Below are 72,089 nucleotides of genomic sequence, written 5' to 3'. Positions count from 1 at the left end.
TACACATTTCAGACTCTCCCAAGGAAAATTATCTGGTTTTAGTGCTTTTTGGGCCGATGCACATAACAGAAGATTTGATTTGATGTTTTTAAGGTCAAGCCCCCTCATAAAATCATAAAAACCATTAAAATGCACTGTAATCCATTAGTGGTTCCAGAAATTAAAACTGCGTCATCCGTGCAAAGTAAAACAGGGATGGCATGAACTTCACCATAGGCATATACTTCCCTGCTTCCCTGGTTCGCTCAAGCACAACTCTAAGACATTAATATAGATTAAAAATAATAAGTGGTCCATTACACACCCAAGCCTAACCTCCAGTGATTATTTGATGGCAGGAGATAGTTCACCCTCAGAACCATTCCTCACCGTAACCAGACAGTCCTAGTGTATCCTCTGCAATAACCCAAATATAGCCTGACCTGTACCCTTGTAGCCATAATTCCCCACAACGTGGATCTTTTGACAAAGTCAAAGGCACAGGTGAGGTCCATAAACGCAAGGGGTTGTTTTTGGTCCTATAGGTTATTCTTTGATACATTGTGCTCCAAGTCAAATGAGATGCAATCAAGAATGAAATGGCAAACTATTTTGAACTGAAAATACTCAGAAGCCTACTGGGCAGTGGTAATCCAAGCACACAAAACAGTGGTCTGTGATTTTAAACTTAACTTTCTGTACTTTAATATCCTACACCATTAATACTGGTCACCTCATAAATTGTACACTGTTGGCTTAATGCCTCAGAGCACATGCTGAAAATGCAGTGCAAAACACTGACATTCCCCACATTTTTTGGCACAGCACCATGGAAACCTCATTTTGAAGGACCTTCGGCAGCAATTAACAAAAATGCATTCCCTACAGAGTAAATCCACTGTCAGTCTGACAGGCACAAGTAGCACAAACATGAAACACTACGTTATAACATCATGTTAGTTGAACTTTCATGTGTGTCATTACCCAGTTCACATACCAGGATTCTCTAGGAACTATTTGTACATAGTGTGCACAACAGTTCAGGTAGTAAGGTACTCTCTCATCAGGAAATTGGTATTAGTCTGGGAGGTAGTTTGTCTCACCTTTGCATTTGAGGGGACAACTACTGTGCAATATTTATATGTCATGCAAAACATAAAACACAAATTGAAACAAGAGCTTTCAATGTCCTAGCAGTTTTAAGATCCCAACAGTAATAAAATATGCAACGCACCACTGAGATTCTCCATGCAATAAATTGGCATGTCCTTGAGCCAAAGTTTGCCCCTAAAATTGGTCCGTTCTCTGAATGTACAATGTGCTCTAGCATTGGCCGGCAGTACCTTATTGTTCCTTGTTGAAGTCCAACATGTCTACCGTGAACCGTTATGCCGAAAAATTCTTGATAGTCTATGATCTCTTTTTCAGTTACCTTTTGCCGGTCTGCGAATACAGCAGTCCTGTAGCGGAAGGAGAAGAATCAGGGAAGCGTGTGAGCTGAAGACGCAGTGATCCAGGAGCACAGGTGAGTCCAATCTCAAGGTGGCCAAGTAAGCGTTCAAACGAAGCTGCAGTTTAAATAACCACAACCGACAAATTGGCTGCCAACGCATGTAGAGGGCAGCCGGCTGCTCTTTTCATGTGTCGATGCACGTGCTTTCCTTCAGGCAGTGCCACAGCAAATTGTCGGACTGTGTAGTAGCACAAGTGTAGTGTTAACAAGGCCCAACCACTACCACCAGGGAATGAAGGAGTTTGTGAGGTTTTGAGCAATCATAAACTTATTATGCATATAAATAAAAAAATGTTATACAATATTAATGAACAAACAGTCTAATTAATATAACAAACGTATCTGCAAACGTTTCCCCACAACCACTGGGATTAATTGAAGGGCACCAAGACAACATATACAGTGTAGAGGGACCACAGACCCATCTGTCTATGGCTTATAAGCGCACCATGGCACATAAGGCTGTGGAGACCGTGGGACATACCAAAACACTTCAAATTAGAAAACACAACACAATAAAAGTCTTGATGGAGTATGGGTTGGATAAATGGACCTGGTTTGGTCTGGTGCAAGGTTTCACCTTCTGACTTTCTTGTAAATCATAATTGTTTGGCAGGGTAAGGCACAAGGATGTGGGCAAGATGGGACCCACGAGGCCAAATAGCTATTGGAGGAAATTGTGACAAAGACACTGATTTTTGGCAGGAAAGCTTAGAGTGGAAGAAATTCAAACTTCTGGCCCAGGGAAAAAACTCACCAGCTTGATACTTTCAGTGTCATCTCCCATTGAGATTTCTACCTTCAGAATTAGAAACATTTTTGAAAAGTCAAACTTCTTTCAGTGGGGCAAACCAGCAATTCGAGTCACACTGGTGATGCAAGGTCAGTGGCTCTGCTTGGCACCAGTCCAGTCCTAACCTCTGATTCTCTTGCCAAAAATGCATGGAAAAGCTTTTAGTGGTAGACCGGAGGAGTACGCGCTGACACTTAATCAAGGGCCCCAGGAACATAGGGAAAACACTTGTGGATCAGGGCTCATTCCAGAGAAAGCCATTTCAGGATCCAGGTCAATTCCAGCTGTAACTGAGCTCTTCAAAAAGGTGAGCTTTTCACAGCTCTTGCATCCCTATAGCTTAACAGGAGGCTAGCCAATGAGCCCAGAGAGTCTATTCTTCTGCCCTGGGTTCAAGAAGGAGCAGATTCAGTCCTTGGGGTTCTCTTTCCACAGGTTATAACAGGCGCAGTCCTCTTTCTGAAGTCAGGGTTGAGCAGGTGCAGTCCTCTATTTTGAATTCCTATGTTCAGCAGTGTTCAGAAGAAGGTAGCTAGGGATGAAACCTTTATGCCTAGCACTAAAATAGGGCTGGAGTGATTCCCCAACCAATAAGGAAAAAGTTCACAGGACCAATTGTATCCACTTCAATGTCATTTGCTGGGGGTTCGCCCGTAAGCAATTCCACAGTGTTCAGCTCTGCCAATATTAAATATTGCAGAATGGTTTTCCTTCGTGAGAGCTCTGGAAACACCCCTGGGGAATGTCTAAGGAAGCAAAGAACCCCCCTGCAAAATTAGTTCTCCTGTCCCCCAATGGATATATCCTGGGACAATGTCAGGCCTAGGTGTGCGTTACATCTGCCTGTGACAGGGGCTGGCCTTTTGAAGCATGTAGAATTAGTTGACACCTCCTCCAAAGCATACCAATCAGCTAAGGCCATTATGTTCCCTCCTCTGAGAGCAATTCACACCTCCCAACAGGCTGCCACATGAAAGTTGAGAATTCTTTCAGAAAGAGGTATTAAAGGTTTAGGCTGGAAAATGACAACTTTCTAAAAGTGGCATTTTCAAAGTAATAATATAAAGTCTGACATTAGTATCAGATTGGATTTTAAATTCCTATTAATTTGAGTCATTGAATCACTGTTCTAGCTATTCCCAAACTGATGCTATACATTACAAAGTGTTCTAATGTAACACATTACTTTTCTATGCCAAAGGGAAAAGTGACTGTGGAGACTCTTCAATGTCAGGACATGTAAATATTTTGGGGCACATTTCCTACTTTTTAAATCCAATTCACCATGCACTGCCAACAGTTAGGGCCTACCTTAGGGGTATCTTATAGGAAAGGCTGAGGCCTGGCAAATGGATTTTTATGCCAGGTTGAATTTGTAATGTAAAAACTGCATTGTTAGGCTGCAGGGACCGGTCTATAGTCAGTTTCACTTGTCAGTGGTGGCAAATATGTGCTGCAGTCCATTGGTGACATGTAATGCACATGCCCTTGGTACACAGAAAATCATATACAATGGATTTATATGCAAGCTAAATATGTCATTCAGGGATCAGCTGTATCTCCATATTTTTAGAGGTCAGAACACATACACTGAGAGGTGGACAGCAATACCCAAGTTCCCACAAGCCCTACACCAGCTCTAAAATTTAGCAAAAAACAATTGTTGGGGAGACCACACAAAACTGACATTTCCTCACATTCCACATTTATTTGTAATTTATATTCCAGTGAACATCTAGGTCCCCAAGACACAACCTAATCAATTGGGCCCTTGTAGGTACTGTAGGCATAACTCCATCATTGTTGTGCACCGAGATGACTGTGGAGACTCTTCACCACCAGAACATTTAAAACTTTAGGTACACATTTCCTACTTTTGAAATCCACTGCACCCTACCCTGTTGGCACTTAGACCCTGCCTTTGGGGCATCATAAGTGTTAAAAAAAGAAGGTTTAGGTCTGGCAAAGGAATGTTTTTGCCAGGTTTAATTTTCAGTTTAAAAACTGCATTGTTAGACTGCAGTGGCAGACCGACAGTCATGTTTCACTTGCCTGTGATGTCAAATAAGTGTTGTAGTCCACTGGTAATGTTCAACTTACAGTCCCTGCATGCATGGAGTATCATATACTTGAGACTTATAAGTAAGTTAAATAAACCAATGAGGTGTTAGACAATTTTTTGGGTGGGGGGTCAGAACACATACACTGAGCACTGGAGGACAGTGCCCTAATGTTCACTGTTGATGTGTCAGCCCTAAAATATAACAAAAGGGGTGGGGGGAGATGGAAAAGGGCATTTTATCACATTCCACATTTATCTGAAGTTTATATTCCAGTGAACATCTAACCAAAAGGCAGTGCCTAATCTAGTAAGCCTGGTAGGTGCTGTGGGCTTCTTTCATTGCCGTGCAATCACCAACCATTGGGATGCAAGCGGGGCCCTGAAGCACAAGCCAATGAGAATTAAAACTCAACTGCTTTACGTGAGGGTCAACAACACTATACTGCCAACCTACCATCCAGAAAGCACTCCCACAGTTACTTGTTAAGAACCCCATACCTCCTCACCTTTCTTCATGGATACAAGGATGTTGCATTTCCACACCAAGGATTGTGCTCTTCATTGTACCAAAGAGACTAGCCTGTTACACATGCTCTGTCAGGGAATGACAGGAATCACCATGCCCTTTTTTGCTGTCCATAAGGAGTGCTACCCTGTACCCAGCAATTAGATCACTGACTCTTCCTATCTTTTTAATCAGAAAAACACTGTCAGAGTACATAAAACAATTTTTGCTCCATACTCACACTCAATCCTAGTGCTGGCCTTGCACATAACAACAAAACGACTGACTCTTATTATAGTAAGCCACTTATTCCATTTCCAGCACAAGTCGGAACACATTATGCTGTGCTCCATGGAAGAGCAGCAATGCCCCTGAAATATTGAGGCCCACCATAAACATCTTATTCTATTTGCACCCTGCACACTATGCCATTTTTTCCAGTGCTAAAGTGCTACGTCTCTTTCAGTTCAGCTCTGCTGTATGCACACAAGCATACCATGAAGGCTTTTTTCATTTTCAGCACAAGGATTCAGTGAGTATTATCTCAGGGCTCTGCCAACCACCCTGACATATAAGGTTCTATCTTACAGTTACCCCTACCCTTTCTCTTTAAACTCAGATTTTCAATTTCACCTGTACTTCAAGACCAGACAGACAAGGAAAGTTAGCAGTATGGTAGAAATAACCTTCAGATAATCTCTCTATTGCAACCAACCAGATACAACCATCCTCCCCTGATTGGAAAGTATTGAAATGGTGCTGGTAGCAAATTGCTTCTTAACCAGCTACATCCACAAGATCTACCGACCACTGAAATCCTCTAGCTACTTAGTGGAGAATCTCTATAAATATGCCCCTCTCAACCTGCTACCCAACAGTAACATTGAAGATTTCAACATCAATTGGTGGAACTCACAATCAAACCGCTTCTGAGAATTAGACAGTATTATGGGACTGCACCATTTCACTCAACTATCCACACTACTGACATGCAACAAAGGGAAAATCTTAGGGCCTCATTATGAGTGTGGTGGTTCGAGGACTGCCACACTCATGTTGAAGGTTGGAACGCTGCACTCTAGGCGGTCCAACTGCCCAATTACACTAAGGTGGGCATACGTACCTAAAGACCGCCGTCCCCACCAGAATCATAGAACCCGATGGGGTGACCGCAGTCAGGCTCCTAACCAGCCACGGCAGTGCTGAACTCAGTGCCTCCTGACTGATTACAACCCCATTTTCCACCAGCCTTTTCATGGTGGGGACATCATGGGCAGTGCAGAGGCCCCCTGCCCAACACTGTTGGAATGCACACTTTCTGCAGATAGTCTGCATTCTGAGGGTGCTGGAGTGCTAGGATATTGCCCTCGGCTCCCTTACAGGATCCAAAGCCAATATCCTAGCACTGTTCCCACTGGTCGGCCCAGCATGAATGCATATTACAGTGTTCCTACAAATCAGCCCCACAGGAACATTTTAATACGTTCAGGGGGGACGTCATCGCTATGGCAGTGACGTCCTCTCCATGAGTTTGGCGGACCACCAAACTCATAATGAGCCCCTTAGACTTCATTTTCACATCTATCAAAAGCTGCACTTACTTCCCTCGTGTTGCAATAGACTGGACCACCCATTTCCAACCACAGTTCAGCTTTCCAATAGTGCACATTATACATAAAAACCTCTTAACAGCAAAACCTGCATCAGAAACTGAATTATTCACCCCAGATTTCTTGAAAACCGCACCTACTATCCATGTTCAACCAGATTGAACAGAATAATCACGTATATCTGATCTACTCCCAATAAACAAAAACAATAAACACATTTACCAACTGTACAGCCCCAGCAAAACTAAAACGATTTAGATACACTCCCAGAAAACCACGGTTTAATGAAGCCCTACATAAGAGCAAAAATGAAATAAAAAAACTGGAATAACTACGGAAAAGGACAAGCTAAAGAGAGCTAAATCTAAACTGAAGAAAGATGGAAATTTGTTCAAACATTAAATTCAAAACTCAAAAGCAAATGTTCTTCAGGAACAAATTTTTCACACACAGAGCCCCTACTATACCTTATTCACTGTAATTAGAGATAACAAAAAAGTTAGGAACAGTGAGACTTCCTCTCCCCCTGCTATGAAATGCAACAGTTTATTTTTCTTTTCTCCAGAAAAAATCTGAAAAACTAAAAACAGACCTATCTAGTAAAACTTCCCTACCATCTTATGTTTAGCCCAAAAACACCAAAAACATTGGAGTCATTTCAGAAGCTCAGCAATAATGATCTATCCATCATGTTCAAAGAAATGCAACCTACCCCCACACCAAAACACATTTTGACACAAACCTACACAACCACTACAAACTAAAAGAGTACTGTACACTTACCATCCCTAACCTGAAAACTCAATTACTTAAAAGTAGTGTTACCTTATCCGCAAACCATATCAGCGAACCGGACAGACATGAGTCAAAATCATCTAACAATGATGTCAATAGTGTAAAAAATTTGGGAAGTGGTAAAAAAATTGCCGCTAAGTAAAAACCTGTAGATATCAATCAGAATTAAATATAAATAAGTTAATTATTAATACTCTACATGTATATGATAGAAAGTATCAAGAAATTTTATAAAATGCAATGAACAGGTAGAAAATTATTTGTAAAATATATAATAAAAATACAAAACAATTACTGCTAATAATCAATATTACTTATATATATATATATATATATAATACAAATGGCAAAAGACTTTGGGCCATATTTATACTTTTTGACGCACAACTGCGCCAACGCAGTTGTGCGTCAAAAATGTTAATGCCGGCATTCCAAAGCGCATGTGGGCGCCTTATTTATGGAATGACGTTAGCCGGCGGAGCTGACTGGTGTGCGTCAAAAGAAATGACCCACACCAGGCAGCGCCGGCGTAGGGGAAAATGGAGCTTGGGCGTCAAAAAATGGGGCAAGTCGGTCTGAGGCTAAAAATCTGCCTCAACCCGATTAGCGCCATTTTTTTTGACTCCCACCCTCCATTGACATGACTCCTATCTTAGCAAACACAACATATATGCATTTGTCTTAGCAAACACAGGAGTCATGCCCCCTTGCCCAATGGCCATGCCCAGGGGACTTCTGTCCCCTGGGCATGGCCATTGGGCATAGTGGCATGTAGGGGGGCACAAATCAGGCCCCCCTATGCCACAATAAAATAAAAATAAAAATACTTACCTGAACTTACCTTAAATTCCCTGGGATGGGTCCCTCCATCCTTGGGCGTCCTCCTGGGGTGGGCAAGGGTGGCAGGGGGTGTCCCTGGGGGAATGGGAGGGCACCTCTGGGCTCCTTTCGAGCCCACAGGTCCCTTAACGCCTGCCCTGACCAGGCGTTAAGAAATGACGCAAAAGCGACTGGACGTCATTTTTTTTGACCCGCCCACTCCCGTGCGCCATTTTTGCACGGGAGTTTAAATAATGCACACATGCCTTGGAGTCATTTTTTAGACGGGAACGCCTACCTTGCATATCATTAACGCAAGGTAGGTGTCCACGCTAAAAAATGACGCAAACTCCAAGATCTTTGGTGCTAGACGGGTCTAACGCCAAAGTATAAATATGGAGTTAGCTTTGCATCGGATTTGCGTAAAAAAAAACAACGCAATTCCGGCGCAAACAGAGTACAAATATGCCCCTTTGTCACTATCTAGCTCAGCGTGGGTAGCACTGTGCTGATCCAATGCTTAAAAACTTTACTAGATAAACAGACATTTGAGGTGAGCAAATCTAGCGTGTCGCTGGTGTTGCAGAGTGCTCCTTACTAGAGCTGCTCTCCACCTAAACTTGGGAACTACCCAGAGTTCTCTATTCTGTTTTGCATAATTTATGTGTCACTCTAACCCTGAAAGGGATTTGTTTAGACTTATACTGGGTGCTCCCTTGTATCTGGACGAAGCTAAACCTCTCTGATGAGCTCTAATGAGAGCGAAACACATGTCAGGGGTTGCTTTTATTCATTCCAGGTTGGCTTGGATGGTATTTTACCAGTCCAAAGCTGTAATACTGATCTTGGAGTGATAAATGGCTTTTGTCATTTTACAGCTCAGCAAGGTTGACACTGTGTCAAACCTATACTTAAAGACTTCACTGTACAAATGGCAAAAGACTTTGTCACTATCTAGCTTGGCGTGGATAGCACTGTGCTGATCCAATGCTTAAAAACTTTCCTAGATAAACAGACATTTGAGGTGAGCAAATCTAGAGTGTTGCTGGTGTTGCAGAGTGCTCCTTACTAGCTGCTCTCCACCTAAACATGGGAACTACCCAGAGTTCTCTATTCTTTTTTGCTTAAATATATATATTTATATATATATATATATATATATATGTACATATATTGTTATAAAAATGTTCTAGTAATGTTTACTGTAAAATAAAAATATTTATTTATAATGTGTAAGGAACATAACAAAAACTGTGTACGTATGTGATATAAAACACTATGTACTATACTAAAACATGTTTCATACATAAAAATAAATATGTAAATGAATACAGAGATATGTAAACCAATATATTAACCATTTTTAAATTAAGATATATGTAAAAATATAAGCTACATAAATCTATGCATTGCAATTATTTAAAAATGCATATATTTTTGTGTTAAAGCATACAAATTGTACAAAACACCCAACACTACAACACATACATTAACATTAAAAAAATATATATATTATTCCAATGAAAAGCAACAACACATTGTTCACTAAGTTGAATACTTAAAGGAAATACAGATATTTTCATTCCTCCCTGAAAGCTCAACATGCAATTGGTAAAATAAATTAATTAAAAGTAAAACAGTATTTTCAATAAAAAGAAAAAAAATCCCTAATTGTAAATTAATTTAAACTATACTAAGAATAAAAACAATACATAGCTTCTGGACTGATAAACGTTTCAATGTAAAAAGCGATAAACAATAAATAACATAGCGGGCATATTTTTACAAGAGCCACCGGAGCTCCATTTTTTTTCTGGCTCTGGTGGCGCTGTGCACTGCGTCGTATTCACTTTTTGTGGCTTAACACCACCTTGTAAATATGGCCCCTTAGAATGCCGCACTTTGAGTGGAAGGGGCATGCAATGGGTGTTGCTGTGGATGTTCCACTGGAACAACCATTGCATTTTGATGCTACCCCAGAATTACGAGATTTTGTAAACCTGAGGCAGCGCCAAAATCTTATGCCACCCCAGTGATGGTGTTAGCATTGCACAACAATGAAAAATACTTTCATTTATCTTTGTTGTTTAGCACTTTTTTGCTATTTCTATGTGTTCTGAGTTCTGCAGCACACATAGAAGGAGCAAATCATCATTAAAAGGTTTTGTTTTTTTGTGCAGGAAGGTGTCCCTTCTGCACAAAAACGATTTCCCCCAGCAACGTAGCCATCCTTGCAACATGGTGCAAGGGTGACTGCGTTGGCACTTGGCAGCTAATTTAGCGCTTGCGCAGGGAGAAACACAATGATGTGCCATATTCTTTTGAATATGGCACATCCCTGAGTTTCAGAAGTGATGCAGCACAGAGCTGCCAATTTTGGTGCAGCGTCCCAGCTGCAGCACTTCTAGTAAAAATGCTCCGGTGTGTTGAAATTTTACGGGCAGTTGCCTTACTGTCTCCCTTTTTCACTTACAGCCAGTTGTTGGACTGTAATAATTCGATTGAACTGAGTCAGGTTTAGCCTGAATGTAAAGACCAGCATAACAGTAATCATGCTCTCATCTCCCAATTTTGTCCTACTGCCAGAATGGTTACCGTCTTAGGATGCATATACAGGTTGTATTACTTAAGATTTTTCTTTAATATTTCTCAGTTCATATGAGTTACACAAAACATTCAACTTCATCATTTATTATGTACGTATCACACTGTTTTGCATTCAGCCATTTTCTTCATGTTCCTGGAGCCCTTTATGTCGGACTCCATATAAACCTGTCAAGGGAGGTAATTTGTCCGTGCCAAGACCAATGAGACAAAATGAATCTCATTGGCATGGACATCTCAGACATCAGTGTTTCTAATTCCACCAAAAACAAAATGCTCTCTAGTGAACATGTAAGAGGAAAGTTCTCGTTGGAAAGGGGAAATAAATACATTAGCTTTTGCAAGAATAGATATGTCTGAAATGCAGAAATTACTTTACATAAATTTTATATAACTTTAAATAAATGGAAGTTTATAGGAACAAAATCGCTTTTAAAACGTTGATACGTTATTTGATTGAGGCCCGTTTTTTAAGTTCAGCATGCAAAACTTCGCTGTGAGTTAAGTACTTGCCCAGGGCATATTTTCAATGTAAGCAGGGTCAGTTCAGCCTTTTCTTCTTCTCAGGCTATGAGTGACGTTAGAATTGAGAAGAGTAGGGCATGTTTACACTGCTCAGAAACGATAAAACGCTGATTTTAAGCATTATATAAAACGAATTAATATTTGAGTAGTGGACTGTGTTTTTCTATTTATTGCAGTGCGAAATGAGCCTCAAAGCTTTAGGAGCCCGTATTCTTGTCTTCCGCCCACTAAAATAATTGCCTCACATTTTCCCCCAAAAATAATTGCCTGATATTTGTACATTCATTTGTTTTAGCCTTTGCTCGACAAAGTCGTAATATACTGTAGCAGCAGTTTCAGGTGGATGAGGTTCTAGTGAGAGGAAATATCCACGGCACACACTTTAAATAAAGTCAAATGTAAATTAAACTTTTCTGTAGGGAATGGATTGTTCTGATAGGTCATCTCAGTAGGTAGATGTTTGTGTGTTACAGCGTCAAAAAATTAATACTTTTTTTGCGCCGCATTTGCGTCACTTTTTTAAACAAAAGCGGTGCAAACTTACAATATACAGTTGTATTTTGTAAGTTTGCGCCGCTTTTGCGTCAAAAAGCGGCGCAAATGCGGCGCTAAGAAAGTATAAATATGGGCCTAAGTACTGGTTGGTGCGCTGGCGAATAGTGACATCTAATACTGTAGTGCTACCACACCCCTGTCTCTGAAAGAAAGTACTGTGAATATGTAAGTCAATAGTTAAAAAACGACATACAATATAATTTTTTTTTTTGCAGATTAATATTACACACAGAGAAGGATAGGCTATATATAGTATAAGACAGGCTTTCACAAAATGTTCTGAAGGATTCATTGTTTAAGTACCTACAGTTCGTTCAAAAGTTGTTATTTTTAGTAGTACCATTCATATTATACCTAGGGCACAGCTTTTTAAAGGTTTCCATTAAAAAACATATTCTAGAACTGGAATACAGTACTTCTGATTAAGAATGACAGGGCTTGAAGTGACAACATCAATAAAAACGATACTTTCTTGCAAGACAAGGCTTGAAGTGACAACATCCATAAAAACTATACTTTCTTGCAAGGTCCTTAATGCGCTGATTAACCACTTGCACACATTTATGGTTTTTTTCAGGGATCAGTCACCCTGGAGAGAAGATTTATTTATTTTATAGCTGTCTGTCCCTTCTCTTGCTTCACTGTAAAGAGGCCCCCTCCTTTATTGTCTAGCCCAAGGCAACACAAAGTTGGCATTAACCGTTTTATCCTTCAAGCCTGCTGTAGTGGGCTATGTTGGCCTTTAACAATGGGCGGGCCTTTAAAGGCCCGCCCATTGTTAAAGGCCCGACGCGAAGGCCTTTAACAAGAGAACGGGACTTTAATTGCTGGAATAGCCTAGCTACGAAGGGATATAAGGCTATTAGAGCATTCGGGCACTAAAGGGCAGAATGTTCTAATAAATAAAACAAAGTCCTCAATGAGCCCTAGGGGATTGAAATCCCTGCGGGCTCCGTGATTCCTTTGTTCACAGCTGTTGCTGTGAACAAAGAACATTGGAATGATATACGCTCAGGGCTTTTACCAGCCAGTAAAAGCCCACAGCACTCCATTGTCTTCAATGGAGCTCCCAACATTCCAATGTTCAAATTAGGAATGATTGTATTTTTTTAAAGTAAAGGTGTAGGCACTGTTTTGTTAAAGTATAAAAGCCTCAGAATGAAGGCTCACAGGTCCCATGCAGAAGAGTCATGCAAGAAAACCAGAGTCCCCTGAAGCATGGACACTACTGCATAAGTCTGCACCTTACCCTTTAGTACCACTGGACGGAGGCTGCAGTTGCCAAGCATGCTGCAGCCCTCTCTGCCTGACATGCCCACGTCTACTTTGTGTAGTATAAGAAATTGAGGTGATAGTTGTCAAGGATGTAAATCTTTCACAAGTAACAAATCTACATGTATGTATAAGGGGTGCTTTTATTACACATTCACACCCCCCCACACAGCCACAGACGCACACACACTATTAATTTAAAATACATACATTAGTAAGATAGATAGATGGAAATGTCTTTGGTGGCACACCGATATCACATTTTACCTGTAGTGGGTCCTGCACCGTATATCCCCACCTATTCACTTTGCAACATCTGTCATTTTAAATAAGTCAAGTCTACTGGCTATGTCAGGATGTCACCACATTAGTTAAAATGAACTACATGTCTTGATTCAACGTTGTAAAACCATTAAAGTCAATAATACAGTACTAAGAATCAATGGAGATCAACAAAATAATAAACTGTTGCATTGTCAGTATCAATCTTGTAAAAATGCATTTTGAACTCAAAGGTATTTGTTATTCTTTTCATAGCATTGTTTAGACTGCCACTGCAGTCCCAAAACCAAACTCTTGAAGTCCACACATGGAAGAACCCAAGAGTAAAGCTCCACCCAAGTGTTCTTCGGAATCAGTGCTATGCCTCTCTTTGGGACATTCATAAAGCCCCTTGAAACTTAGGGTGAAATTTCAATAACACATGCTGAGTAGGTGGGAGGCTGCTGTGTTTCCTGAAGCAAACAAAATGCTGTCTATACACATTGCTGCTGTCTACTACACAAAATGGTGCATCTTTATTATTCTCTATAATCTCATGAACTCCAAGGATGTATTCTGCTTGCATATTTCCATCATCTTGTCTAATTTCTCTGACTTTACTTTGCCTATTGTATTAAAGATTATTTGAAGTGATTAGACCTTTACTTTTACATACTCTTGCAAAGTGACTTTTAACTTTGCAATTCCTGCAGATTTGTCCAGTGGCAGGGCATGACCAGAGTGACTACACTTAAAGCACACATTACTTTTTTTCCCTTCCTAAATGATTGTATGCCATTATTTTAGATTCATTATCCATGACTCTGCTTGCTTCTTTCTTAACTTTGGCTGATTCTTCTTTATTTACCACACATATATCTTCCTTGGAATTATGTGACAATTCTTTAATTCCTAATTTAATTTCCTCAAACTAATGAGCTCTATCTAGTGCTTTGCTCAACATCAAATCTTCTACCAGTAACAACGTTTCTTGCAATTTACTGTCGACACTTTGTGTACTAATCAATCTAGCATCATCTGATCTCTAAAAGTCCCATAGTTGTAATTAGTAGTTAGTACTCTCAGATCATTGACAACTGCGTCAATTGACTCATTAGATAAATGCCCCATTCCTAATGGTTTATGCCTGGCAACCACCACATTGTTTTTTATGCAAATCTATCTGTGTGATTGCTTCTTCATATGCATATATTCCATCTTCCTCTACCTCACCCTGTATATTTTTCGGTAAATGGAGTAATATCCTTCTTCCTTCGGCTCCCAAACAATGTTTCAAGATATCTAATTTCCTTTTACCAATAAATATGTCACCCTCTATAGCCTCCTTGTAAGCTTCAAATCATTCCATCCATTGATCCCAATATATTGTTGTCTCCCCTAGACTTAATAAAAACATGTTGTGGCACTAATACCTTCCATATTCCTATGATAAGTCCTTTTGGACGTTGGGATATAATATTGGTTTACCACTTAGTAATGTAATTGCATAACACATACATTAACAGTCTTTATAAACGTCTGAGGTATATGCATCCAAGTATTCATAAAGTATGTTAATCACTGAATACAAGCTAATTAATTATTAGCTAAATAGCCCATACAAATGGCGTTAACATGCAATATGATTCACAGTCATTTTGGACTTTCAAATGTGTGAACTACTCCATGCTTTCCTTTCATGGATTCCAGGAGAGACTGCATCCAAGAGCATTCCTGATGAGTGGGAGAAGTACGCGCACTGTGGATGATGTCACTGAAAGAGGAGAGCTCGCCTGAAATAACCTGTAATTCCTGGAGAAAAAGACATCACACGGTGCCTGCCGGCCATCTTGGGGAATTGGGATTTGTGTTATTGACTTTCATGGTGAATATGATGTTCTGCTCACTTTACAAAGGACTGCCAAGATTACTCATTTACAACGGCATCGATTTTTCAGAGTGACAGAGGCGGAGATGGCTGAATGTACATTTTGGGCCACATGTACATAAACTGAAAATTGCAAGTCTGTAATTGCGATTCAATGCAAATCGCAATTACCACCTCTCAAATCGGAATGTATGTAGTAAGCGAGGACTAATTTAGCGATTCGGTGCCGAGTCATATCGAAATTTGGGAAAATTGCGATTACCTAAATTGTGAATGAGAGTGTTATTGATCTGCATTTTGTGACCTGGACTCGCAAATTGTGACTAAGTCGCAATTAGCGAACGAGAGCATAAGAATAGACAAACTTCACTTCCTGGTGCTGGGTAATGACATTAGAACCAGGAAGTGCCTCCCATGAATGTGGGAGGAGTTTAGCCAGCACACACAGCAGAGGCACACCAAAGCAGAGAGGAGCAACTGGAGCCATGCTAGCCAAAAAATGAGACAAACACCACAAGGAGGAAGAGAAAGTTGACATTTTCTGAAAAAGAGTTGGAAGTCCTCACTGAGGAGTGCTGCTTACATCATGAGGTCCTGTATGGGAAGGCAGCAATATCTGTACTATAACTCACAGAAAAAAAAATATGGATGGACATACAAAGCAAAATCAATGCTATTGGAGTCAGTCACCGCTCCATTGAGGAAGTACCCAAAGGTGGTATGACCTCAGGTCAAGAACCAAAGAAAAGGGTACAGAGCAGATGAAGGAGGCGCATGGAGCAGGTGGGGGACCATCCACAGTACCACAACCCTCAGCAATTAAAAGTATGGTAGAGACCACACTGGAGCCAGAGGTTGTTGTGGGAATAAGGGAGATGTGAAGTTCAGCATCAGGAATCTCCAAAAGTAAGTAGCACATATCACAGTTTCACACTTTTCAGGGCAATATTCACACAACCTCAGTTCACAAAAGCATGCATCATTCAGATAATTCCATGCCTATAAGTCTAGGACAAGCATAGTACATGATGGGTAATGTAGTCCAGTAGTCCAAAATGTGATGTAATTTTATTTTGATAACCCAAACATCTGACTGATACTGACAGTGTTTCCTCTGTATCCCACAGGTCTCCCTCAGGTTTCCATTGATGACCCCAGTGTGGAGGGAGGTGATGATGCCACCATGGCAGCAGAGGAGGCAGTCAGCAGTGCACAGAGGAGTGCAACCCACAAACCATTATTTACATGCACCTGAACCCACGGAGGAAACAGATTTGGACAATGAGGTTGTAAACCTGCTTCCCACTACACAGATGGGTGATAGACAGCCACAGAAAATTGCAGGGCGTGGGCATAGCAGGTGTCATCTGGCACATGAAACAGGTGACGAGGATGCCAGTACTCAACATTTTCTGGGACTGGAGGCATCCCTACTCAACAGTCAATGTCTGCAAAACAAACATATGCGCTTAATGAACAGGAATTTACACGGTATGCAACAGACTCTCACACAGGGATTTAGGAACTTGGAAAAACAATTAGCCACCATGAATGGCAACATGATCAGCCTCACCACTGACATAACTGACCTATGAAGGGAAATGATGGCATATTTTGCCCATGTAAGGCACCATGGGTGCAGCACAGCTGCACTAATGGACCGGCTAAGTCAGTTCATGAGCCATCAAGCCACAACTACTACATGCTGTCACGATGCACAGTCATGCTCCAGGTTGAACTGGGACATTTTGCTGGAGATGTGGCCAGGGGACTAGACTGCATTACTACTGCCCTGGACCTGCTTTATACCTCCCAGGCAGCAAGAGGCACTTGAGACACCCCTCAGGAAAGTGAGGACATATCCAATGTGAGCAGCATTTCTGCCTCAGATGCCCGTATCCTGCAGCGTAGCAGTGCCCGCCAGACATCTGGAACCAACCAGACACAGGCCATAGTGGTCGTAGCCGTAGTAGCGTGGGATGTGATGAGTCTGGATTTGTTTTAATGCACATGACTGGAATGTGTCAGGTGATGTTACACCATTTTTGTTTACTTATTTGTACATGCCACTGTATTCCTATTCACATAATGCACTCCTGATATTAAAGGATTTTTTTTTTGACAACCTGGCTCAGTGTGTTTGACCTTTGTGAGGGCGGTGCCGGTAAAGGGTTGCAATGTGATCCCGTCGCCATCTGCCCTCCATTGCGATGCTGCTGTTGGACTTTTTTCCTTTTGCAGGGTCATCTCCAATCTTTTTACCTCCTGCCTCCTATTTGTCTGACCTGTTGTTGTTGGCTTTTGAACTCTGAACACTTTACCACTGCTAACCAGTGCTAAAGTGCATATGCTCTCTGTGAAAATTGTATTGTTGATTGGTTTATCCATGATTGGCATATTTGATTCACTGGTAAGTCCTTAGTACAGTGCACTAGAGGTGCCCAGGGCCTGCAGCACTGGTTGTGTCACCCACATTAGTAGCCCTGTAAACATGGCTCAGACCTGCCACTGCAGTATCTGTGTGTGCAGTTTTAAACTGCCAATTCGATTTGGAAAGTGTACCCACTGGCCAGGTCTATACCTTCCCTTTTCTTACATGTAAGGCACCCCTAAGGTAGGCCCTAGGCAGCCCCATGGGCAGGGTGCAGTGTATGTTTAAGTTAGGACATATACTAATGTGTTTTATATGTCTTGACAGTGAAATACTGCCAAATTCGTTTTTTACTGTTGCAAGGACTATCTCTCTCATAGGTTAACATGGGGGCTGCCTTTAAAAATGATTAAAGTGTAGATTTCCTTTGGGAGCAGATGGACATGTAGAGTTTGGTGTCTCTGAACTCACAATTTAAAAATAGATCTTTTTAGTAAAGTTGGTTTTGAGATTGTGTGTTTGAAAATGCCACTTTTAGAAAGTGGGCATTTTCTTGCTTAAACCATTCTGTGACTCTGCTTGTTTGTGGATTCCCTTTCTGGGTTAGTTTGACAGTTGGGCTGGTTGTACCTCTCTCTAGACAGTGACACAAAGGGAGCTGGGGTGTAGCCTGCATATACTGATGAGCCATCTGTGCTAGAAGGGAGGGGAGGAGTGGTCACTTACACCTGAAAGGGCTGTGCCTGCCCTCACACAATGCAGTCTCCAAGCCCCTGGTGTGTGTCTGGGGCCTGGTCTGGGCAAGGCAGGATTTCACAAACAAGAGAGACTTGCCTTTGAAGTAGGCCTACTTCAGAGGCCAAATGGGTTTAAGAAGAGCACCGAAACCCCTGCAAAATTAGATCACTTCTAAACATTAAGAGGAACCTCTGCTGGGAGAAGAGCTGAGGAGAAGTGCTACCCTGCCTGTGACTGTGCTTTGTGGAGCTATCCTGCAGCTGCTGTTTCTGCCTGTGCAAAGAGACAAAGACTGAACTTTGTTGTGCATTTCTGCTTGTGAAGAAATCTCCAAGGGCTTGTCCTGAACTTGCCTCCTGGTGTGAAGTCTCAAGGCCATCAAAGACTTCTGCCATTACCTGGACTCTCTGCTGAGACTCCTGGCCTGCTAAGTGGTGCCCTATCCAGTTCCTGGAGACTTAACAGGTGAAGCTGGCAGACCAAGATTGAAAATCCACGCACAAACCGTTGTGTGGGGAAAATATCGCCGCACCTTCCGAGATGTGGCTGAAAAACGACGCGCCGCCGGCTTCACATTAGAAATTGACGCTCCACTGGCATCGCTGGCTGGAAGATTGGCGCAGACAGCTGGAGAAATGACACGCAACACCTGCTGACAGAGCCTGTTAACGTCGCAACCCACATAGCGCGGTTTTGCTGATATCGTGTGGCAGGAGTTTCGAAGCAAACCTCACTGGGTGTGGAAAAACTATGCAAAGCCAGCCTGGATCCAAGTGCTTGTCTGGATTGACTCATCGTTCTCCTGCGGAGAACAAAAACAACGCACGCCAACCCGACCGGAGGAAGAGAAATGATGCAAGGTCTCACTTGCGGGTGAGAAATCGACGCATCACTAACCTTTTCCGATGCATTGGATATGCTTAGTAAATTTTGTAGCTTATATGCTTATGTACTAGATTGTTCATATTGTTCATTTTACCGAAGGGAACGTGTAATATCCTTGTGGCAGCTGCAAGAGATTTCAGCCCTGATTTAAGAGATCTTAGTCCCATATATTGCCACATTAGTGTAATTTTTTTTACACTGATGTGGCAATATTGGGGCAAAAACGCTGCACCATATTTTCAAAGTGAATTGCGCCACTTTGTAACTCCTCGCGCCAAATTATGCCTGTGCCAGTCATAGTGGATGCATGGGGGGCTTTCCTTCATTAGGGGGCCTGCAAAAATGGCGTAATGAAATCTAAAAGATTAACAACCATTCCATGTATTGGAAAACTGGAAGAATCAGAGGTGTCTACTAGTTATCTCAACTTTTTAATAAAAGACAAATCTTATCTTTTCTATAAGTTTAAAACAATCTTCCCTTACCCTCTTCATCCCGGAAGCAATACAAACTCCTTCACAAATCTCTAGTTTATCTCATGTCAAATTTCCTCCAATTCTCTACCCCTGCCTTAACTCAGTTATGTTGCTTCCACTGTTACCTACTAATCCCAAAGCCTCTAGTATCTACAAAACATTTAAATCCCGTGATGATAGACCTAAATCCAAAACTTAACTGGCCTGGAAAGCAGGCTTATTGGAATGTTGGACCATCAGTTTAACTGACAAAATCTGGACTAAGGGCCAGATGTAAGTAGCCTTTTGCGCCTCGCCAACGGCGAAAAACGCCGTTTGCGAGGCGCAAAAGCCCTTACGCGATGCTGAAACACATCTTGCGAGTCGGTACTGACTCGCAAAATGTGTTTCAGACTCGCAAATAGGAAGGGGTGTTCCCTACCTATTTGCGAGTCGCACTGCGATGTAGAGTTGATTTGTGACCGCGAAAGCGGTCGCAAATCAACTCGCAGTTACCATCCACTTGAAGTGGATGGTAACTCATTCGCAAACGGGAAGGGGTCCCCATGGGACCCCTTCCCCTTTGTGAATGCTCACAATAATATTTTTTCAGAGCAGTCAGTGGTCCTATGGACCACTGCCTACTCTGAAAAAAACCGAAACAAAAATGTTTCGGTATTTTTTCTATTTGCAGCTCGTTTTCCTTAAAGGAAAACGGGCTGCAAAGAGAAAAAAAAAACTGCGTTATTGCAAAGCAGTCATGGACATGGAGGTCTGCTGTCCAGCAGGCCACCATCCCCGTGTGTGCCTAGACTCGCTATGGGGTCGCAAACTGCGACCCAGCTCATAAATATTTATGAGGTTGGTCTTTGCGACCCCATAGCGAGTCGCTGAAGGTGTCTGAGACACCTTTCTGCATTACATTTTGCGAGGTGCATATTGCGAGTCGCTGGGACTCGCAATTTGCACCTCGCAAAATGCTTTCTACCTACATCTGGGCCATAAATCCACAAGAGCTGCCAGTAGTTTACAATCCCTTTTTTCATTTGTCATTGATTTTTGCACATTCCAGTTAGTTTGACCTGTTTTTCTTCTGACTCACACCTATCATGTTGGTCCTGTGATTCTTCACATGCTGATTTAAAACATATGCTTTTCAAATACTATTCATGATTTCTGGAAATGAATATGGAGCAGATTGATACAATTGTCACAGTTAACATCCCATTTTTGTATTCATATATTTTCCTAGGTATGATTGTCCTGAATTGGTACAAACTGGTTCACAGCAATACATTGGTGGGCTTACTATTGCCTGTTGCCTTTCATTTAACAGCACCTAATTGGAAAAGTGCACAAAATGTCACTTTTAAATACTGGCCGTATGCTATGTTTCTATTATAGGCTTCATATTAACTATGTTTCACTCATTTCCTTAGCTATAAATAGAGACTTACTATGGCTTCCAATTACTAAATTTGTATCCATATCTAGTATACTTGCTGGTAAGAATATCTTGACTCCTGCCGAGGTCCAAATGCCTGCTAAAATGTACATACATAATACCTTTCTGTCTTTATTTCTATATTTGTTATTTAAATCTATAACTATGAATTGTGTACAGATGTATTATTACTCTTTGTACAATTAACCAGATAGCATCTTCTGCACTCATTTCCCATCCCCTCCCCACCCCCTTCACCTGTACCATCCTTTTATTCTTATATTCCACCTACAAATTCCCAAAGCAGAATTCCATCTCTTATTATATTTTCGTATTATCATATCTTACATTGCTGTTTCTACTGCATCACTGTTTCCTTCACCCTTATGCTATTTGCTGCTAAGTACTGTAGAACATGAGAAGATGCAATGATCACATTCCAAGAAATAGTGTGATGTGTCTGATTCAAATAACCTGGATCAGACATTGAGTTGAGCTCCACAAATGAGTCTGACCTCTCCCATCATGACATATAAACAGTATGCAGCATCTGCGTTCCTTTAATAACACAGAGACTAATGAATCATACAGTGTTCTCAACAATGCTTTATGAAAGATGAGCAATGTTATAAAAAAAAATCAGCCTGTACCCTTGGGATGTCACTTAGTTGTAGATGACTGTGTATCCTGCTGGATCAGGTAAAATCAAACATCTAACTTGGTATATTCCTACCAATGACACTATGGGTTAAACCATAAGGCCCTCAAAGTATTTCCCAGTTTATTGTATTATTAGTCTTAACAGGTTCTGTGCCCAGGACGTAATGGTTACGTCCTGAGGCACAGTGCTGCTGTGCCCAGGACGTAACCATTACGTCCTGGTCACAGAGCCCAGAGGAAGTGCTAGCGCTCCCTCTGTGGGGTCCCCCCCCCAAGTCAAGGATAGAAGGGGAAGCCCTTCCCCTTCCACCCCTGACGCCCCCCACCCCCCTGTGACGTCAGTGCGCGAGCACGCGCTGACAATCACAGAGCCTCCCCCATCGCGCTGGAAGCTCAGCTCAGCTTCCAGCGCGATCGAAAGAGAAATGCTTTGCATTTCTCTTTCGATCACGTGGGGGAGGCCCGGAGAGGCTTCAAGGGGAAGGAAATGTATTTCCTTCCCTTTGAAGTCTCTCCAAGCGTTTCAAAAGCCGGATTGCTTGACACCAGATATTTTTTTTTTTTTTTGGAAATGGACATAAGGGAGCGACCCCTTGGGCAAGGGTCGCTCCCAGGGGGGACATTTTTTTGGGAAGGCCTTTTCTGCCCCCAGGGGTGGCAGAAACCTCTAGGCACCAGGGATATACTTTTTTTTTTTGTTCTTTGTTTTAGGTGTGGGGAGCGAACCCTTAGACAAGGGTCGCTCCCGTAGGGGGCAAATTATATTTAGGCCATTTCTGCCCCCCTTGGGGGCAGATTGGCCTATTTTTATGATGCCAATCTGACCCCAAGGGGGGCAGAAACCACTAGACACCAGGGAGTTTTTTTGTTGTTGTTTGTTTTTCACGTAAGGGGAGCGACCCCTTAGGCAAGGGTTGTTCCCCTGGGCGGCAAATTTATTTTAGGCCATTTCTGCCCCCATCAGCCTATTTTAATTAGGCCGATCTTCCCCCAAGGGGGGCAGAAACCACTAGGCACCGGGGATTTTTGTTGTTGTTGTTTTACAGATGGGGAGCGTCCCCTTAGGCAAGGGTCGCTCCCCTGGAGGGGCAAATTGTATTTAGGCCATCTCTGCCCGCTTTGGGGGCAGATCGGCCGATTTTAGGTCAATCTGCCCCCAAGGGGGGCAGAAACCACTAGGCACCAGGGATCTTTTTTTTGCGCCGTCACGCAAGGGGAGCAACCTTGTAGGCAAGGGTCGCTCCCCGGGGGGGGGGGGTTGGGGGACAAATTTATTTTAGGCCATTTCTGCCCCCCCGGGGGCAGAAACCTCTAGACGGCAGTGCAATTTTTTTTTTGTTTGTTTTTTTTAGAGATGGGGAGCGACCCCTTAGGCATGTGTCGCTCCCCTGGAGGGGCAAATTGTATTTAGGCCATTTCTGCCCGCTTTGGGGGCAGATCGGCCAATTTTAGGTCAATCTGCCCCCAAGGGGGGCAGAAACCACTAGGTACCAGGGATCTTTTTTTTGCGCCGTCATGCAAGCGGACGACCCTTGTAGGCAAGGGTCGCTCCCCAGGGGGGTGGGGGGCAAATTTATTTTAGGCTATTTCTGCCCCCTCGGGGGCAGAAACCTCTAGGCGCCAGGGCCAATTATATATATTTTTTTTCTTTGTATTTTTAGAGATGGGGAGCGACCCCTTAGGCAAGTGTCGCTCCCCTGGGGGGGCAAATTGTATTTAGGCCATTTCTGCCCACTTTGGGGGCAGATCGGCCGATTTTAGGTCAATCTGCCCCCAAGGGTGGCAGAAACCACTAGGCATCAGGGATCTTTTTTTTGTGCCGTCACGCAAGGGGAGCGACCTTGTAGGCAAGGGTCACTCCCTGGGGGGGGGGTAAATTTATTTTAGGCCATTTCTGCCCCCCCTGAGGGCAGATCGGCCTATTGTTATTAGGCCGATCTGCCCCCGGGGGGGGCAGAAACCTCTAAGCGCCAGGGCAATTTTTTTTTTTTGTTTGTTTGTTTTTTTAGAGATGGGGAGCGACCCCTTAGGCAAGGGTCACTCCCCTAGAGGGGCAAATTGTATTTAGGCCATTTCTGCCCGCTTTGGGGGCAGATTGGCAGATTTTAGGTCAATCTGCCCCCAAGGGGGGCAGAAACCACTAGGTACCAGGGATCTTTTTTTTTGCGCCGTCACGCAAGGGGAGCGACCCTGTAGGCAAGGGTCGCTCCCCGGTGGGGAGAGGGGGGTCACATTTATTTTAGGCCATTTCTGCCCCACCTGGGGCCGGCTGAACTAGAGGCCAAAATCCACAGGTAGGCACTTTGCAAAAAACACCTCTGTTTTCTGTGAAAAAATTTGATGTGTCCACGTTGTGTTTTGGGCCCTTTCCTTTCGTGGGCGCTAGGCCCACCCACACAAGTGAGGTTCCATTTTTATCGGGAGACTTGGGGGAACGCTGGGTGGAAGGACATTTGTGGCTCCTCTCAGATTCCAGAACTTTCTGTCACCGAAATGAGAGGGAAAAGTGTTTTTTTAGCCACATTTTGAGGTTTGCAGAGGATTCTGGGTAACAGAACCTGATCAGACCCCCACAAGTCACCCCATCTTGGATTTCCCTAGGTGTCTAGTTTTCAGAAATGTGCTGGTTTGCTAGGTTTCCCCAGGTGCTGGCTGAGATAGAGGCCAAAATCCACAGGTAGGCACTGTTTTCTGTGAAAAAATGTGATGTGTCCATGTTGTGTTTTGGGCCATTTCCTTTCGTGGGCGCTAGGCCTACCAGCACAAGTGAGGTACCATTTTTATCGGGAAACATGGGGGAACGCTGGGTGGAAGGAAATTTGTGGCTCCTCTCAGATTCCAGAACTTTCTGTCACCGAAATGAGAGGAAAATGTGTTTTTTAGCCACATTTTGAGGTTTGCAAAGGATTCTGGGTAACAGAACCTGCTCAGAGCCCCACAAGTCACCCCATCTTGGATTCTCCTAGGTCTCTAGTTTGTAAAAATGCACAGGTTTGGTAGGTTTCCCTAGGTGCCGGCTGAGCTAGAGGCCAAAATCTACAGGTAGGCACTTTGCAAAAAACACCTCTGTTTTCTTTCCAAAAATGTGATGTGTCCATGTTGCGTTTTGGGGCATTTCCTGTCGCGGGCGCTAGGCCTACCCACACAAGTGAGGTATCATTGTTATCGGGAGACTTGGGGGAATGGTGGGTGGAAGGAAATTTGTGGCTCCTCTCTGATTCCAGAACTTTCTGTCACCAAAATGTGAGGAAAATGTTTTTTGTTAGCCAGATTTTGAGGTTTGCAAAGGATTCTGGGTAACAGAACCTGGTCAGAGCCCCACAAGTTACCCCATCTTGGATTTCCCTAGGTCTCTAGTTTTCAAAAATGCACAGGTTTGGTAGGTTTCCCTAGGTGCCGGATGAGCTAGGGGCCAAAATCTGCAGGTAGGCACTTGGCAAAAAACACCTCTGTTTTGTGTCAAAAAATGGGATGTGTCCATGTTGTGTTTTGGGGCATTTCCTGTCGCGGGCGCTAGGCCTATCCACCCAAGTGAGGTATCATTTTTATCGGAAGACTTGGGGGAACATAGAATAGCAAAACAAGTGTTATTGCCTCTTGTCTTTCTCTACATTTTTTCCTTCCAAATATAAGAGAGTGTGTCTATTTGAGAAATGCCCTGTAATTCACATGCTAATATGGGCACCCCGGAATTCAGAGATGTGCAAATAACCACTGCTCCTCAACACCTTATCTTGTGCCCATTTTGGAAATACAAAGGTTTTCTTGATAGCTATTTTTTACTTTTTATATTTCAGCAAATTAATTGCTGTATACCCGGTATAGAATGAAAACCCACTGCAGGGTGCAGGTCATTTATTGGCTCTGGGTGCCTAGAGTTCTTGATGAACCTACAAGCCCTATATATCCCCGCAACCAGAAGAGTCCAGCAGACGTAACGGTATATTGCTTTAAAAAATCTGACATTGCAGGAAAAAGTTACAGAATAAAACGTAGAGAAAAATTGCAGATTTTTTCACCTCAATTTCAATATTTTTTTTTCAGTTGTTATTTTCTGTAGGAAACCCTTGTAGGATTTACACAAATTACCCCTTGCTGAATTCAGAATTTTGTCTACTTTTCAGAAATGTTGCGCTTTTTGGGATCCAGCATTGGTTTCATGCCCATTTCTGTCACTGACTGGAAGGAGGCTGAAAGCACAAAAAATCGTAAAAATTGGGTATGTCCCAGTAAAATGCCAAAATTGTGTTGAAAAATTGGGTTTTCTGATTCAAGTCTGCCTGTTCCTGAAAGCTGGGAAGCTGGTGATTTTAGCACCGCAAACCCTTTGTTGATGCCATTTTCAGGGAATAAACCACAAGCCTTCTTCTGCAGCCCCTTATTCCCATTGTTTTGAAAAAAATGACATTTTCACTGTATTTTGGCTAATTTCTTGGCCTCCTTCTGGGGAACCCACAAAGTCTGGGTACCTCTAGAATCCCTAGGATGCTGGACAAAAAGGACGCATATTTGGCGTGGGTAGCTTATGTGAACAAAAAGTTATGAGGGCCTAAGTGCGAACTGCCCCAAATAGCCAAAAAAAGGCTCAGCACAGGAGGGGGGAAAGGCCTGGCAGCAAGAGGTTAAAGTTCATCGATGAAGGACAGAATGCAGGTATAAGAGTTTAGTACAAATGTAAGATTCAACATCAAATAATGGGTTCCCTGACTCACAAGGAACGACAAACCTCAGTAATGCAAACCCCCACCCAATAATACTGTAATTAGTGAGGGCCATGTACCCCACAATAAATGCTCCTGGCTACCACCCTGTTACCTACAATTCCTAGAGTCCAACTGTTCTAATAACATGCTGAAACAAGCATTATGTATATTTCCAATTTGAAAAAGACAAATTAAATTTCCGTTCCTCAAAGGTTCATGGATAAATACTTCAAAGTGAAGACTTAGCTATTATGAATATCTCAAACATTTAAGTAAATCTAATAGTTTAGCTGTCACAATGAATGAAATGTTAAAATAAAACACTCAAGAAAATAATTTCCATGTCAAGCTTAATATGAACAATCTAAGACATAATTAGTCAATACTGTCTACAGTTAAGCTTCTATTAATAAAACCTAATGGGCACATAATTGTATTCATGTTTCTTAACTTTTCCTCAGCCATTTTCTATTTGCTGTTCATTTTCTACTCAAACAGCAATTTTTTTACACTTGCATGAAAGTGACCTGCAGCGTTGTGCTATACAGTGTAATCTGGCAGTGACTAGCCAGCAACAATGGTTTTCAATGATCAAATGTGAGTATGTCTGCTCAGATTACATGTATTCACTGATTACTTTTCATATAAATGTGTTTCAAGCCCTAAAATGTTAAAGTCACTTTTTGATTAGTAAGAAATATTGCATTGAATTTTGTATTTTTGTAATATATATGCAGTGGTACACAAGGGGAGTTAAATGGCAACCAAAAAATGGAGTCTATGTGGGAAAGGTTAACAAAAGGGATGGATTCACTAGGCTCGGGCAAGGGCAATACTCTCCATAATCACCCACTGAACCCAAGTACCCTGTAAACCTTCACACTGAGATCCACCAATACTCTAGGCACAACCACTGTTGGAAGTATGCACATTTTCACAGATATCCTTCATAATGTCTGTGAAAATGTACATACTTGCAACAGAGATTTGTGGCTAGTGTATTGATGGATCTCAGTATAAAGATCTAAGGGGCACTGCAGTCACAATTGTTTCTGTCCCAGCAGCACCCCCAGACTTTGTGCTTTTCTGATCACCCGGATTTTGGACTTTTTGCTGTGGGTGAGCCTTGCTACTGGTGTCTCACCCACAGTAATCACATGGGGCCACATGTGCAAATGTCACATTTTGCTACTCACAAATTGCAAGTCACAAAACCTGATATACAACAGTATCTCAGATACTGTTAGCGATTCCCAAATGGGTCGTAAGGGAACTGCCCTATTAATATTCATGAGGCAGGTCACAATTTGTGACCCATTTGTGAATGGCTGGTACTCACAGGGATGCTGGGGTCAGCAGACAACCATGTCTTTGACTGCTTTCCAAATAAAGCAGGTTTTTTTTAAGGGCAGCCCGTTTTCTTCAAGGAAAATGGGATGTATTTCAAAAATAAAAATGTAAAGTCTCCTTTTCATTTTTTCAAGTAGGCAATGGTTGCTTGGACCACTTCCTGCTCTGACAAAATGTTGGCACCCCAATTCACAAAGAGGAAGGGGTCCCATGGAGACCCCTTCTCATTGTGAATGGCATGCCACCAATTTTATAATTGGTGGTAATCTGCAAATGTTTTGCAACCTCATTTTGGTCGCACATCATTTCGGATTTGGTATTAGAAAGCAACGTTCAAAATATGCCCCTTCCTAATACCAACTTGCAAAACCCAAATTGCGATTTGGTAACAAGCTACCAAGTCACAATTTGGGCTTTGTATATCCCCAAAAACATTTTTTGAGTCGCAAACGGCCCGATTTTGTGAATCGGCCTGTTCGCAACTAGAAAAATACTTGTACATGTGGCCCATGGTTACGGACTATGCATGTTTACTGCCAGTGTCTGCCTTTTAATATAAGGCCACTGCAGTGCTGGTAGGGTAAGGGGCACTTGAGTGGTTACATGTAAACATGTGTGAACACATGTGTGCACAAGTGTGGGCTGCACATGGAAGACTACTGTCATGCACAGCCTGGTAACAGCACACAGCTACCCTGGGGCAATGTTGACTCTGCAGAATTAGGCATTAGGCATCCTCCTGGGAAAGGCCTCATGAGGCTTGTGTACTTTATTAGGGAAAGTCAGTGTGCTTTACTGTTTTAACTATAGTGACAGTCCATTATGCACACAGGGAGGAGAACTGCCTTCTCCTTGGCCTTCAGAGACCATTGACATCTTGAATTGCAGTATAACCTGTGTGAGGAAGCCTTTTGTCACCCCGCTCTGCTAAATATTAACTTTTTCTTCAGCAGCGGGAAGAAGGGCTACCCTACACAAAAGGAGCAGCTACTTTGCTTAGCTCCTGCTGAGGAAAGGGGTGGGGTGGAATGATCTGTATCAATCACACAGCTGTCACACTGCATCAGGGATGGGCCTGGCCAAACTCACTGAACAAACGAGAGTGCCCAGGCAACTGGAGCTAACCCACAGTGGTGTTCCCTTTAAAACTCTAGTGTACAAGTCCCTGGCAGTGGACATGAAATCCCAGGTGCTGATATGACCAGTAGCCCCTGGATGACATAATTTTGGATTGCCCAAACATACATCACAGGAGGGTTGGGACAGGGGTAGAGAGGTGATGTGGCACCCCAGGTTTGGTTAGGGGTGCTTGACTTCTGGAACCCTCCTCTCTCCTTTATAAACTCTTGCACCAGGGAAAGACTCTTTCTTGCCTGTGGATTTTTCTAACTACTGTGCTACTGGATCCTGCGACTGCCATGGGGAACTGGAAGGAGGAACCCCCTAGCCCCAACCCAGGACTCTGTCCAGTTGACCCAAGGACCAGCGAGTCTCCCCAAGGGCCAGTGAGGGTGGCCCTCTTACTCCCCCTGAGGACCAGTTGGGGATAGCCCTGGACCTTTCTGAGCCCACAACAAAGTCACAAAGGAGTACTGGCACAGGGAGCCAGTAGGACCAACTTTTGGAGGACTGCACTACTTTGGAGCTGAGATGGTTGTCACTGTCAGGAGTACGATGAGCCCAGGATCATCCAAATTGGCCCAAGAGGGCCCAAGTTATAACACTGTGAGATTTGGCGACCTTTTACCTAATGTTTCTCCCTGAGAGTGCATGGGGCTCTGCTCTGCTGTATTATTCCATTGGGGGAGAAGGCATATGTGGGGCCCCCTCCCTGTTTCTCTATTTCACCCACGGTGGATTCCTGATCAGGGGGGCAGGACTCCATCCTCAGCCCCCAAGTGCTGCATCAGTGCAGGGAAGTGCCGTTGCCCTTCCTTGAAGTCTCACCCAGGCAGGGGCCCAGGATCCCATCACTGGGCCCTGGATGGTTCGAGAGGATGGGGGAATAGCTGCTGCTCTTCCATTTGGTCTGCTCTTCCCGCGTCCTGTGTTTAGGGGAGGGAGAGTCAGCTACAAAAGGATACACGTCTGCTCCTTCTGGGGCAGAACCAAATGCCTTGCTTGGTCATGCAACTAATAAACCAAATTTCAACATCAATAACATGATTTTGATTTGTTTATTCTAAAACATACCACTCTGCATGCATGTTACATTGTGCATACTCAAACATAATGAAAAACCTACTGTAAGGAATGCTATGTTTAATTGTCATGGATATCAAACAGTTCTTTGATTGCAAACTCTTCAAAGGTACCACTGTCTGGGAAAGACACATTCTATTCTAAGTTCTCTATGCTTCCCATTCATACCCCCAAGCTCAGATTATACAAATTCTACTAAATTCTCCATTCTGAGACTAATTCAGTTTATTCAGGCTAATTTGGTTTCTCAAGAAAGTAGTATGACAGGGCAGTGTGTAGTAATTCAGCACTCACGTTAATTAATAGCATTACTAAATATCGAAAAGGCATTATATTTGGTGTGATGGGAATTTCTTTAGGTGATAATGTGCTGAGTCATTTTCCCTTCCCATTGCATTGCTTCAATAGCAGTTTCATAATAGGGGCCCAGTGCAGATAATGCAATAAATGGAAATAGAAACACAATGCCTGTGGTGATAAAGGACATCTGACAATAATGTTCCTAGCTGCAATATCACCTTACTCTCTTTTTTTCTAACTAACTAAACCTGTAATAGGCTTACAGGTATATAGAGGAGAAGTCATAAGAATAAAAAGATTATGCCCTACATACGTTTGCTGTATTGTAAGCCATATTTGGCACAGTCCAGCCAGTTTATGGTTACATGGCTGTTGTGGGCCAAGAAATAAAAAGGGATCAATTATAAGTCAGACTTTGTCTTCTATCCCTTAGTGGTCAAGTAGTATCCCTGGATAGGAAACCACTCTACCCAATCACAAGAGGTTTGGTGTTCCTGAACCAGGATTTACCATGTGTGGGAACACCAGACTACCGACAAGAAAAGCTTGCCAGTCAAATTAAGTTTGGGTCCAGACATAGTCTGCTGACCCAAGAGCAAATACCCCCACTTAGCCCTCTCCAACACCACAGGCAGAAGCTGTAACACTTACTCAATCAACCCACAGCTTTCTGTGCCTCCTAATACATTCCCCACCTTTTGTTTTCATTCCAAACCTGCACAGGCGTGTAAACGGGAGTAAATGTGTACCTAAAATTGGGGATAACCATGCACCATTATGATAAAGTTGATCTGATAAAAAAAGGAGACTATTCCGTACATCGTTGTCAGCTGCATGAGTCTTTTGGTCCAAAACAGTATTTTCAAAAAAGTATTTCAGAGTCATGAGGCCACATGTACAAGCGTTTTTGTGGTCGCAAACATGCCAATTCACAGAATCAGCCCAATTGTGTATGCAAGAAGCTTTTTCTAAATGTAAAAAGCCCTATTTGAGATTCACTAACATATTTCTGATTCATAAATTGGGTTTGCAAATTGGTATTAGGAAGGGAGCATCATTAAGGTGTCCCTTTCTAATACTGAGCTGCACTGCAGTGATATCTGTGAATGTTTTGCGACTGAAATAGAGTCACAAACATTCACATTTTAACACCTACTTCAAGTAGGTGGTAACCCATTTGCAATTGGGGAGGGTCCCTAACGGCAGTGGTCCCACAGATCACTGTCTAATCTTAGAAAATAAAAAATAAACTTTTCATATTTGTTTTTTAAATGCATCCTGTGTTTTTTTTATTTCAGGCCAGTCTATTTGGCCTATGATAACTTTCTTAGACACTTCACTAAATGAGTTTCCACATTTCTGTCGTGGTTGAAAAAGTAAAACAAGCCGGGATGATATATGCCTGGAGGTGACACACAGACTGAAGTTGAGCAACACAAGTTTAATGGGTGTGACATAGAACACCAAGTAGAGCTGCAACTTCAACAGAAGCACAACATCAACTTCCTTGTAGAATGGTAACACTTGAATAACCCTATGAGAGCATTCTAAAACAAATGCAGTGGCATCACACCCTATGAAATGCATATAACAATGTCACATGCTGATATAAGAAGAGTGGGATTTGCCAAATTTGTAAAGATACCTTGAGGGTTATTACTGGGTTGGCAGAATAGGATAATCAATGTAAATCAGAGATTCTTTTACCTCATCAAACTCAGGAACCCTCTGTCTGACTTAGAGGTCAGGAAATTTGTGGGTTTCAAACAGAAGAAGCCACAGCCTGCATCATCGCGGGAAACCCCTCACTGCTTGCCCGTCCAGTACAGGGCCATTGCTTTGAGTACCCATTAAACATTATTTTCATTTTGATAATCAACGTGACTGTAATACAGCAAAGAAAAATAATTGCCACTCATGCACTGAATGAAACATAGCTGTGAATTCAAGAACAACTATATCCTCTAACCATAAGCAAATTTGGAATAGACATAGTTCCCTAATAATGACATTTTTGAGTTGGGCATGTAGGATTCTTAGTATAAATTCAATTCACCAACCTATCAACATGTAGAAGGAAAGAAAGAAATGGTAGATGTGGGAGTCTTTCATTGAATTTTCTCCCTTACCATGTGTAACAAAATGGCAGATGACTTTGCACACACACTTACACTGGATGCAAGTATTCATTTATAGACAGGGTGTACTAGATACAGTGATATTGTCATATACAGTAAGCATGGTAAACTTTTAAACTAATCAAAACAGAAAACATACTAATATGTGAAGAACCGTGTAAGGCAATATTAACGGCTGCCCCAACACAGGCAGTACCACAGGCTCCTGAAAGACACCAGAAAGAACACCTAAGCCACTCTCATCAAAGCCAGCTCCAGCCACATCCAAGAACACTTCAGAATCATCAAGGATTTCTCCAAACCAGGTGGATGCTTTATGTTTTTGGTGTCTCCTTTTATTTTTTAAAGTAATTATTGTTCGATATTTCAGCAAGGATTCACAAAGCAAAAACCCTCTAAATTAACCTTTTTCTTATAAGGAGAATTTTGTGACACAACTCTAATTTTACCTTATCTAGATTTGAAGGATAAACTCAACAGTGGTCTCTGCAAGTGCATTCAGGGTTTGTGGAAGTAAGCCACAAATAACTGAAGTGGCGAGAGGGCAAGAAAAGCATGCTCAGGCTGAATGCAAAATATTTATTTGTATTTGCCTAAAGCGATTATGCTCTTTTGTAATAAAGTACCTCTCCAGACAAAAGGAGTGCCCCTTACCACTAGAACTTGTCTAGCTCAAAAGGATCACCACACACCTATCATTTTTACCACAGTAGCTCCAGATAAACCAGAATCATTGTTTTCCCTCTCTCTCACTCTCTTTCCCTCTCTTTGCAACCCACCTTCCCCCATGGTCTGTCATGGTGTCAGTCAACTCTAAAGATTAACCTCCATGGGAAGTGATGTGAGGTCTTCAACAGAAGTCACAGGAATTCAGGTGAGTGGCCCTTGGTGTGGAACTCAATTTTACACTCAAAATCTTTCTTTGTGAACAAAAAAAGACATTAAGCCAAAATCAATTCATCATGACACATACTTTGACTAAGTAATATAACTTCCTAAACAAAATTGCTATAAATCATTCAAAAATTAACATGCTGTAGTGTCAACAAATTAAATAAAAATACTCACACTGGCTCAGCTAAATACTGCATGTTACATTGAATCTAAAATCTAACAAATCAACCCTTTGAATCCTCATTACCAAAAATGAATCGGAACAAACATAAGATAATGTAACCATTCACATAATAGCATGGCCTTGATCACTGCAATAACAAACCATGAAAAATATATGAAGGCCAGTTCCTGAAAGTGGCCGACGGGCCAGCAGTGAATACTGCCAAATTTGGACTTTGATGCTTTGGCCGAAGCCAAACCACAAAGCCTCCACCCGTCCCACCACATTACCACATTCCGCCGGACTGGAGGTGAGAACCTCCAGTACGGTGGATGGTGTGATACTGCTAGTGGTATCACAACGCGGGAGACCGCCAGCATTTTTATTGTGGTCGCACCGCCAGGAAAAAGCTGGCGGTCTTGCACCCTCGTGACGGGAATAAGCATTCCTGTTGCCAGGATACACTTGCACACATGTCCACATACCCGCACACATGCACTCACACACTTCTACACACAAACACACCCCCACTCACCCACGCAAATGTGACATACACACCGATTCACACTGACAAACAGTGCATACATGCACACATTCACTCCCCTCTCCCCCATGAGCATACATACATTCACCCCCTCCACCTGCACCGCATACATACATTCACACCCCCTCCCCTGTACCACATATGTGCACTCACCCGCTCTCCCCATTCACTCACACAAACACTCTCTCCCATCCACTTACATACACATGCACACACATACACACACTCACCCCTTCCATCTGCTCAATCTCACTCACGTACTCAATTGCTCACACCGCAGACACACACTCACTCCTTCCCCATCCACAAACACTCACTCACCCACACCCTAATCCACAAACACTCACTCACCACTCTCCCCATCTACGAACACTCACTCACCCACCAGCCCTCCCCAGCGCACACATACATTCACACACACACACCCCTGTACCGCATACACGTACTCATGCACTCACCCCCTCCCACCAGCGCATACATACATTCACACCCCCGTACCACACACATGTACTCACACACTCATCTCCCTTTCCCATCCACCATCACTCACTTTTCACCCCCTCCCCTGGCACATACATACATTCACACACATCCATACCAATACACGTACTCCAGCACTCAAGGACTCACCCCCAAACACAAACACTCACTCACCCAAACCCCATCCACAAACACTCACTCACTCCACTCCCTATGCACTCACACAAACACTCACTCCCCTCTCCATCCACACACAATCACTCACACACGCAGACATGCACCCACAAAAACTCCCCCTCCCCACATTCATGACATGCACACATGCACTCACAACTTACACACCCTTCCCTGTCAGACGATCCACTTACCTCATCTGTCAAGGAGGTCGTGCAGGAGGGTACGGGTCCTGGCGCTTCCGCCACCTGCAGAGCCTCGCCATGTGGACACCGCCACACCGTATTACAGGTTGTAATACTGTGTGTGGTCTCTTTTTGGCGTGCCGGTACCAGTGGCGGTACCGCCTCTGCACCGCCGACCGCCAGAACAACTACTCTCAGAAGTATAAAAGTATGTTTTAAATGCCCTAATATGGAAAACTTTTTTTTTTTCCTTTTTGTAGTGCTGCTAGCCCACTAGGCTAAAATGAGAAGGTGTTTTTAAACATAATAAAATCTAACGTTTGATTGGAGCTAACTAGCAATAGCATTCAAAGTATGAACATAGTGGTTACAATAAATACACTAACTTGCCATAGTAAGATATTTTCTAGCTATTAGAGGAAAGTAGTTTTAGTACCTACTGTCCTGAAGTTACCTAAATCAGCCCTGTGGCAGCCTCTTCTGATTGGTCAGCCTTTTACAGCCTGATCTATGCTGCTACCTGGGTAGGAGGGAAGAGGCCAGGTGGACTTCAAAGGCAGGTGAACAGCTGTCTCAGGACCCAGGCCAGTCCTCACTTCCTTGATCCCAAGTCAGAACGATTAGTTTAAGAGCAGGGCTTGAAGGGGAGTGTAGTCACCTCTGGGTTGGATTAAACAAACACACTCCAAGGAAAAAAATTCTCCATTTTGATTTTTGTCAAAACTGTATATTCTGACTCAATGATATGTCACACTTCACAAGAAGTGCTCATAGCAGATGAAGGTAACTGTACTCCAATTGGCTGGGGTGACCCTCCTCTTGCCAGCCCAGAATGGCAAATGAATATGGGAGAGCTGCAGAGACTCCTCAGATCACTGCCTGGAACATCAGAATAAGAAGGACTGCCCTGCTAGACCCTTGGACTGCACTATAGAAGGCATGCTCTCAAAAGAAATGCACCTGCTGCACTCTCAAGGCTTCAGAAAGAAAGGACTGTGACTGATTCAAAGGGAAGGGTGTGGACTCCCTGATCAGCAACAGGTACAACAGAACTGGAAGAAGTCACCTGCAAGCCCAATGAGAAGATCACCCCAGCTGACGAATGGTAAATGGATTTTTCCTGAATTGTGCAGGAGCATTGTGGGAAACTTAACCACCAATCCAGAGTCTATGAACCTATGGCTGAAGCAACTGTACCCTTGTTTCCCCTAAAGGAACTCCGAAACAACAAAATCTGAAAGTATGGAAACTTCTACAATGTTTCCTAAAAAGCTCCAGGAGGAGACTGGCTCAACATCGAGAGTCAACCTGCCATAGTCGAAAGGCAAACCGGCTTGACTGCACTGGTTTGTCCCACTGAAAACTCCAGAGCTCCTCACTGAATGGGAACACAAGCAATCTAGGACCGGCTCTTCAGCCAGGTATAGCTTTGTTCCAGTGGCACAGTGAGCCCGGGACCCACATCTGGACATAACCTGCACACTTAGGGCATCAAATACAAAAAGAAGAAAGTGATGGATGGAATGCTTAAATGAATCTCAGCCACTGGCAATCACTCAGGTCTACATAGGAATCCCTCATTTTGTGCCCACCACACCACATCAGCTTGGACCCAGACATATGCAAATCAGTCATGCCTCTGCTCCTCAGGGGAGCAATCCAGCCCAAAATGCAAGGCCAGGTCCTCCTCAAACCAGAACATAAGGATCCTAGAATGGGTTTTGCCCTAGTTAGGGCTCTTCAGCCAGATATAGCTTTGTTCCAGTGGCACAGTGAGCCGAGGACCCGCGTCTTGGAAAACCCTGGCCACTTTGGGTGTCAAATACAAAAACAACAAAATGATGGATGGAATGCTTGAATGAATCTTAGCCACTGATGATCACTCAGACCGCATCCCAATCCATTGTTTTTCACCCACCATGCCACCTCAGGTTGGATCCAGCCATATGCCAATCAGTCTTGACCCTACTTCTCAGGGGAACAGTCCAGTCTGAGCTTCTGGGCCTCACCCTCCCTGAACAGGAACACAAGCACCCTAGGGCCAGTTTTGCCCTAGTTAGGGATCTTCAGCCAGCTTTGCACGGTTCCAGTGGCACAGTGAGCCTGGGACCCACATTTGGGTATACCCACGTTTATAGAAGGTTGGCTTGTTGAAAGTGCATTTTATTAAGTAAATAGCGATTTAGCTTCTTATTGAAAATAGTGTAAATTTTTGTATCTCTCTATCTACATTTCAAATACCAAAGGTAACTTCCTGTGGGACAAGGCAACTGCTTTGGATAATACTGGATCCAGTTACATCAGACACACTGGATAGGTTATTTAATTTGTCCTGTCAATTATAAGTCTTTTGAAGCTTTTCACTCAACAGTGGGAATGGCGCACTTGATCACACCACTAATGGCTCCTTGTGGTTGAATAAGTATTGATAATTGGGTTACTGGTTGAGGTTAATGAAACCCTACTCAAGCAACAACCACCGACTCTGGCAGAGAGAAACAGGAGCAAGCCCAAAATTAATCTGTGATTATCTCTCTGGTAGCTTGGCAAAAAAGCAGGCTTAACTTGGCAATGTGTAAAATACTTAAGCAGCACTTAAAACAGGATTAAATTCAAAACACAAAACAATAAACATTTCACACTAAGTTAGATAAAACAATAAAATATAATAAATTATTGGAAACTGAAATGACAAAAACCAAATCAGTAGAAAAAGTGATGTGCAATTTTAAAGACTTTAAGTGAAAACAGTGCCTAGATGCACAAAGCAACTTTAGTTATCTGGTCAGACTGGACCAGCAAAAAGTCACAAAATCAGGCGATCAACGATGGAGCATGGGCTGCATAGAGGGACATAGGGCCAGATGTAGGAAGGCATTAGCGCCTCGCAAACAGCGAAAAACGCCGTTCGCGAGGCGCTAATGCCCTCACCCGATGCTGAAACACATATTGCGAGTCGATACCAACTCGCAAAATGTGTTTCAGACTCGCAAATAGGAAGGGGCGTTCCCTACCTATTTGCGAGTCGCACCGCGATGTAGGGTTGATTTGTGACCGCGAAAGCAGTTGCAAATCAACCCGCAGTTACCATCCACTTGAAGTGGATGGTAACTCATTCGCAAACGGGAAGGGGTCCCCATGGGACCCCTTCCCCTTTGTGAATGCTCCCAATAATATGTTTTCAGAGCAGGCAGTGGTCCTATGGACCACTGCCTACTCTGAAAAAAAATGAAACAAAAAGGTTTCGGTATTTTTTTCTATTTGCAGCTCGTTTTCCTTTAAGGAAAACGGTCTGCAAAGAGAAAAAAAAAAAAGCTTTATTTAAAAGCAGTCATGGACATGGAGGTCTGCTGTCTCCAGCAGGCCACCATCCCCGTGAGTGCCTAGACTCGCTATGGGGTCGCAAACTGCGACCCACCTCATAAATATTTATGAGGTGGGTCTTTGCAACCCCATAGCGAGTCGCAGAAGGTGTCTGAGGCACCTTTCTGCATACCAATTTGCGAGTTGCAAATTGTGAGTCGGAAGGACTCACAATTTGCAACTCGCAAATTGGTTTCTACCTACATCTGGCCCCAAGTTAGGCCCACTGAACAAAATACCTTGAATCCTGATGTATAGAGCCCCCAATGAGGATGCATTACACATCTATGGTTCTGAGAAAGCTACAGGGTTGTGATGCAGAATCCTATGTTATCACTGAGGATGCCATCGATGAGGGCTGCAATACAATGTCCGATGTCGAAGATGCATTGTGCAGCAGCAGTTTCGAAGAATCTGAGGGGCAGTAATGTGGAGTCCTGCATCATCATGGAGAATGCCATTGATGAGGGACTGCGATGTGATGGCCTGCATCAAGAATGTGTTGTACAGTTCTGAGGAGACAGCAGGCAGAGATGCAAGGTTTAGCTTTAAGACGCGTCACTCTGCGGAGGTTCCAAAGTTGAGCTGCAAGGAGATGATGCTGCTGCGTTGGTACTGCCCACAGGAGCACAGTTGGGCTGGTAGATTAGATCACCTTCAGGACAATTTCCAAGGGTCCAGGACTGGGGTGGCACAACTTGGGGGGGGTAGCACTCACAGCAGCCAGAACCCAGGTGCTGGATGTAGGAAAGTATCTTTTTTTTTCTCATGTTTACCCCACTTATTGCCTGCTGGCAGTATGCTGACACTGTTTTCACTGGAATCCTGCTGACAAGGACCCTAGTGATTGTTCTCTCTCCCTCTAAATTTGGTTGACTAGGACTTTGCACAACCCCACAATTGGCATACTGGTGCCCCCATATAAGTCCCTGGTATATGGTACTTAGGTACAAAGAACATTCGGGCACCAGGGTTTCCCCATGGGCTGCAGCATGTATTGTGCCACCCACAGGAGCCTATGCAAAATGTGTCTGTAGGCATGCCACTGCAGCCTGCATAAAAAGGTGCATGCACCCTTTTACAACAGGTCACTGCACCAGGTCACTGTAAGTCACCCCTGAGATAGGCCCTCCTAGCCCAGAGGTCAGGGTGCAGGTACCTGTGGGAGAAGGCACTCCTGCAGGAGCAGAGGTACCCTACAAACTCCAGTTCCATTGCACTGGACTACCTATGTCCAGCTACATAATGGCAACTTCGAACCTGGGCATGTTTGGTATCAAATATATTGAAATCATACCCCACTAATTTGCAAACATTGGTTGTATATTTCCATGCACTCTGGGGGCTCCTTAGAGGACCCCCAGTATTGCTCCTACCAGTCTTCTGGGGTTTTCCGGGCAGCCCGCGCTGCTGCCACCCCTCAGACAGGTTTCTGCCTTCCTGCTTGTTGACCAGGTCAGGCAGAGGAAGGCTTGTTTGCTACCGCTCCAAGAGACATTCAGGCTCTCTGTAGCCCCAGCCCCCAGTACTCCATCCTGTCAAGCACAATCTTCTCTCTGCTGCTCTAGCAACGTGTGACTCCTCTTCAGGTGTGCTTACTGGACCTCACTGTAACTTTTTGTGCTTGCTGCCAGTAGATTGCCTGTGGGAGCTACAACTGCTCTGGTTGGCTTGTCGCGTAGGCTCTCATTATTTTAATGAAACTACTGGATTTTGAGCAGCAAGATTGTCCAAAGTGTGGGGGACTGAGTCTGACCCACGGTGGATGACACTTGTCGCTCCAAATCTGGGTTTTGCTCCGGCTAACTAGCAGTGCCTCATCCCCCCCAAATGGCAGAGACAATTGGGCAGCCGAGCGCAAGACATATCAATACTTCTCAGGGAAGTCGTGGTTACTCAGGTCACAACCGGGTTCTCTCATTCACAGTACAGTCTCATGTATAAATGACGCTAAAGGCAGTGTAAGTTTTAAAGATTGGTTTAATAATAAAACGACTGCATTTTGGATAGCAAAGTATGAGCTGCAACAACCAGAACTACACAACACAGTAATATTAAAATAGTAATGATGAGAGTGAAGCACAAGAATAAGGCTATCATAATGCCGCTAAATTATTCTCTCTCTAAGTTATATTTTGAGCACAGCATGTTAAGCTCTAAGTCTGCCTTTCAGGTTTCCCCGGGAGGACATCAACCCTCACACCTGAGCAAAGGCCTGTAACCTGCATCAGCATCTGCAACGGGGCATTCAGCATACAGTTGTGGTTCCCTGGCTGTAATCTCCCTCTTGACGTGTACTAGGACTAGAGAGTGTTTTTTTAACTTAACACGCAGATGTTCTAAGAAAATGTCCCTATGTAAGGATGTGTATTTTCTACGAATGCTGGAGACTAAACTTCTACCACATTTACCGGCAATGTACCAGACAGTTGCCTTGACTGAAACACAGGGCGATAAAGAATGCATTATTTGAGAACAGTGCTGACCTAAGCAAAACAGTGTGATAGCAGAAATTAAAACAAGACCGTAAAAACTGGTTATTGTAAAATAACAGTGCGAAGCTGAATAAAATATATCTAGGGCAAATTGCACAGCGGCCTAGTATGTTAAACTAATGTGCATGGAGCTCTACTAAAAATGGCTACACAACAGGCTGTCCCAATTGCTAAGGGTCACCCGGGACTTCCCTCCTTTGGTCGAGTCCCCTGGACCTTGCTGGTCCTCTTCAGCCTTGCAACTCTTCTTTGTTTTCTTTTGCATTTGCCAAGGCTTGCTGGTGGCTCTCCAGCACCACTGACAAACTGCATCCTGACAGCCCACATGGGACACCATCTGCATTGCTCCAGGGTCTCCTCTTCATCTCCTGCGCTGCACAGCTGGTCTTCTTCTTCCCCCCTCAAACTGGTCCTCCATCCACAGAATAGTGGGTAGTGGCTCTTGCCACCACAGGATTCTCCATCACAAACTGGACTTGGGCCCCTTCCTTTGCATGTCCTCTTCAGCCAGAATCCATCTTTAGGTTCTTCCAGTCTGGTTTGGGTCTTGCACAATCCTTTTTCTAATTCTTTCTGTTGGTTTTGGGGAGAACCAGGTACTTACCTTTGCTCTCCTGGTCACTGGGGATCACTCCGGTACTCACCTCTAGGGTGTTCCTAGTTCCTCCAGCTCCCCTCTAAGGATTCCACATCCTCGGGTGGAAGACTGCATCTCGCATTCTATTTTTTTACAATATGGTTTGGCCCTCTCCTAGGGCCCTCATTATTTTTATGCTTGTTTTTATGCTCCTTACTGATTGTTGTTGTGCATATTGAGGGCCAGATTTAAAGAAAAGTGGCGCAGCATGGTGCTTCACCAAAATTGGCAGCGCTGTGCTAGTTCACTATAGAAATGCAGGGATGCACAGTATTTAAGGGAATACAGCACACCCATGTGTTTCCCCCTGCGGAGGCGCTCAATTTAGCTGCTAGCGTCAACGCAGGCATTCTTGCACAATCGTGTAAGGATGTCTGTGTTGAGGGGTATGATTATTTATGTGTGGGAAGGTGTCCCTTGCTTCACATTAACAATCACTAATGGCGCTTTGGCACTTCTGTGTGTGCTGCACAAAGCAACACACACAGATGTGCTATAGCGTCTATTAGAAATGGGGTCATTGGTTGACAAAAAACACAAAAAGGGTATTGGGTTCACTAGTGATGAGGAGCTGTACCCACGGGAGAATATCCAGGGGCTCCTAGACCTCAATGGGTGTATGAATGAAGTGTGAGTGCTGTGAAGTGGTGATGGGTAGGGGGAGGGGGTATTTCCTTTACGGACTAGGTGGTCTCACACACTATATAGTGGCATGCTTCATCATTTGACCACCTAGCCCCACCCAGGTAAGGCAATGCCACCTGGGCAGACTCAAACTCACCGTTAAAGGAACAGGAGGGAGTGCATTTATTATTATTATCTGGAGTAAGTGGGATCCAGCTAAGCTAGGGAAAGATATAAAAACACCTAAGCAGTTACCGGTGTGCAATGTACACTTTTAATAATGGTGTCTGCTGGTGTATTAAAAACAAGGATGGGACACGAGGGTGAGAGCAAGGACTCACTGGGTCACCTATCTAAAAACGTCTGACATGTTTCTTCCCTCTACAATGAGCCAAGGAAGGTCTGGGGGCATTCTTCAAGGCCTAGGATCCCTCAACGTCATGCAATGCAGAGACAAATAGCCAACATTCGATAAGAGATTGGGAAAAGAAATATAAGAAATGATAAGGCCTACCTGTGGCAAGGAACTACCTAGCGAAGGCCTAAAGGAACAAAAGCATGATTAACGTTATGTGAAAAACAACAGCACAGCAAAACACACACAGAGGGGTGACACAGCAAGCCAAAGTCATGCAATGTATGCAGTGTAACATATATCTACTGAGATTATAATATCTTACCCCACATCTAAAGGCTACTTGCCCCAGATTCCAAGAGGGGGAGTGTCCCCTTATAGTCACACGCTAGGGGAAGAGGAAAGAAAAAGAAATAGGCAGGGATGGCAGACAATATAAGTAAGAAAATCATGATTCTGTGGAAGTGTCCGTAGGTATACTCCCTAGGGAACATTTAGGAGAATACCTCCGTGAAACAACGAGATAGACAACATCTTGTGTCAAAAAGGTAACGGATACCTGCAGAGAGGCAAACTTCTGAAACAGGGGTAAACAAATGGTAACCAAACATTCAGGAACCAACGTCACAACATGCTAGAGAACCCGACCGTCTGAGCCCCAGCTCGGGGACACAGACGATGGGTAAAGTAAAGTAAAGTAAACTGCACCCACTGCTGCAACCAACACACACTCTCAGCCAACCACAATAATTCTTATCTGTAGCGTAGCAGCAGATCTCAGAAGCGACAGAGGAGTAGGTGCTCCGGCACTTACTACGTCAAAGGAGGTGCTCGCTATGTGCCTAGTTCGACCCCTCACTGGACCACTTGAGGTGCGTGGTCCAGAAAGGGGGCGGCTTAAATAGTAAGGGCGATAAGGTAATAATGAGGACCCCCTGGCGTCCTATGCCGAGCCGGCTCCGGCTGGTATCCAGTGCTCAGGACACTGAGGCGCGTGTCAGAGCGGCACGACTCAGCACTCGGGAGGCTGGGAAGTGAAATTCCCAGTCTCCGGTGGGGCGAGCGCGTGACGTAGCACGTTGGAGCGCTAGGGAGGCTGGGAAACGTAGTTACCAGTCTCTGGAGAGAGCCTGCTATGATGTGTAGAGAAAAGGAGGGGTTGAATTTGAAAAAGGAGGGGAAAGACAGTGATGGAAGGCGAGACAGGGCAGGGGGAAGGGGGTTGGAAGGAGAAGAGGTGGAAAAAAGGGGGGAGGGGGAAGGGAAAGGGAAGGAGAATATGGGAAATGAAAGAGAACAAAAAGAGGGAAAGAGGAAAAGGGGGAAACGGGGGAAGGGGTGGCAGTCAGGTTACCCTCTGTCCAAGCAAGGACCCTCACTCTAGTCAGGGTAAGTCACACACAATTCAAATTATCCTGTGACCACCCTCTGGTAGCTTGGCACTGAGCAGTCAGGCTTAACTTAGAAGGCACTGTGTAAAGTATTTGTGCAATAAATCATACAATAACACCATATAGCACCACAGAAATACACCACACAGTGTTTAGAAAATATATAATATTTATCTGGGTAAATGCAGGTCAAAATGATTAAAATGCAATAAGTAAATGTTGAGCTGTCACTGAAAAGTGATATCAAGTGTCTTAAGTCTTTTAAACGCAAACAAAGTCTCTTTCAAGCACAAAGTACCTGGTTTGCGTGAAAAATCTCCGCAAAGAACCAAAGAGGAGCAGATGTGTGGAAACAAAGTGATGTGTGTCGATTTCTCGGGCCGGACATGGCGATGCGTCATTTAGTTTTCACACGGTCGCTCTGCATCAATTTACGGTGCTCAGTCGTGGATGCTCTTTGGGTTGCGGGGTTTTCAGACGCCCCAGGGGCGATGCGTCGATTTCCTGCGCTGGCAGGATGAAGTCACAGGAGCTGCGTCGATCCGGTGGCCGTTGCGTCTAATTTTCTACTGCACAGCAGGCACTGCGTCGATTCCTCTCTGGAAGTCAGGCTGCATCGTTCTGGCTCGGCTGTGCGTCGATCCAGTGGCCCGTGCGTCGAATTTCCAGTCGCTATGCTGGCGCTGCATCGATCTTCTCATAGCGAAGTCGGGCTGCGTCATTCCGGTTCAGAGTGCGGTGAAACTTTCATCGCAGTGCAGGCTTTGCGTCATTTCTGGCAGGCTGTGTGTTGAATCTCACCACACAAGGAGTCCTTCTTGTAGAGATGAAGTCTTATTGGTCCTGAGACTTCAGGGAACAGGAAGCAAGCTCTTTCCAAGCCCTTGGAGAGCACTACTTCACCTCAGGCAGAGAGTAGCAAGGCAGCGGGAAACAGCAAGACAGCAGTCCTTCACAGAAAGCAGTCAGGTGAGTCCATTGGGCAGCCAGGCAGTTCTTCCTGGCAGGGTGCAGATTCTAGTTCAGGTTCTCTTCTCCTGGAAGTGTCTGAGTTGGTAGGGGCTGAGGCCCTGTTTAAATACTGAAATGTGCCTTTCAAGTGGGGGAGACTTCAAAGAGTGGCTTAGAAGTACACAAGGTCCCCTTTCAGTTCAATCCTGTCTGCCAGGGTCCCAGTAGGGAGTGTGTCAGTCCTTTGTGTTAGGGCAGGCTACTGTCCTTTTACATGCAAGTGTCAGGCCCTCCATCCTCCCAGCCCTGGAAGACCCATTCAAAATGCAGATGTATGAAAGTGAGGCTGAGTATCCTGTGTTTGGGGTGTGTCTGAGTGAACTAAACCCAGCCAGATGTGGATTGTAAGGCACAGAAAGATTTAAGTGCAGAGAAATGCTCACTTTCTAAAAGTGGCATTTCTAAAATAGTAATATTAAATCCAACTTCACCAGTCAGCGGGATTTTGTATCACCATTCTGGCCATACTAAATATGACCTTCCTACTCATTTTAGATCAGCAGCTACCACTCAAACAATGTATGAGGGCAGTCCCAATGTTAGCCTATGAAGGGAGCAGGCCTCATAGCAGTGTGAAAATAAATTTAGGAGTTTTACACTACCAGGACATGTAAACTACCCAGGTACATGCCTGCCTTTTGCCTACACAGCACCCTACCCTATGGGTTACCTAGGGCATACCTTAGGGGTGTCATAGATGTAGAAAAAGGGGAGTTTTTGGCTTGGCAAGTACTTTTAAATGCCAAGTTGAATTTGTAGTGAAACTGCACACACAGGCCTGGCAATGGCAGGCCTGAGACAAGGTTAAGGGGCAACATAAGTGGGTGGCACAATCAGTGCTGCAGCCTACTAGTAGTATTTAACTGGTTCTGTGCCGCAGATGTAATGGTTACGTCCTGCTACACAGTGCTCATGTGCCCAGCGCTCCCTCTGTGGTCTTCCCTTCCACCCCCCAAGGCAGGGATGGAAGGAGAAGCCCTTCCCCTTCCACCCCCGACCCCCCCCAGGCCCCCCGTGACGTCTGATGACGTCAGCGCACATTGGCACGCTGACCTCGATCGGAAGAGAAATGCAAAGCATTTCTCTTCCGATCATGTGATGGGGGCCTAAGATGCTTCAAAGGAAAGGAAAGGAATTTCCTTCCCTTTGAAGTCTCTCAGAGCATTTCAAAAGCCAGATTGTAAAGCAATCCGGCTTTTGAAATGCCCACTAGACCCCAGGGATGTATTTTTTGGATGAAACTGGCATGAGGGGAGCGACCCCTTGGGCAAGGGTTGCTCCCCAGGGGGGCAATATTTTTCAAGGCCTTTTCTGCCCCTCTATTGTTAGGCCGATCTGATCCCACAGGGGGCAGAATCCACTAGGCTCCAGGGATTTTCTTTTTTTTGTTGGGGAGCGAACCCATAGGCAAGGGTCGCTCCCTAGGGGGGAAATTATATTTAGGCCATTTCTGCTCCCCTTGGGGCAGATTGGCCTATTTTTATGAGGCCAGTCTGCCGCCAAGAGGGGCAGAAACCACTTAGGCACCAGGGATTGGTGTGTGTGTATGTGTGTGTTTTCTTTAGGGGGGCAGCCCCTTGGGTAAGGGTCGCTCCCCATGGGGACACATTACTGTTGGCCATATCTGTCCCCTACTGGGGGCAGAGGGGCCTATTTTTGGAAAGTCCATCTGCCCCCAAGGGTGGGCAGAAAGCCCACCAGAGGCCAGAGAAGTTTTTTTTTCAAAAATAAGAGGGTGGGGCTATGGCCATACCCCCACCCCAAATAAATGGGGCCAAAGTTGTTCTGCCCACCAGTGGGCAGATGGGGCAATTACCCCTGACCCACCACACCCCAGGGGACAGAAAGTATACTAGATGCCAGGGAATTAAAAAAAATATATATATATATTATGGGTGGTGGCTTGGTTACGCCCCCACCTCAACTGAAGGGGGTAACAGTATTTCAGCTCTCCCCCCCACTCTAAAACATCTTATCCCACAGCAAGCAAGAAAACATTTGATTATTTTGGGTTTTAGTTTTACATTTGGGCCATGAAAGCTTGGCTTACTCTCAAAATCGTCCCACTTGGAATGGTGAGGGCTGCACTTTATGGACTTTGGGATGCTGCCATGTAGAAAAATCCACAAGACCTAGACACATCTGAAAACTAAACATCTGGGTGATTCCAGAGTGGCGTGTTTCACATGCACCCCTGTAGGAAAGTACCATCTTGCCTGGTATGTTACCCCCATTTTTCACTGTATATATGTTGTTTTAGTTGTATGTGTCACTGGGACCCTGCCAGCCAGGGCCCCAGTGCTCATAAGTGTGCCTGAATGTGTTACCTGTGTTATGACTAACTGTCTCACTGAGGCTCTGCTAATCAGAACCTCAGTGGTTATGCTTTCTAATTTCTTTCAAATTGTCACTAACAGGCTAGTGACCACTTTTACCAATTTATATTGGCTTACTGGAACACCCTTATAATTCCCTAGTATATGGTACTAAGGTACCCAGGGTATTGGGGTTCCAGGAGATCCCTATGGGCTGCAGCATTTCTTTTGCCACCCATAGGGAGCTCTGACAATTCTTACACAGGCCTGCCACTGCAGCCTGAGTGAAATAACGTCCACGTTATTTCACAGCCATTTTACACTGCACTTAAGTAACTTATAAGTCACCTATATGTCTAACCTTTACCTGGTAAAGGTTGGGTGCTAAGTTACTTAGTGTGAGGGCACCCTGGCACTAGCCAAGGTGCCCCCACATTGTTCAGGGCCAATTCCCCTGACTTTGTGAGTGCGGGGACACCATTACACGCGTGCACTACATATAGGTCACTACCTATATGTAGCTTCACAATGGTAACTCCGAATATGGCCATGTAATATGTCTATGATTATGGAATTGCCCCCTCTCTACCATCCTGGCATAGTTGGCACAATCCCATGATCCCAGTGGTCTGTAGCACAGACCCTGGTACTGCCAAACTGCCTTTCCCGGGGTTTCACTGCAGCTGCTGCTGCTGCCAACCCCTCAGACAGGCTTCTGCCCTCCTGGGGTCCAGCCAGGCCTGGCCCAGGATGGCAGAACAAAGGACTTCCTCTGAGAGAGGGTGTTACACCCTCTCCCTTTGGAAAATGGTGTGAAGGCAGGGGAGGAGTAGCCTCCCCCAGCCTCTGGAAATGCTTTCATGTACACATTTAGTGCCCATTTCTGCATAAGCCAGTCTACACCGGCTCAGGGACCCCTTAGCCCTGCTCTGGCGTGAAACTGGACAAAGGAAAGGGGAGTGACCACTCCCCTGACCTGTACCTCTCCTGGGAGGTGCCCAGAGCTCCTCCAGTGTGCTCCAGACCTCTGCCATCTTGGAAACAGAGGTGCTTCTGGCACACTGGACTGCTCTGAGTGGCCAGTGCCACCAGGTGATGTCAGAGACTCCTTCTGATAGGCTCCTTCAGGTGTTGCTAGCCTATCCTCTCTCCTCGGTAGCCAAACCCTCTTTTCTGGCTATTTAGGGTCTCTGTCTCTTGGGATTCCTTAGATAACGAATGCAAGAGCTCATCCGAGTTCCTCTGCATCTCTCTCTTCACCTTCTGCCAAGGAATCGACTGCTGACCGCGCTGGTAGCCTGCAAAACTGCAACATAGTAGCAAAGACGACTACTGCAACTCTGTAACGCTGATCCAGCCGCCTTCTCAACTGCTTTCCTGGTGGTGCATGCTGTGGGGGTAGTCTGCCTCCTCTCTGCACTAGAAGCTCCGAAGAAATCTCCTGTGGGTCGACGGAATCGTCCCCCTGCAACCGCAGGCACCAAAGAACTGCATCACCGGTACCTTGGGTCTCCTCTCAGCACGACAAGCGAGGTCCCTTGAATCCAGCAACTCTGTCCAAGTGACTCCCACAGTCCAGTGACCTTTCAGTCTAAGTTTGGTGGAGGTAAGTCCTTGCCTCCCCACGCCAGACTGCATTGCTGGGAACTGCGACTTTTGCAGCTACTCCGGCCTCCGTGCACTTCCGGCGGAAATCCTTTGTGCACAGTCCAGCCTGGGTCCACGGCACTCTAACCTGCATTGCACGACCTCCTAAGTTGTTCTCCAGCGACGTGGGACTCCTTTGTGCGACTTCGGGTGAGCACCATTTCATGCATCCTCGTAGTGCCTGTTTCTGGCACTTCTGCGGGTGCTGCCTGCTGCTGAGAGGGCTCCTTGTCTTGCTCGATGCTCCCTCTGTCCCCTGACACAATTGGCAACATCCTGGTCCCTCCTGGGCCACAGCAGCATCCAAAAACCCTTACTGTACGATTTGCAGCTAGCAAGGCTTGTTGGCGGTCTTTTGGCGGGAAAACACTTCTGCACGACTCTCAACGGTCAGGTATCCGTCCTCCAAAGGGGAAGTCTCTAGCCCTTGTCGTTCCTGCAGAAACCTAAGCTTCTAGTGTCCAGTAGCAGCTTCTTTGCACCCACAGCTGGCATTTCCTGGGCATCTGCCCATCTCCAACTTGCTTGTGACTTTTGGACTTGGTCCCCTTGTTCCACAGGTACCCTCGACTGGAAATCCATTGTTGTTGCATTGCTGGTTTGTGTCTTTCCTGCAGAATTCCCCTATCACGACTTCTATGTCCTTTGGGGAACTTTAGTGCACTTTGCACTCACTTTTCAGGGTCTTGGGGTGGGCTATTTTTCTAACCCTTACTATTTTCTAATAGTCCCAGCGACCCTCTACAAGGTCACATAGGTTTGGGGTCCATTTGTGATTCACATTCCACTTTTGGAGTATATGGTTTGTGTTGCCCCTATCCCTATGTGTCTCCATTGCATCCTATTGTAACTATATATTGTTTGCACTGTTTTCTACTACTATTACTGCATATTTTGGTATTGTGTACATATATCTTGTGTATATTTGCTATCCTCATACTGAGGGTACTCACTGAGATACTTTTGGCATATTGTCATAAAAATAAAGTACCTTTATTTTTTGTATATCTGTGTATTGTGTTTTCTTATGATATTGTGCATATGACACTTGTGGTACTGTAGGAGCTTCACTCGTCTCCTAGTTCAGCCTAAGCTGCTCTGCTAAGCTACCATTATCTATCAGCCTATACTGCTAGACACCCTATACACTAATAAGGGATAACTGGGCCTGGTGCAAGGTGTAAGTACCCCTTGGTACTCACTACAAGCCAGTCCAGCCTCCTACATTGGTTGTGCAGCGGTGGGATAAGTGCTTTGAGACTACTTACCACTCTTGTCATTGTACTTTTCATAAGAGAAAAATATACAAAACAAGTTCAGTGTATGTACACATAACCAAAAAGTTTTGCATTTCCTCTTTTCACTCTTTTCTAAAGTGCTGAAAAGTACTTCTAAACTTTCTAAAAGTTCTTAAAAGTTTAAAAAGTTTTTTTTCTGTCTTTTTAAAAGCTCTCAAAACTTTTTCTCACTTTATCTGTCACTTAAACTCTTTCTAAAATGTCTGGCACAGGCCAAAATGTTGATCTGTCCAAACTTGCTTATGATCACCTTAGCTGGAAAGGAGCAAGGAGTCTCTGTATAGAAAGAGGTTTAAGTGCAGGGAAGAATCCTTCCGTGGAATTATTGCTTGACATGCTTAGAGAACAAGATAAGGCCAGAAGGACCCCATCTGTTGAAAAAGCAGCTAATGGTTCCCAATCTGATCCAGGGACCCCCCTAGGAAAAGATTCAGGAAAGAAACTTCAGAGCCTGCCCATAACTAGACAGTCTAGCATAGTTGGTACTGATGTAGAGTCACACCATACATATAGTGTTGTCTCACATCATAGCAAGAGCATTCATTCTCACCACAGTAGAAGTGATGTTTCTGTTAACCAAGCTGTTAGGGTGCCTTCTGTAAGGGACAGGTCTCCTTCTGTCCATTCTCATCATACTTCTGTTTCAAGACATGTCCCTCCCACCCACCCTGATGACAGATTGTTAGAAAGGGAGCTCAATAGATTGAGAGTGGAACAAACCAGACTGAAGCTCAAGAAGCAACAGCTGGATTTGGATAGACAGACCTTAGAAGTAGAGAAGGAGAGACAGAAGTTGGGTTTAGAAACCCATGGTGGCAGCAGCAGTATTCCCCATAGTCATCCTGCAAAAGAGCATGATTCCAGGAATCTGCACAAGATAGTTCCCCCTTATAAGGAGGGGGATGACATTACCAAGTGGTTTGCTGCACTTGAGAGGGCCTGTGCTGTACAGGATGTCCCTCAAAGGCAGTGGGCTGCTATCCTATGGCTATCATTTAGTGGAAAAGGTAGGGATAGGCTCCTTACTGTGAAAGAAAATGAAGCTAATGATTACAAAGTTCTTAAGAATGCACTCCTGGATGGTTATGGCTTAACCACTGAACAATACAGGATAAAGTTCAAAGAGACCAAAAAGGAGTCTTCACAAGACTGGTTCGATTTCATTGACCATTCAGTGAAGGCCTTGGAGGGGTGGTTACATGGCAGTAAAGTTACTGATTATGACAGCCTGTATAACTTGATCCTGAGAGAGCATATTCTTAATAATTGTGTGTCTGATTTGTTGCACCAGTACTTGGTGGACTCTGATTTGACCTCTCCCCAAGAATTGGGAAAGAAGGCAGACAAATGGGTCAGAACAAGGGTGAACAGAAAAGTTCATACAGGGGGTGACAAAGATGGCAACAAGAAAAAGGATTGTAAGTCTTCTGACAAGGGTGGGGACAAATCTAAAAATGAGTCTTCATCAGACCCACAAAAACACTCTGGTGGGGGTGGTGGGCCCAAATCCTCTTCTAATCAAAACAAGGAAAAGAAACCATGGTGCTATTTATGTAAAATAAAAGGCCATTGGACAACAGATCCCAGTTGTCCAAAGAAAAGCACCAAGCCTCCTACCACTACACCCCCTACTGCTACACCTAGTGTCCCTACTAATAGCAGTGGTGGTGGGAGCAAACCTACTAATAGCCAATCCAAGGGAGTAGCTGGGCTCACTTTTGGTAACTTAGTTGGGGTTGGTCTTGTTAGGGAGACTACAGAGGCTGTGTTAGTCTCTGAGGGGGCTATTGATTTAGCCACCTTAGTTGGTGGTCCCCTTAATATGGATAAGTACAAGCAGCTACCCCTAATAAATGGTGTTGAGGTTCAGGCCTACAGGGACACTGGTGCCAGTGTGACTATGGTCATAGAGAAACTGGTCCACCCTGAACAACACCTACTTGGTCACCAGTACCAAGTAACCGATGCTCACAACAACACACTTAGCCACCCCATGGCTGTTGTAAATCTCAACTGGGGGGGGGGTTACTGGTCCAAAGAAAGTTGTGGTAGCCTCAGATTTACCTGTAGACTGTCTACTAGGAAATGATTTGGAGACATCAGCTTGGTCAGATGTGGAGTTGGAGGCCCATGCAGCAATGCTGGGCATCCCAGGGCATATTTTTGCTTTAACCAGGGCTCAGGACAAAAAGCAAAAAGGACAGGGTGACTTGGATCCTGGAACAATGGACCAAGTGCTCCCTAAAGCTAGGGCTAGTAGAAGTAAAGTACTTCCTACTATCCCTCCCTCTACAGTGGATTCTACTTCTGAGGAAGAAGAATTTCCACCCTGTGCAGAACCTACACCAGAGGAGCTGGAAGCAGACACTGCTGAGCTTTTGGGTGAAGGGGGGCCTGCCAGGGAGGAGCTGAGTGTGGCACAGCATACCTGTCCCACACTAGAGGGTCTAAGACAGCAAGCTGTCAAACAAGCTAATGGGGATGTCAGTGACTCTCACAGAGTTTACTGGGAGGACAACCTCTTGTACACTGAAGCAAGGGATCCTAAACCTGGAACTGCCAGGAGGTTAGTGATTCCTCAGGAGTACAGAAAGTTCCTACCAACTCTAGCCCACGACATTCCCCTAGCTGGACATCTGGGACAAATGAAAACTTGGGACAGGCTTGTTCTCTTGTTTCATTGGCCTAGAATGTCTGAGGACACAAAAGAATTTTGTAAGTCCTGTGAAACCTGTCAAGCCAGTGGCAAGACAGGTGGCACCCCAAAGGCACCCCTTATTCCACTGCCTGTGGTTGGGGTTCCCTTTGAAAGGGTAGGGGTTGACATAGTTGGCCCCCTTGACCCTCCTACTGCTTCAGGCAATAGGTTTATCTTGGTGGTAGTGGACCATGCCACAAGATACCCTGAAGCAATTCCTTTAAGGACCACTACAGCACCTGCAGTGGCAAAGGCCCTCCTGGGAATATTTTCCAGGGTGGGCTTCCCAAAGGAAGAAGTATCAGACAGGGGAAGCAATTTCATGTCTGCTTACTTAAAGGCCATGTGGAAGGAGTGTGGTGTGACATACAAGTTCACTACACCCTATCATCCAAAAACAAATGGACTGGTGGAGAGATTTAACAAAACTCTCAAAGGCATGATTATGGGACTCCCTGAAAAACTCCGCAGGAGATGGGATATCCTTTTACCATGCCTCCTTTTTGCCTACAGGGAGGTACCCCAGAAAGGAGTGGGCTACAGCCCCTTTGAACTCCTCTTTGGACATCCTGTTAGGGGTCCACTAACACTTGTCAAGGAGGGTTGGGAACAACCTTTAAAAGCTCCAAAGCAAGATATTGTGGATTATGTACTTGGCCTCAGATCAAGGATTGCTGAGTACATGAAAAAGGCCAGTAAAAACCTTCAGGCCAGCCAAGAGCTCCAAAAGCAATGGCATGGCCAGAAGGCTGTTTTGGTTCAGTACCAACCAGGGCAGAAAGTGTGGGTCTTGGAGCCTGTGGCCCCAAGAGCACTCCAAGATAAATGGAGTGGACCCCACATAATTGTTGAAAAGAAGGGTGAAGTCACCTACTTGGTTGACTTAGGCACTGCCAGGAGTCCCCTTAGGGTGCTCCATGTCAATCGCCTGAAACCCTACTATGACAGGGCTGATCTCACCCTGCTCATGGCAACTGATGAGGGACAGGAAGAAGACAGTGATCCTCTACCTGATCTCTTCTCTTCCACAGAGCAAGATGCTCTTGTGGAAGGTGTAGTTTTGGCTGATTGTCTTACTGCTGAGCAGAAAGACCATTGCATAAATCTCCTGGGTCAGTTTTCTGAACTCTTCTCTACTGTGCCAGGTACCACTTCTTGGTGTGAGCACACTATAGATACTGGAGACAGCTTGCCTTTCAAAAGTAAAATCTATAGGCAGCCTGACCATGTCAGAGACTGCATAAAGCAAGAGGTGCAGAAAATGTTAGAACTGGGAGTGGTTGAGCACTATGAAAGTCCATGGGCTTCTCCTGTGGTACTTGTACCAAAACCTCATTCCAAAGATGGAAAGAAAGAAATGCGGTTTTGTGTTGATTACATAGGTCTCAACCAGGTAACCAAAACTGATGCTCACCCTATACCCAGGGCAGATGAGCTCATAGATACACTGGCATCTGCCAAGTATCTAAGCACTTTTGATTTGACTGCAGGGTATTGGCAGATCAAATTATTAGAAGATGCTAAACCTAAAACTGAATTTTCAACCATTGGAGGACATTACCAATTCACAGTAATGCCTTTTGGATTGAAAAATGCACCTGCCACTTTTCAAAGGTTGGTGAACACAGTCCTGCAAGGGTTGGAAGCTTTTAGTGCAGCATATCTGGACAATATAGCTGTCTTTAGCTCCAGTTGGGATGATCACCTGGTCCACCTATGGAAAGTTTTAGAGGCCCTGCAAAAGGCAGGCCTCACTATCAAGGCTTCAAAGTGCCAGATAGGGCAGGGAAAGGTGGTTTATCTGGGACAACTTGTTGGTGGGGAACAGATTGCACCACTTCAGGGGAAAATCCAAACTATTATAGATTGGGCTCCCCCTACTACTCAAACTCAAGTGAGAGCCTTCCTGGGCCTAACTGGGTATTAGAGGAGGTTCATTAAGAACTATGGCTCCATTCCGGCCCCTCTTAATAACCTCACATCCAAAAAGATGCCTAAAAAGGTATTGTGGACAGCTAGCTGTCAGAAAGCTTTTGAGGAGCTGAAGCAGGCCATGTGCTCTGCACCTGTCCTGAAAAGCCCTTGTTACTCTAAAAAATTCTGGGGCATATTTATACTCCGTTTGCGCCGAATTAGCGTCGTTTTTTTAGACGCAAATTCGGCGCAAAACTAACGCCACATTTATACTTTGGCGCTAGACGCGTCTAGCGCCAAAGTATGAGTAAAGAGCGTCATTTTTTTGCGTGAACGCCTTCCTTGCGTTAATGAGATGCAAGGTAGGCGTTCCCGTCCAAAAAAATGACTGCGACGCAAATGCGTCGTATTTATACTCCCGGGCAAAAATCACGCCCAGGAGTTGGCGGGGCAGAAAACCCCGCATTTGCGCCACTTTTTAACGCCTGGGTCAGGGCAGGCGTTAAGGGACCTGTGGGCTCAAAATGAGCCCACAGCTGCCCTCCCATGCCCCCAGGGACCCCCCCTGCCACCCTTGCCCACCCCAGGAGGACACCCAAGGATGGAGGGACCCACCCCAGGGACATTCAGGTAAGTTCAGGTAAGTATAAATATTTTTTCTTTATATATTTTTTTGTGGCATAGGGGGCCTGATTTGTGCCCCCCTACATGCCTCAATGCCCAATGACCATGCCCAGGGGACATAAGTCCCCTGGGCATGGCCATTGGGCAAGGGGGCATGACTCCTGTCTTTACTAAGACAGGAGTCATGTAAATGGCGTCTGGGCGTCGTTAAAAATGGCGCAAATCGGGTGGAGGCGATTTTTTGCGTCAACCTGACTTGCACCATTTTTAAGACGCCCTAGCGCCTTTTTTCCCAACGCCGGCGCTGCCTGGTGTACGTGTTTTTTTTCCACGCACACCAGGCAGCGCCGGTCTGCTTGCGACGGCTAACACCATTCAATAAATACGGCGCCCGCATGGCGCTTCAGAATGGCGTTAGCCGGCGCAAAATTTTTTGACGCTAAACTGCGTTAGCACAGTTTAGCGTCAAAAAGTATAAATACGGGCCTCTATGTCCAAACTGATGCATCTGAATTAGGAGTAGGGGCAGTCCTATCACAACTTAATTCTGAGAGCCAGGATCAACCTGTTGCTTTTATTAGTAAGAGGTTGACCCCTAGAGAAAAGCGTTGGTCTGCCATTGAGAGGGAGGCCTTTGCTGTGGTCTGGGCACTGAAGAAGTTGAGGCCATACCTGTTTGGCACTCACTTCATTGTTCAGACAGACCACAAACCTCTACTTTGGCTAAAACAAATGAAAGGTGAAAATCCTAAATTGTTGAGGTGGTCCATATCCACATAGACCTGGGAGTAGCCACTCCAATGCAGATGGACTCTCCACATATTTCCACTTAGACAATGAAGACTCATCAGGTCATGGCTAGTCTTATTGTCCTTCGTTTGGGGGGGGGGTTGTGTAGGAAAGTACCATCTTGCCTGGCATGTTACCCCCATTTTTCACTGTATATATGTTGTTTTAGTTGTATGTGTCACTGGGACCCTGCCAGCCAGGGCCCCAGTGCTCATAAGTGTGCCTAAATGTGTTACCTGTGTTATGACTAACTGTCTCACTGAGGCTCTGCTAATCAGAACCTCAGTGGTTATGCTCTCTCATTTCTTTCAAATTGTCACTAACAGGCTACTGACCACTTTTACCAATTTATATTGGCTTACTGGAACACCCTTATAATTCCCTAGCATATGGTACTAAGGTACCCAGGGTATTGGGGTTCCAGGAGATCCCTATGAGCTGTAACATTTCTTTTGCCACCCATAGGGCGCTCTGACAATTCTTACACAGGCCTGCCACTGCAGCCTGAGTGAAATAACGTCCACGTTATTTCACAGCCATTTTACACTGCACTTAAGTAACTTATAAGTCACCTATATGTCTAACCTTTACCTGGTAAAGGTTGGGTGCTAAGTTACTTAGTGTGAGGGCACCCTGGCACTAGCCAAGGTGCCCCCACATTGTTCAGGGCCAATTCCCCGGACTTTGTGAGTGCGGGGACACCATTACACGCGTGCACTACATATAGGTCACTACCTATATGTAGCTTCACAATGGTAACTCCGAATATGGCCATGTAATATGTCTATGATCATGGAATTGCCCCCTCTATACCATCCTGGCATAGTTGGCACAATCCCATGATCCCAGTGGTCTGTAAAACAGACCCTGGTACTGCCAAACTGCCTTTCCCAGGGTTTCACTGCAGCTGCTGCTGCTGCCAACCCCTCAGACAGGCTTCTGCCCTCCTGGGGTCCAGCCAGGCCTGGCCCAGGATGGCAGAACAAAGGACTTCCTCTGAGAGAGGGTGTTACACCCTCTCCCTTTGGAAAATGGTGTGAAGGCAAGGGAGGAGTAGCCTCCCCCAGCCTCTGGAAATGCTTTCATGGGCACATTTGGTGCCCATTTCTGCATAAGCCAGTCTACACCGGTTCAGGGACCCCTTAGCCCTGCTCTGGCGCAAAACTGGACAAAGAAAAGGGGAGTGACCACTCCCCTGACCTGTACCTCTCCTGGGAGGTGCCCAGAGCTCCTCCAGTGTGCTCCAGACCTCTGCCATCTTGGAAACAGAGGTGCTTCTGGCACACTGGACTGCTCTGAGTGGCCAGTGCCACCAGGTGACGTCAGAGACTCCTTCTGATAGGCTCCTTCAGGTGTTGCTAGCCTATCCTCTCTCCTAGGTAGCCAAACCCTCTTTTCTGGCTATTTAGGGTCTCTGTCTCTTGGGATTCCTTAGATAACGAATGCAAGAGCTCATCCGAGTTCCTCTGCATCTCTCTCTTCACCTTCTGCCAAGGAATCGACTGCTGACCGCGCTGGAAGCCTGTAAAACTGCAACATAGTAGCAAAGACGACTACTGCAACTCTGTAACGCTGATCCAGCCGCCTTCTCGACTGCTTTCCTGGTGGTGTATGCTGTGGAGTAGTCTGCCTCCTCTCTGCACTAGAAGCTCCGAATAAATCTCCTGTGGGTCGACGGAATCGTCCCCCTGCAACCGCAGGCACCAAAGAACTGCATCACTGGTACCTTGGGTCTCCTCTCAGCACGACGAGCGAGGTCCCTTGAATCCAGCAACTCTGTCCATGTGACTCCCACAGTCCAGTGACTCTTCAGTCCAAGTTTGGTGGAGGTAAGTCCTTGCCTCCCCACGCCAGACTGCATTGCTGGGAACCGCGACTTTTGCAGCTACTCCGGCCTCCGTGCACTTCCGGTGGAAATCCTTTGTGCACAGTCCAGCCTGGGTCCACGGCACTCTAACCTGCATTGCATGACCTCCTAAGTTGTTCTCCGGCGACGTGGGACTCCTTTGTGCAACTTCGGGTGAGCACCGTTTCACGCATCCTCGTAGTGCCTGTTTCTGGCACTTCTGCGGGTGCTGCCTGCTGCTGAGAGGGCTCCTTGTCTTGCTCAACAACCCCTCTGTCCCCTGACGCAATTGGCAACATCCTGGTCCCTCCTGGGCCATAGCATCATCCAAAAACCCTTACTGCATGATTTGCAGCTAGCAAGGCTTGTTGGCGGTCTTTCGGCAGGAAAATACTTCTGCACAACTCTCCACGGTGTCAGAGATCCGTCCTCCAAAGGGGAAGTCTCTAGCCATTGTTTTTCCTGCAGAAACCTAAGCTTCTACTGTCCAGTAGCAGCTTCTTTGCACCCACAGCTGGCATTTCCTGGGCATCTGCCCATCTCCGACTTGCTTGTGACTTTTGGACTTGGTCCCCTTGTTCCACAGGTACCCTCGACTGGAAATCCATCGTTGTTGCATTGCTGGTTTGTGTCTTTCCTGCAGAATTCCTCTATCACGACTTCTATGTCCTTTGGGGAACTTTAGTGCACTTTGCACTCACTTTTCAGGGTCTTGGGGTGGGCTATTTTTCTAACCCTTACTATTTTCTAATAGTCCCAGCGACCCTCTACAAGGTCACATAGGTTTGGGGTCCATTCGTGATTCACATTCCACTTTTGGAGTATATGGTTTGTGTTGCCCCTATCCCTATGTGTCTCCATTGCATCCCATTGTAACTATACATTGTTTGCACTGTTTTCTACTACTATTACTGCATATTTTGGTGTTGTGTACATATATCTTGTGTATATTTGCTATCCTCATACTGAGGGTAACCACTGAGATACTTTTGGCATATTGTCATAAAAATAAAGTACCTTTATTTTGAGTATATCTGTGTATTGTGTTTTCTTATGATATTGTGCATATGACACTTGTGGTACTGTAGGAGCTTCACTCGTCTCCTAGTTCAGCCTAAGCTGCTCTGCTAAGCTACCATTATCTATCAGCCTATGCTGCTAGACACCCTATACACTAATAAGGGATAACTGGGCCTGGTGCAAGGTGTAAGTACCCCTTGGTACTCACTACAAGCCAGTCCAGCCTCCTACAACCCCACATCATTCTTGTACCTACAATCCCCTGCAAACCTCCAACTTTGCAGGAAATCACACATTTTTCCGATGTTTTTGTGATGGAACCTTCTGGAATCTGCAGGAATCCACAAAATTCCTATCACCCAGCATTGTCTCATCTATACTGATAAAAATTATGCTGCACTTGTCAGCCTAAAAATGTTTTTTTGCAAACTGCCCTTTTGGACTCCCTCAATATCGACATGTTTTTGGCTCTTCCCTTTCACAAACACTTGGCCCACCTACACAAATGAGGTATCATTTTTACCGGGAGACTAAGGGGAACATTTGGTGGTATGAAATGTGTCCCAGTGCGGTGATCCCACACAGAAATGTGGGAAAAATGTGATCTTTTAGCTAAATTTGAGGTTTGCTGAGGATTCTGGGTAATAAAACATTAGGGGATCCACGCAAGTCACACCTCACTGGACTCCCTCGCGTGTCTAGTTTTCAGAAATGTCTGGGTTTGGTAGGTTTCCGTAGAAGGCTGCTGAGCCCAGGACCAAAAACGCAGGTGTCCCCCCGCAAAAACAGGTAATTTTGTGTTTGATAATTTTGATGTGTCCAGATAGTGTTTTGGGGCATTTCCTTTCACGGGCAGTAGGCCCACCCACAAAAGTGAGGTACCATTTGTATTGGGAGACTTGGCGGAACGCTGGGTGGAAGAAAATTTGTGGCGGCTCTCTGATTCCAGAACTTTCTGTCACCGAAAAGAGAGGAAAAACTGTTTTTTGGCCTAATTTTGAGGTTTGCAAAGGATTCTGGGTAACAGAACCTGGTAAGAGTCTCACAAGTCACCCCATCTTGGATTCCCCTAGGTGTCTAGTTTTCAAAAATGCACTGGTTTGCTAGGTTTCCCCAGGTGCTGGCTGAGCTAGAGGCCAAAATCCACAGGTAGGCACTTTGTAAAAAACACCTCTGTTTTCTGTGAAAAAATGTGATGTGTCCACTTTGTGTTTTGGGCCATTTCCTTTCGTGGGCGCTAGGCCTACCCACACAAGTGAGGTATCATTTTTATCAATAGACTTGGGGACCGCTGAGTAAAAGGAAATCTGTGGCTCCTCTCAGATTCCAGAACTTTCTGTCACCGAAATGAGAGGAAAAAGTGTTTTTTTAGCCACATTTTGAGGTTTGCAGAGGATTCTGGGTAACAGAACCTGATCAGACCCCCACAAGTCACCACATCTTGGATTCCCCTAAGTGTCTAGTTTTAAAAAATGCACTGGTTTGCTAGGTTTCCCTAGGTGCCGGCTGAGCTAGAGGCCAAAATCCACAGGTAGGCACTTTGTAAAAAACACCTCTGTTTTCTGTGAAAAAATGTGATGTGTCCACGTTGTGTTTTGGGGCATTTCCTTTCGTGGGTGCTAGGCCTCCCACACAAGTGAGGTACCATTTTTTTCGGCAGACTTAGGGGAACGCTGGGTGGAAGGACATTTGTGGCTCCCCTCAGATTCCAGAACTTTCTGTCACCGAAATGAGAGGAAAAAGTGTTTTTTTGGCCAAATTTTGAGGTTTGCAAAGGATTTTGGGTAACAGAACCTGGTCAGAGCCCCAAAAGTCACCACATTTGGGATTCCCCGAGGTGTCTAGTTTTAAAAAATTCACTGGTTTGCTAGGTTTCCTTAGGTGCCGGCTGAGCTAGAGGCCTTAATCCGCAGGTAGGCACTTTGTAAAAAACACCTCTGTTTTCTGTGGAAAAATGTGATGTGTCCACGTTGTGTTTTGGGCCATTTCCTTTCACGGGCGCTAGGGCTACCCACACAAGTGAGGTACCATTTTTATCGGGAGACTTGGGGTAACACCGGTTGGAAGGAAATTTTTGGCTCCTCTCAGATTACAGAACTTTCTGTCACCGAAATTAGAAGAAAAAGTGTTTTTTTGGCCAAATTTTGAGGTTTGCAAAGGATTTTGGGTAACAGAACCTGGTCAGAGCCCGACAAGTCACCACATCTTGGATTCCCCTAGGTGTCTAGTTTTCAAAAATGCACTGGTTTGCTAGGTTTCCCCAGGTGCCGGCTGAGCTAGAGGCCAAAATCCACAGCTAGGCACTTTGTAAAAAACACCTCTGTTTTCTTTGTGAAATGTGATGTGTCCACGTTGTGTTTTGGGGCATTTCCTGTTGCGGGTGCTAAGCCTATCCACGCAAGTGAGGTACCATTTTTATCAGGAGACGGGGGGGGACAGAATAGCAAAACAAGTGTTATTGCCCCTTGTCTTTCTCTAAATTTTTTCCTTCCAAATGTAAGACAGTGTGTAAAAAAGTCGTCTATTTGAGAAATGCCCTGTAATTCACATGCTAGTATGGGCACCCCGGAATTCAGAGATGTACAAATAACCACTGCTTCTCAACACCTTATCTTGCGGCCATTTTGGAAATATGAAGGTTTTCTTGATACCTATTTTTTACTTTTTATATTTCAGCAAATACATTGCTGTATACCTGGTATAGAATAAAAACCCATTGCAAGGTGCAGCTCATTTATTGGCTCTGGGTACCTAGGATTCTTGATGAACCTACAAGCCCTATATATCCCCCCAATCAGAAGAGCCCAGCTGACATAACAGTATATTGCTTTAAAAAATCTAACATTGCAGGAAAAAGTTACAGAGTAAAACGTGGAGAAAAGTGGCTGTTATTTTACCTCAATTTCACTATTTTTTTATTTCAGCTGTTATTTTCTGTATGAAACACTTATAGGATCTACGCAAATGTCCCCTTGCTGAATTCAAAATTTTGTCTACTTTTTGGAACTGTTGAGCTTTCCGGGATCCAGCATTGGTTTCTCACCCATTTTGGTCACTAACTGGAAGGAGGCTGAAAGCACAAGAAATAGTAAAAATGGGGTATGTCCCAGTAAAATGGCAAAATTGTATTGAAAAATTGGGTTTTCTAATTCAAGTCTGCCTGTTCCTGAAAGCTGGGAAGATGGTGATCCTGCCACTGCAAACCCTTTGTTGATGCCATTTTCAAAACCACAAGCTGCCTTCTGCAGCCCTTTTTCCAATTCTTTTGAACAAAAACAAAATTTTCACTGGATTTTGGCTAATTTCCTGGTCTCCTTCAGGAGAACCCACAAAGTCTGGGTACATCTAGAATCCCTAGGATGTTGGAAAAAATGACGCAAATTTGGCATGGGTAGCTTATGTGAAGAAAAAGTTATGAGGGCCTAAGCGCGAAGTGCCCCAATTAGCCAAAAAAAGGCTCGGCACAGGAGGGGAAAAAGCCTGGCAGCGAAGGGGTTAATTTACAGGCCTGGACATATATACTGCACTCTACTAGGGACTTATAAGTAAATTAAATAGTCCAATTGGGCATGATCCAATGTTACCATGTTTAAAGGGAGAGAGCATATGCACTTTAGCACTGGTTAGCGGTGGTAAAGTGTGCAGAGTCTTAAAACCAGCAAAAACAGGTATCTTAAAAGTGGAGGGAGGCAGGCAAAAAGTTAGGGGTGACCACCCTAACGTTGTCAGGTCTAACAGCGTCATGTTCAAATGATTGTTTATGTGACATTTTGCTTTTTCTATGCGTGCGGCAGAATGCAGCACACATAGAAAAAGCAAAAAACAAGGAGGAATAAAAGTATTCCTCCTCGTTGCGCCTTGCTATAGATTTTGCCGCTGCCTCTGGTTTCTGAAATTTCATAAATCTGAGGCAGTGTCAAAATGCAATGGGTGTTGCTGTGCTACGTCCCCAGCAACATCCATTACACACCCCTTCGGCGCACAGTGCTGCATGGGAAGGGGCCGTATTTACAAGGTGGTGTTAAGCCACAAAAAGTGGCTTAACACCACCTTGTAAATATGGCGCTGTGCTTAGCGCTACAGAGGTGTTAGAAAAAGTGATGCTCCAGTGGCGCTAGGGGCATATAAATATGGCCCTTAGTGTGTTTACTTACCTCCACTTGGGTTCGGAGCTTTGCGTAAGCTTTGCATGTCTCCTAGATAAGTCTTGGCTGTTCATTCACAGCTACCTCTAGAGAGCCCTGGCTTCCTAGACACTGCCTACACTTCACTAATAGGAGATACCCGGACCTGGTAGAGGGTGATAGCACCATTGGTGTTTACCACACACCAGGCCAGTTCCCTACACAGGGTTCGAGGTAATTGGAACTTTTTTGTCCCTGAGACTCTGATCAGCCCTTGGATTAACTCAGGTGGTCCTGGGTTCAAGATGCAGCTCCAGTTCTTCTCACTCAGGCAGCAAGGTAGCAGGGGAGCTTAGTAGCAGTCTTTTTTGCAGAGCAGCACAGCAGTCCTTCTGAGACTTCCCCAGATCCAGAGCTGTACTGAAGACTTAGGCCTGAGGATCCAATATTGATACTTGGTGCCCATTTTGGAACAGGAGAAGGTTCTAGATGTTTCCACCACCAGAAGTGATTGGAATATCCTGCCTCCCTGCCCTGGCTCCAGCTTGTCGAGGGTCACAAAAGATTAGTGTCAAACGCTTTATGAGTGTGCTCAGACAGAGCCTTTGTGATGTGCCAGTGTGGTAAGTGACAGCTCCTCTCCCTCATCAAGTGAGAGATGGCCCATCATGCCATCACCTATAAGACAACTCTTTGGTATTTCCTCCAAGGAACCACTCTTATTATCTGCTTCTCCCAAGTTCTTAGATCTCTTTATACGTTTATCATTAAAAATTCTCTATAAATAGAGGAGGGGGTTTGCCTAGCATTTACTTGCATCTGCATCACTGCATGAACACTTTCGGATTTAGGCCCTCATTACGACTTTGGCGGTCTAGTCAAAAGACCACCGAAGCTGGGTGTGCCACAATACCGCCAATGCTGGCGGTATGTGTGGCACCCTATTATGATTTTTCTGCTGGACCAGCGGATGGAACCAGCGTTTCTGCCCACTGGCCCAGCAGAAAAGTCACATCAACATTAAAGCCGGCTTGTAATAGAGCCGGTGGCAATGTTGATGTGCAGTGGGTGCAGCAGCACCCATCACGCATTTCCGGGAAGTGAAATGCGCGATGGGGCTCTGCCTGGGGGCCCCTGCACTGCCCATGCCAAGTGCATGGGCAGTACAGGGGCACCCTGAGTCACCCTTACTGCCAGCCTTTCCATGGCGGTGTTTACCGCCATGGACAGGCTGGTGGTTGGGGACTCATCATCCCCAGGGCAGTGCTGCTTGCAGCGCTGCCCTGGTGGATTATGACCACCCGGCTGAAGCCTGGCGCTATCCAGGTGGGACTGGCGGTATGACCGTGGCGGAATGCACCACGGTCATAATAAGCAGGTGGAACATCGCCAGCCTGTTGGCGGTATTACCGCCAGTGTTCCGCTGTCCGCCGGGTCATAATGACCCCCTAAGAGACATAAACAATAAGCAAGCAATGTATCTAAACATGTTTCCTCATGCTTTAGCAGTATGCTAGTCTGGACGTCATTATTATGTTGCTTACTGGATATATCCTTCTGGACAGCAGAAGGAAAGTTACCTCTTTGCTGCATTTCTGTTATTTTTGTTAGCATAGCTAACGTCAACCTGCTTAAAAAATAATATGGTGATCTTGGTCACTCTGTTATCACCATTCAAAGCATTAATTTTACATACTTTAAGGCTTTCATATAAATAATTTAAAATAATAAGCCATAATTACAAGTAAAGGTGCTCTTTATCACACCTCATAAACAACAATACTATGGGTTAGGTTATTTTTTGGGTCCAATAAATAACCCCTAGTACAAGTTTGCGGAGACCATTATACACATGATGTGCTAAATAAAATATGCTTTTCCCTTGCAAAATTAAAATTTTTAAAATAGGATCCCAGACACCAAACTTAAAGGGTTATCTTTTCCCGATTGGAAATTACACATAAAACTGTATTAAGGCAACTCCAGTGTTACTCTTTGGGATAGATAGGCCTTGCTGTAGTGAACAATGATATTAAGTGTGTTTTTCTCTACCAGGACATGTAAAACTTAAAAGTACATGTCCAACTTTTTAAATACACCGCTCCCTGCCTTTGGGGCTGTCTAGGGCTGACCTTAGGGGTGACCATATGTACTAAAAAGGAAGGGTTTGGCCTGCAAAAGGTGTACTTTCTCAAGTCAAAATAGCATTTTAAAACTGCACACACAGGCTTTGCGATAGCAGGCCTGAGTCATGCTTAGAGAGCTACCTAAGTGAGTGGCACAATCAAAGCTGCAGGCCCACTAATAACATTTAGTTTACAGGCCCTGGGCACATGTAATGCACTTTACTAGAGACCTACAAGTAAATTAAATATGCCAACTGGAGATAAACAAATATTACCATGCTTAGGGGAGAGAGCACATGTACTTTAGCACTCTTTAGCAGTGGTAAAATGCACAGAATCTTAAAGCCAACAAAAAATTTACTCAGTAAAAATAGGAGGAGGAAGGCAACAAGTTAGGTTGACCTGGCAGAAAGGGCCATTTCCAACACCTACACTTGCCAACTGGAGATAAGCAAATATTACCATGCTTAGTGGGAGAGCACATGTACTTTACTACTGGTTAGCAGTGGTAAAATGCACAGAATCCTAAAGCCAACAAAAAATGAATTCAGTAAAAATAGGAGGAGGAAAGCAACAAGTTAGGTGATGACCAGGCAGAAAGGGCTGTTTCCAACACCAATGTTTCGTAATATAAAGGTTAATCTTTTAACCATATTTAGTTAAGATCATGACTTGAGTACAAAGATGATGAGCTCTCCTCATGAATCATAAAATCTCCCATATGTTTTACAAATTATTTCTACTGGGAAGAAATACCTCTGTAGTTCTTGGTATCATTTGTCATGTGGCTTTCCAAAGCCTACTTTAGAATGCAGTTCCATTTTTATATATGTATGCCAGACATTATTTCATTTAATTTTCCCACTGTATATCACTGCCTCAATTCATAATTCACTCAAGCTGATTGTTAGTCTACAGGTAATACATTGACAGCCTAGTTATCATAATGAGCCTTCCTATGACTTTGGGCCTGATTCTGAACTTGGCTGATAGGTTAATCCATCACTACAGTGACAGATATCCCATCCGTCGAAACCTAAATCCCATTCTATCCTAAGGAATTTAGATTTGGGCGGACAGGATATCCGTCATTGTTGTGACGGAGTAACCTGTTGTCAGAGTTCTAAATCAGGCCCTTTGTTTGCACTCTGTAAAACTACCTCTAACTGAAGTTCCCATTTGCAGTATCTACATGTATCACCTTATCTACTTGAGCATGGCAGTAGCAAAATAATGCTCAACATGTATGAATGTCAGAAAGAACGGCCAGAAATGTTATTCCACCTTTCACATCTGCAATGTACAGTTTTTGTACACCTTACTCTCTTGACCGAAAATATTGTATTTTCAAAATACAGTCTCCCCATGTGTTTGTTTCACAGGACTTGATAGTGCCTCAGAGCGCAGTCCACACATATTCCTTAAAAGGTTCCCTGAGGTGGGAGCACAACAAGCTTTTCCACCATGCTACATATCAAGGACCCAGTAGAGGCTGAAGACTATGGCAAGAGAAAGATGATTGCAGGCTAGTGGCATAATGTGAGGTGAATCCCTAGTGCCCCATCTCTAGTGTAAACCAAAGTGCCCCATTCTGAGTGACCCTCTAGGATATTCCCCTGGCGTTCTATTACCTTGGCATGATGCTTCTCAGCTTGATTGCTCTAGTCTGAGTGCCTCTACCATTGGCTGCTTTTAGTGCCGGCAAGCAGAAAGATGATAACACGAATATGCAGCCGCTTGGGAAAGCCACAGCAAGGTCCCAGTATTGGCAAATCTGTGATGGGAAATCATTATGTGTAAGACCCTCAAAATTTGAAAGGCAGCTCTCATAAAGTATGGAGGGCCCTCAGCGGCAGTACACAGCCCAACCACAACCAGCCCTGGTATTCTGCTTGCTGGCACTGGCAACAGCCTGGGTACTTTTTGCAATACCAGCCCCCAATTCTGAGGAAGCAGCACCATCTACTGGCATCTGCACTAATCCACAGGGAGAATTATGTTGCTGAGGATGTGGGGCTGTGTTTAGAGCTGCAGCCAGGATCTCCAAGGACGTAAATTTGCAGATGGGCACAAGTTCACAAGTGCAGCAGTGCCTGGCAGAATTAACTGAACTGAGTTGATTGTTACCATTGAATATGGAGATGAAGTCCAACCTCTAAGTAAAGACTTTCTGGTTTTCAGTCAGATGCCTAAAATGTTGGGTGCCAGAACTAAAGTACTTTCACATACCACTACCTCAGAACTTAGCTTAGTATACTGGCCCACTCCCGCCTAATAATTTAGCCCCCACCCTGGCCTATGTAAGACCCTACAAATTAATTCATCTTTGCCGGAGTCAGTGTCTTTAAGGTCAGATGGTTAGTGGTCTGAAAGGAAATGCTAGACATAGGGGTGCCAATCTGCCAATTGAGATGCTTCGCAAGACAGTAGACTTCTTGACTGACTCAATGGTGGGCTCATTGGAAGGTAACACCCAGTAGGAGAAGCCCAGATTAGCAGTGGTTGAGGGAGCTGATCAAGTAGCAATGACACAGGATAACCGTGAGGCATTCTTCTCAGTTTCTGAGCACTCAGATGATGACCTATTAGACTCGAGATGGATAAGTACAGGGGCAGGACCAAAGAGACACTAGGGGAGGATTGTGGGGAGGAAGTACTCACTAATGCACAGGAATAGGCATCCAACTGGGTGCAGGTGGGTAAGAGGTGGGCAGAGTTTGAGAGTGGGGATGATGAGCTTGAAGGACAGCTGTATTGGTACCTGTCTACTAACAAGTTAATAGAGGGCACTGTCCTTCACTGCCAGGAGGGGCAGTCTCTACCCAGATCACAGAGGAGGGCCAGCAGCATCAACCTCCACTACAAGATCCCATTCTTTGGCGTCTGTCTAGGACCTTCTGAATACTCATAGAGAGGAATATAAAAAGGACTTCGCTGCACTAAATATATTGCATTTGAAGATGAAAGCATCCCTGCAACCTGTATCCAAACAGCTGAGCACCATGAACACAAGAATGATGGAAGCTGGACAAAGGATCTCAGAGCTTGAGGATAAGGCCAAGGGGTGGAAACCATCTGGAAGATCATGTGAATGTCATAAAGGAACTTTCATGGAAAATTGATGACCTGGAAAACAGGATGCACCAGAACACTCTAAGGGTCCTTGGAGTTCCCGAAGATGCTGAGGGAGAAGATCCTACTAGTTTTATTGTACAGATATTTAGACAGGCATTTCTCAGTTTGTCTGACTGGAATTTTGACTGTCAAGTTCAGAGGTCTCACCGATTTCCATTCCTTAGACTGAAACAGGCCAATTCGATCTCCATGCCAAGGGCAATCGTTCTATATTTTGTTAGAAGTGGGGTCTCTGGTTGGCACTCAGTTTGCACTCTGTCCAAGCAGGGACCCTCACTCTAGTCAGGGTAAGGGAGATACACAGCTCAGATGACCTCTGCTCAGCCCCTTGGTAGCTTGGCACAATGGGTCAGGCTCATCTCAGAGGCAATGTGTGAATTATTATTATTTTTTTAACACACAAGATAACAAAGTAAACACACCACAAAAGGACTCCACATCAGTTTAGAAAAATAGCAAAGGTTTAGTCTAAATTAAACAAGTCCAAAACAACAAAAATCCAACATACGCAAACAAAGATATGAATTCTTATAATAAAAAGAGTCTTAATCCATAGAAATCAATGGATGCATTGTTTTAGCACAAAACACCTGGTATGAATCAAAATAAAGCTGAAAGGGCGACGGTGGATCAGAAAACCAAACAATGCGTTGATGCCTTACTCACAAGTGAGGCAGTGCATTGATTCTTTTCTTACAAGAGAGGCCATGCATTGATTTCTGGTGCGCTGCCTCGGGCCGTGGGGGAATGTTGAAGACTTTGACACTCAGAATCCATGTGTGGAAATTTCTGATGCACTCTGTGAAGAGTCCGCGGTGAGAACAGGCGCTGCATCATTTCTCCAGCCAAGAGGCAGACGATGCATCAAATTTTTCAGCTGCAAGGCAGGCTGTGCCTCAATTTTTCTGACGTGCACACAGATGTGCATGGATTTTTACCCATAGGTTGCCAGCTTCCACTTCTAGGGGCTCAGGGACTGGATTTGGCACCACTTAGCAAGTCAGGACTCCCAGCAGAAGAGCTCAGGCACTGGCAGATAACGTTGTTGATGTCCCTGAAACTTCAGAACAGGGAGCAAGCTCAGTCCAACCCCTTGGAGAAACTTCACAAGCAGGATTTCAGAAAGAAAAGTCCAGTCCTTTTCCTCTTGAGGCAGGTCCTCCTCAAGCACCAAGCTCTTGTGATTGGCAGAGGTTCCTCTTGATGCAGAAGTAATCTGAAAATCTGGGAGTTTGGGTTCACTACTTATACCCAGTTCTGCCTTTGAAGTAGGAGAACTTCAAAGGAAAAGCTCTGTTGTTCACAAGATTTTGCCTTGCCCAGGCCTGGCCACTGACACACACCAGAGGGCTGGAGACTGCTTTGTGTGAGGACAGACATGGGCCTTACAGGTGTAAGTGTTGGCTCCTCCCTCTCAACTCTAGCCCAGGAGACGCATCAGGATATGCAGGCTATAACCCAGCTCCCTTTGTGTCATTGTCTAGAGGGAATGCACAACAGCCCAACTGTCAGTCTGACTCAGTGGTGGATACAAAAGCAGGCAGAGACAGAATGGTTAAGCAAGAAAATGCCCACTTTCTAAAAGTGCCATTTTCAAACACACTATCTAAAAACCAGCAATACCAAAAGATGTATTTTTTAATTGTGAGTTCAGAGACCCCAATCTCCACTCTCTATTTGTCCCCAATGGAAAACTGCACTCAAAAGATATTTAAAGGCAGTCCCCATGTTAATCTAATAGAGAGATAGGCCTTGCAATAGTGAAACCCAAATTTGGCAGTATTTCACTATTAGGACATGTAAAACACATCAGTACATGCCCTACCTTTTAAATACTCTGCACCCTGGGGCTACCTGGGGCCTACCTTAGAGGTGACTTACATGTAGTAAAACGGAAAGTTTAGGCCTGGTAAGTGGGTACACTTGCCAATCGAATTGGCAGTTTAAAACTGCACGCACAGACACTGCAGTGACATGTCTGAGACATGTTTAAAGGGCTAATCATTTGGGTAGTACGATCAGTGCTGCAGTCCCACTAGTGGCATTAGATTTACAGTCCCTGGGCACCTCTGGTGCACTTTACTAAGGTCTTACAATTAAATAAAATATGCCAATCATGAATAATCAATCAGCAATACAATTTAGACAGAGGGCACTTACACTTTAGCACTGGTTAGCAGCAGTAAAGTGCCCACGAATATCAACAAACAAAACAAATTACAGCACAGGGTCCAAAAACAGGAGGTCAGAAGGAAAAACGCACCAAGAGCTGCCAGGTCCAACATCTGTGCAGAACTTTATCTTTCACCAGCTTTTATACAATGTAGCACGCCCAATTAGATGTGTTGAATTTGGAAACATTAGAGGGCGTCTTTACAAAGAAATGACACAGCATTTCACTGTGAGCCAGCTTACTGCACCATGCTGCTTCATTTTGAAAGTGCAGGGATGTGTCATATTTACAAAAAGATGATGCATCCATGTGCTTTCCTCTGCACTGGTCCACAAACTGCTGCCTTGCGTCAACACAGACACCCTTGCACCAAGGTGCAAGTGTTTCTGCCTTCTAGGGATGATTGTTTCTGTGCACGAAGGGACACATATCATTTTTTCTATCTGCGCTGCTGAATGCAGCACACATAGAAAGAGGCAAACCTGGGGAGAAACTGTGTTGCAGCCTTGTAAATCTGGGAACTCATCAGATTCCATTGGGTTTGCATAGGAACACCCACAGCAACACCCATGGAATGCCCCTTTCACACATAGGTGTCTGCATTGCCTTGTAAATATGTGCAGGCACACTGCGCCACCAGAGTATACACAAGAAAATGATGCTGTGTGGTGCAGTTTCACTAGGAGCTTGTTAATGAGGCCCTAGGTTCTTTGTCTAATATGATTTTTTCTCAGTCACAGTAATCCAGACTGGCAGCTCCAGAGTCTTATTCCTCACTTCCATTCCCTGGGAGCTCAGGTCTTCTTGCAGGAGCCAACAAAGTTAAAGGTCAGTTACAAGCAGCAAGTTTTCTTTTCCAGTCTGAAAGAACAGGCCAAGGGTCTCATTGATCTGTGGTCTGTAATGCTTGACAGAAATGCTTCTTCAAATAAGAACTAGAAGGACACCCTAGTCGGGGCAATAAATGGCTGTGACTTGACACTCATGGGAGACAGTTATGCATAAACTCACTATGATGGTTTCTAGTTGGCGGGCACTTGTTCTATCTACAGTCTTTCATCTGAAAAAGGGCTCTTACTCGGAAGACTGATTTGTGGGCATTGGAGTGGAGGACAAGTAGTGATTCACGTGCTGGAGTCACTTGCTTCAGGAGGGAAAGAGGGGGTGTTGGGGCCTTACACGGGTGCTTGCCCAGTAAGTCATAGGTTGGGTTAGGCTGTAGGGCAGATTGCTGCCTCAAAGTGTGGGTTGATGGATTTGCAGTGAGCAGTAGGGGTTGGCTGGTGGTTGGTGGTGGGTTTGAGTGTTTTGCCTTATTCTACTAAGAAAGTTGAATAACGGTACTGACACTTTATAACATGAGCAAGTTAAAAAATAGCTACCTGGGCAAGAGGTAAGCATCCTAAGCTGTAATGTTAATGGCCTATCATCTCCCCCAAAATTTCAAAAGGTTAGGCAAGAATTATATGTGATGAGTCCATCCTTGACCTGTCTCCTGGAAACTCACCTGATGCAGACTGAATCACAGAGTCTGGTTTGCATAGGATATCAGTTAATGAGGCATCTGGACATGGTACGTCAGTAAGAGGAATAACAATCTTACCAAGAGGTGCTTCATGGACATGCTCAAATCTGCA

Source organism: Pleurodeles waltl, chromosome 4_2 (genome assembly GCF_031143425.1).
Source record: "Pleurodeles waltl isolate 20211129_DDA chromosome 4_2, aPleWal1.hap1.20221129, whole genome shotgun sequence".
Lineage (NCBI taxonomy): Eukaryota > Metazoa > Chordata > Amphibia > Caudata > Salamandridae > Pleurodeles > Pleurodeles waltl.
Note: the sequence above shows the minus strand (reverse complement) of the source record.